The 71,522-nt window shown below is 39.9% G+C and overlaps 7 protein-coding genes across 10 annotated transcripts in view; 5 read left to right on the top strand and 2 right to left on the bottom strand.

The window, feature by feature from the left end:
- Positions 1-13,716: 13,716 nt before the first annotated feature.
- On the top strand, positions 13,717-14,666 carry LOC130071007 (NAD(P)(+)--arginine ADP-ribosyltransferase 2-like). Its single transcript, XM_056235612.1, has 2 exons — positions 13,717-13,824; positions 13,901-14,666. The coding sequence occupies exons 1-2, from the start codon at positions 13,774-13,776 to the stop codon at positions 14,663-14,665; spliced, it is 816 nt and encodes a 271-aa protein (XP_056091587.1). The 5' UTR covers positions 13,717-13,773; the 3' UTR covers position 14,666.
- Positions 14,667-18,720: 4,054 nt separating this feature from the next.
- LOC130071003 (NAD(P)(+)--arginine ADP-ribosyltransferase 2-like) lies at positions 18,721-19,569 on the top strand. Its single transcript, XM_056235606.1, has 2 exons — positions 18,721-18,771; positions 18,850-19,569. The coding sequence occupies exons 1-2, from the start codon at positions 18,721-18,723 to the stop codon at positions 19,567-19,569; spliced, it is 771 nt and encodes a 256-aa protein (XP_056091581.1).
- A 14,374-nt stretch (positions 19,570-33,943) lies between these two features.
- LOC130071002 (NAD(P)(+)--arginine ADP-ribosyltransferase 2-like) lies at positions 33,944-34,815 on the top strand. Its single transcript, XM_056235605.1, has 2 exons — positions 33,944-34,017; positions 34,096-34,815. The coding sequence occupies exons 1-2, from the start codon at positions 33,967-33,969 to the stop codon at positions 34,813-34,815; spliced, it is 771 nt and encodes a 256-aa protein (XP_056091580.1). The 5' UTR covers positions 33,944-33,966.
- Positions 34,816-44,231: 9,416 nt separating this feature from the next.
- On the top strand, positions 44,232-45,300 carry LOC130070999 (NAD(P)(+)--arginine ADP-ribosyltransferase 2-like). The gene is made up of 2 exons (XM_056235603.1): positions 44,232-44,325; positions 44,404-45,300. The coding sequence occupies exons 1-2, from the start codon at positions 44,275-44,277 to the stop codon at positions 45,133-45,135; spliced, it is 783 nt and encodes a 260-aa protein (XP_056091578.1). The 5' UTR covers positions 44,232-44,274; the 3' UTR covers positions 45,136-45,300.
- A 4,352-nt stretch (positions 45,301-49,652) lies between these two features.
- LOC130070992 (uncharacterized) lies at positions 49,653-55,340 on the bottom strand. 4 transcript variants are annotated; one of them, XM_056235593.1, is made up of 4 exons: positions 55,132-55,340; positions 51,955-52,575; positions 50,922-51,068; positions 49,653-50,645 (listed from the first exon to the last, which is right to left on the bottom strand). In XM_056235593.1, exons 2-4 carry the CDS (start codon positions 52,534-52,536, stop codon positions 49,767-49,769), a joined length of 1,608 nt encoding a protein of 535 aa, XP_056091568.1. In that variant the 5' UTR covers positions 52,537-52,575; positions 55,132-55,340; the 3' UTR covers positions 49,653-49,766. The 4 variants fall into 4 exon arrangements, with proteins under 4 accessions (XP_056091568.1, XP_056091570.1, XP_056091569.1 ...); XM_056235595.1 differs by having other exon boundaries at positions 51,955-52,560; XM_056235594.1 differs by having other exon boundaries at positions 55,136-55,340.
- rnps1 (RNA binding protein S1, serine-rich domain) lies at positions 55,331-64,100 on the top strand. The gene is made up of 7 exons (XM_056235601.1): positions 55,331-55,439; positions 57,144-57,311; positions 58,757-58,948; positions 59,047-59,152; positions 61,886-62,039; positions 63,105-63,246; positions 63,516-64,100. Coding segments are annotated over exons 1-7 (870 nt in total). The 5' UTR covers positions 55,331-55,437; the 3' UTR covers positions 63,622-64,100.
- Positions 64,101-70,863: 6,763 nt separating this feature from the next.
- gpr139 (G protein-coupled receptor 139) overlaps positions 70,864-71,522 on the bottom strand; it is an 11,115-nt gene continuing 10,456 nt past the window's right edge. The window contains exon 3 of the mRNA XM_056235600.1: positions 70,864-71,522. This exon is cut by the window's right edge and continues 528 nt beyond it. Within this exon, the coding sequence (XP_056091575.1) occupies positions 71,083-71,522 (440 nt within the window). The 3' untranslated portion in view covers positions 70,864-71,082.

The raw sequence follows: 71,522 nt of genomic DNA, 5'->3' as shown, positions 1-71,522 counted from the left end.
TGACTGGGAATGAGTGGGTGGAGCTGGAAGGTCTGGTGCTGAGATGACAGACTCCGTGAAACATAAGAAATTATAGATTTTTTTTTCCTTTTCCACCTGTATTATTCAATGCCACAATAACAAGTCACACAGTCATTTTTTTTACATTAGCTGCCATAAAAAACATACATGTATGATTTAAGTTAATTTAAAAATGTGAAAAATTGGCAAAGATCTCACTTTTTATGTATATAATTTTCCTAATGAATTAAATGTTTACATAATGTATTGTTCTTTGCTTTCCAAGATGTCATTCTGAAAATAAAAAAGCAAACACTTTTCTGGTTTTCTGCTAATATAGGTTTCCAAAATATTCTTGGAATATTCACGGCAGTGATCTAAAGTTTACGGTAAAAAAACTGGCAGCTGGTTGCAAGTGCTATACCGTACAAAATACGGTAGTAATACTTTAGGTTTTATGGCATTGAACTTAAGTTTATGGTTAAAAAAAAAAATGTCAGCTGTGGTTGACTGTAATTTAAAAATATTGTATTACAAACCAATTTGTCATAAAAGTTATTAATGAGAATTACCAGAGGTTTAGACATTGATGTTTTATTGAAAATAATAACATTTGAAGTCACAATTGTGGAGATCAGTGTTTGCTTTACTTGGGCTCTTGACCCCTGACTTTCTAACTTTTTCTCTTTTTCTATTTTCTCTGACTGCTTTAACTGTGTGTTCATAAAACACATCCACAATAATTTTTTACCCAGAACTTTATTTAGTCCCACCCCAAAGTTCCTAGGAAAAAAAATACTCCGAACAAATATTTAATCCTCCGACACAATTCGGGACGGCATTAAAATAAACCATCCACTTATTTCTGATGTTGGGATCCTTCTTAAATCTTTATTTAAGTCTTTTGACGCGACACACAGCCAGTGTAACATCAGCCGTTAAGTGTCTGAACGCCAGTGGGCGGGGCCTGTGATGTGATGCTGTTAAACTATTCGTCGATGTCTTGCTCTGGAGGCAGTCATATGCAAATATAGATCCCCCAATATCATAATGAGCCGTTTTTGGAGCTTGATTAAATAAATGCTTTAATGTTTAATGAGGAGGATGTTTAAAGTTATGAAACTTGCAGGATGTTTTAATGGTAATTAATATCTGAAGCATAAGTACAGCTGCTTACAGCAACTACAGAGACAGACATGCATCTCCTGTTGTGAATGAATTAGATTGATAGTTGTGAATGTTCATAATAGTGCTGAATAATAACAGAAACAGGGTAAACTGCCTTGTTTTTAGGCTGTTCAGCTTTAAAAATGCACTTCCCATAATGCTTTGGAGAGAGTAAGAGCTGTGAGGAACAGGGCAGGGAACTAAGAATGTGATTCAATATGTGTGCTGCAGAAACAATTGAATCCCTGCTCAAAACCTCAGCAAACAGTTTTATTTTAATTCAAGTTGTCAGTTGTCATAATTGCATGCTAAGAAGAAAAGACACGACACCTCCAGTAGGTTTTGATAGTGTGATGATAACCAAACTTTTGTGGTTTTGTTTCTCTGTTCGCTGTGGCAATGACACTTACAATGGGGTTTTCGTGAGAACGGTGAGAAGAAGAATAGACCACAATATTCTCAGGTAATTTTAGGGGACATTTTGCCATTGGAGTATGGATTTAGTGAAACGCTGTTGTATTTCAGCATCTGTTCTTCACTAGATCTACCTGATCATCTGAGGGATTTGAATGAATCAAGATGCTGCTGATCATTGAAGCTCTTCTTCTCATTTTAGCTGCCCTAGGACAGGTAAGCTTGTGTAATTTACAATAGCTTGGAAATATGCTGAAAATAAACTTGACAAAGAATCACTCAATTTCTATTTATGTGCACACAAACTCCATTTTAAAGCTATAAAAGCATTTCAATGATGCTGTTCGTAATAAGAAAATATACGGAAAAAAAACATTCGAATGGTATTCACTTCACTTTTTGTTAACAGACGCAATACAGATTCTGAAGAAAACACTAAAAGGATGATATTCAAATTATCGTACAATCATTACATTTAATTAAAGCTGCAAGCAGCATTTAGCGGGGTTCAAGCATTTAAGGCCTTTAAGCAGATAACGTCTCGGTTACGTATGTAACCCTCGTTCCCTGAGTACAGGGAACGGAGACGTGTCGTCGGGGGAGTTCCCTGACGAATTGGGATCACGCTAGGGAGACCAATTACCTTCGAGTGAATTAAAACGAGCCAATGAAAATTGGCATGCAAGATTTGCATTCCGCGACCCGCCTACCAACGCGGGTATAAAGGGCGGAAGTAAACATTGCGCAATGCTTTTCGCTGAGGAGCCGAACGGTGTCCAGTCCTCCGCGAAGGTACAGCAACATGGCGAAGGGACGACACGTCTCCGTTCCCTGTACTCAGGGAACGAGGGTTACATACGTAACCGAGACGTTCCCTTTCGTCCTGGGAACTCCAACGTGTCGTCGGGGAGTACCCTGACGTATTGGGATCCCTAACAAAACGCCATGGTGCTGGCCCCTTCCAGCGCCCAGCTAAGCTACCCTAAGCAGTTTCACAAATTACGGGAGCTAGCAAGGTAGTCACACTGCTGTTCCGCAAGACCCACACAGTGGATTGGATAACACTGGGAAAGCGTGCCCAACCCGAAAAAGGGGGAAGGGAACGCTGCGGAAGCCAGATGCCTGAAGAAGGCCTGGAATGCACATATGTACTAGCCCAGGGGGATAGTGAAACATATGGCAGTCCCTGAAGTAGTCCCATCCAAGGGGAGTGGGAGCGTACTCAACAGGGACGACAGAACGAGTCTGTCAAGGGGAAGACACGGCTGGACTGCAGGTGGCATAATGGGTCACCGAAGAGACCACTGGACATAACACCCAGTCTACACAACAACTCCCTTAGAGGTAGTAGACCTGGCGCCGGCGGTCCGCCATGCCTGGCACCGAAGGGGTGATGGAGGAACTCACGAGGCTAACCAACGTAGGGCGTCAACGGAGCGAAAGACGCACGTATCCGGCTGAGGCACGGAGTGGCGTAGCAAGCCGACACAACCTATTCCCTCGCACCACTGGCCGTAGCGAGTTCTCGGGAGGAAACAGGTTCCACACGTAGGTTATAGAACCTAGCGAACGTGTTCGGTGTCGCCCAGCCCGCAGCTCTACAAATGTCTGTCAGCGAGGCGCCTTGAGCCAACACCCAGGAGGCGGCAACACCTCTCGTAGAGTGAGCACGCAACCTGGGAGGACAAGGCTCACCCGTAGCTTCATACGCTTGGGTGATAGCATCCACTAACCAGTGAGCTAACCTCTGCTTGGAGACGGCCTTCCCCTTCTGCTGGCCTCCGTAACAGACAAAGAGCTGATCTGAGGTCCTGAAGCTTTGCGTTCTGTCAGTGTGAACCCGCAGGGCGCGGACTAGACAGAGAAAAGCTAGGGCTGGGTCTGCCTCCTCCTGGGGCAGCGCTTGCAAGTTCACTACCTGATCCAAGAAGGGAGTGGTAGGAACCTTGGGCACATATCCGAGCCGGGGTCTCAATATCACACGAGAAAAGCCCGGCCCGAACTCTAGGCACAATTCGTCGACCGAAAAAGCCTGCAGATCCCCGACCCTCTTAAATGGAGGCCAATGCCAACAGGAGCGCTGTCTTAATGGACAGGATATTCAGCTCCACTGTCAGCAAAGGCTCAAAGGAGGACTTTGAAGAGCTCTCAGTACCAGAGCTAGGTCCCAAGAGGGTACAGAGTGCAAAACACGAGGTGGATTTAACCTCCTAGCACCCTTGAGGAATCTGATGATCAGGTCGTGCTTCCCTACGGACTTACCTTCTACTACATCGTGATGTGCGGCTATTGCGGCAACATACACTTTGAGGGTGGAGGAAGACAGCCTTCGCTCCAACCCATCTTGTAGGAAGGAAAGCACGACTCTGATCGGGCAAGTTCGGGGGTCCTCCTGGTGGGAGGAACACCACTCGACTAATAGGTTCCACTTCAACGCATAGAGGCGCCTCGTAGAGGGGGCTCTAGCAGAAGTGATGGTGTTTACCACTGCCTGTGGTAGATCACCTAGAACCTCCGCGTCCCGTCCAGGGACCAGACATGGAGTTTCCAGAGGTCTGGACGCGGGTGCCATAGAGTGCCCCGTCTCTGAGAAAGGAGGTCCTTCCTCAGAGGAATCGGCCAAGGAGGGGCTGTCGTGAGGAGCATGAGTTCCGTGAACCAAGTCCTGGTGGGCCAATACGGCGCCACTAACAGGACCTGCTCCTCGTCCTCCCTGACCTTGCACAGTGTCTGTGCAAGAAGGCTCACTGGGGGAAACGCATACTTGCGCAGGCCCCGGGGCCAGCTGTGAGCCAGGGCGTCCGTGCCGAGGGTCCCCTCGGACAGGGAGTAAAACCACTGGCAATGGGTCGTGTCCGGAGAGGCAAACAGGTCTACCTGTGCGACTCCGAAAACACTCCAGATCAGCTGAACCGCCTGGGGATGGAGTCGCCATTCTCCTGGCAGGGGAGGCAACCGTGAAAGCTCGTCTGCCACACGGTTAAGCTCCCCTGGAACATGAGTGGCGCGAAGCGACCTCAGATGCTTCTGACTCCATAGGAGGAGGTGGGAGGCGAGTCGCGACATGCGGCGGGAGCGTAGACCACCCTGTCGGTTGATGTACGCAACGGTCGCAGTGCTGTCCATAAGGACCAGTACGTGCTTGTCTTTGAGGAGCCCCTTGAGGCGGCACAAAGCCAAGCGTACTGCTTGCAACTCTAGGCAGTTGATATGCCAATGCAGCTGGGGCCCCGTCCACAGACCCGAGACTGCATGCCCTTTGTACGTGGCCCCCCACCCCATGGCAGAGGCATCTGTGAAAACCACAGCATGCCTGGAAACCTGGACTAGGGGCACTCCGGCCCGTAGAAACGCAGGATCTGACCACGGGGAGAAGGTTTGGCGACAGTGCGGGGTTACTTTGACCCGGAACGTGCCGCTCTGCCACGCCCACCTCGGGACTCGATCGTGAAGCCAGTGCTGGAGCGGTCTCATATGTAACAGGCCGAGCGGCGTTACTGCGGCTGCCATATGCCCCAGGAGCCTCTGAAATTGTTTCAGTGGAACCGCTGTCCTGCCTCGAAAAGACCTGAGGCAGGTGAGCACTGACTTGACGCGCTCCTCAGTGAGGCGCGCGGTCTGGGCGACCGAGTCCAACTCCATACCGAGATAAGAGATCCTCTGCACGGGGCAGAGTTTGCTCTTGTCCCAGTTGACCTGAAGCCCCAACCGGCTGAGGTGCCGGAGCACCATGTCCCTGTGATCGCACAACACATCTCGCGAGTGAGCCAGAATGAGCCAGTCGTCGAGATAGTTGAGAATGCGAACGCCTTGTTCTCTCATGGGAACAATGGCCGCCTCCGCGACTTTCGTGAAGACACAGGGCGACAGGGCCAGCCCGAAGGGTAGGACCTTGTACTGATACGCTCGACCCTCGAAAGCAAACCGTAGAAACGGTCTGTGTCGAGGAAGAATCGAGACGTGAAAGTACGCGTCCTTCAGGTCGATCGCTGCAAACCAATCCTGGGGACGGATGCATTCGAAAATGCACTTCTGCGTGAGCATTTTGAACGGGAGTTTGTGCAGGGCCCGATTCAAAACTCGCAGGTCCAGGATTGGTCGTAACCCACCGCCTTTCTTGGGTACAATGAAGTAGGGGCTGTAAAACCCGGACCTCATCTCGGCAGGAGGGACCGGCTCGATCGCGTCCTTCGCCAGCAGGACATCGATCTCTTTTCGCAGGACAGGGGCATCCACTGACCGCACACGGGAAAGTGGATGCCCCTGAACCTGGGAGGCCGGCGTGCAAACTGAATTGCATAGCCGAACCGAATGGTGCGGATGAGCCATCGAGCCGTTGGCGCTAGCCAGGCTTCCAGGTACCGAGCCAATAAGCCCACCCGAACCACCTGCGTACCCGCGGAGGGGCAGCGAGGTGGAAGCGGGGTCTGGGCGGTCCACCGTGGGGCAGACGGCAGAGAGAGCTCGTAGGCTTTCTGGTGCGGGCTGCCCGGTGGCGAAGGGAGGGGGAGAGACGAAGAACGAGGCCCTGACTCCTCGTGTCCTGGTCTCTGCGCCTCCGGGCCCAGCTGCAGACCGGAGCGACGCAGCCGAGACTGCGTCACTGCTATCAGCAAGCTGGGGAGAGGGGAACGGGAGTGGTGCAGCTCGGGGGCGGCACGCACTGCCATTCTGACCCTCTCGGACGGAGGAAACTGGTCTTATTATACTGCCAGTCTCGACCGTGAGGGGAAACGAGGAACGAGGCCCAGGGGCATCGAGTCCTGGTTTCCCCTCACCCAGCGAGAGACGAGAGTGACAAGGCCGCAGCCCTCACTGCCATCTTAGCGCTGGAGCCCGTGAACGACTCAGAGGATATGGACTGCTCAAACTTTGGGTACCGCTGATTACAGGATAACCAGCGGCGGAACAGAAACGAAATTCTCCACCCGGCCCTCCCCCGGGGGAAGGAGTGGTGATGACACACACTCCCAAAGAGCAGATCGTAACATACTCTGGGTCGCTCCTCTCAGGGTTGTTTCCCTTCCCTTTGCTGGGGGAAAACAAACTCCGAGCGGGCTGGTTTTGAGGTGCTTCTGGACCAGAAGTGTGGACATCGTCTAACCGAGGGCCAGCGCTGTGACTAATCATGGTCAGTCACTAAGCACAGCTCAACCCCGAGTTAGAACTACGCACGTGCAGTGGTAGTGAGAGAGGAAAAACTTCTGCAGATTTAGGCATGTTTGGCTTGCCATATTGGCACCAAAATGCTTCCATACTGCCAAAATTCTTCACACACATCCAGGCACTTTAGAACAGCCCAGGAAAGTGTGGCTGTTAAGTCTGAATCTTCAGCATGAGAACACCCCATTATAGTAGGAACTCAGCATCATTTTTAGAGTATAACAGCCCTCTCTCCGATGTAGCGATCGACATCTGTCCTCCCTGGGGCCCCGAATGAAATGCCTGGTCCCTCATGAGAAGGACCAGAAACCCATCCGAAAGCCTCGACGGCACACGGCACGCTGAACGGCTCCAGCCTTTACGAGAAAGGGGAGACGAACAACGTGCCGACGTGGTCATGCACTCCTAAGAGAACATGAACCACCCACGAACGCAGTCTCAACACACTGATTAGGCATGTGAAAGCGTGATCGTGGCCGTCACCCAGGCATGCAAATAGTGAACGTGGCCATCGCTTCGATGACACACAGCGTGCCGCTGGACGCTCAAGCCCTCAGGAAGGCGAACAACGTGCCGACGTGGTCATGCTCTCATAAGAAAGCATAAACCACCCACGAACACAATCTCAGCATGTTTGCGATGTGCTAGAGGAGTGAGTGGTTCGTGCTCACTGAAACCCTCAGATCACCAATGTTATTCGCCAAAGCAGCCCTCCTCTGGTGCACCAGAAGAGAAACTGGATCGGGAAATAAGCAAAGGGACTCACCTCATAGAGGCACGCGAGTCTTGATCTTGACCACGCATCTTGAGCGCCGAATAACACGCGCTGGGTTGCCGTGACAACCCGCGCTGTCAGCCGGCGCTCGGCGGCACACGGCACGCTGAGCTGCTCCAACCTTTACGAGAAAGGGGAGGCGAACAACGTGCCGACGTGGTCATGCACTCCTAAGAGAACATGAACCACCCATGAACATAGTCTCACACACTGATTAGGCATGTGAAACAATGAACGTGGCCGTCAAATAAGGACAGGAAACGATCGCATCCAGATACACACAAGTGAAACGTCATCCTGAAAAGGACGCGATCTTCACTCGTGTTGCTCTTTCAGGAAGAAAGTACTCTCTCTATCGTGCTGAAGCACACAGGGACCCAACGCGGCAACACAGCGGGGAAACTGCAAGCCCGCTGTGCGCACTCAACCGTTTACCAGCTGTGAAAACAGCTTTTGATTTAACAGCATATAGACGCAGCCGGCAGACAGGAAACCGCGCGGTCGCTGAAACGCCATCTCACCAACACAGAGAGATCCCCTCCCGAAACAGCAGACTCGTAGTTGTAAGAAAAATAAATTTCTTAAAGCTCACTCACTCAGAGAGGACACAATCGGACGGCTCCGAAGCTAAAAGCATTGCGCAATGCTTACTTCCGCCCTTTATACCCGCGTTGGTAGGCGGGTCGCGGAATGCAAATCTTGCATGCCAATTTTCATTGGCTCGTTTTAATTCACTCGAAGGCAATTGGTCTCCCTAGCGTGATCCCAATTCGTCAGGGAACTCCCCGACGACACGTTGGAGTTCCCAGGACGAAAGGGAAGGCATTTTAGTGAGTTTTCTGAGTTTTTATTTAGGATTTATAGGCTTTTGAGTTTTTCTTGCCATACACAGTGGCGGAGCCAGGGGGTGGCCAGGGGTGGCCATGGCCACCCTTGGCTTAAGCTTGGCCACCCCTCTCACAACTGCTGTTTCTGTCTCGCTCTAATTTTTACAAGAATTTTGTTTTTAAAACACAGAACCGTCGCTTTAAGACCACAAAAACCTGAGACTTTTCAGACGCGCACTCCAACTTCACCTCAGCGCCAGGCGCAAGTCAAACGAGTGCGGAGATGTACGGGTACCGAATGAGCTTGAGCAGTGATCGGAGCATAGTAAATATAGATTCGATGTTTCTCAACTGGTGGGTTGCGAGACCGTTTTGAGTGAGTCGCATATGTCCAGTCAAAGAAACAACAACGTAATTCTCTTTTTTTTCTGATTCTACTTTTATTATGAAAGATCTGTGTGAAAGCTTGTGACACTTCTGTCAGGCCCCATCCACACTACTGCGTTTTAGTTTAGAAACGGATAATTAAAACGAATACGATCTCCGTCCACACCAGCGTTTTAGCTGCGTATTAGAATTGGTCTCCGTCCACATTAAAACGACTGAAAACGCGGATCACGTGACCTTTCACCAACACTGGGCATGCGCGCGCCGGTGTAAACACAACTTCATTGATAAAATTATCCCACCATGCTCTGGGTTAACCCCAAACCGACGCTCCATGTACGGTCAACGCCGCCGCTGCACACGGGAATTGTCACAGATCGCTGGAATAATAGCTTGACTCCGGCGCATGTAGGCCGTTATAGCGTTGTAAAATGCAGAATTTACTTGTACAACAGCGGCTAGCAAAGCAATACGCCATGACTGATGACACCCAATCATAGAGCCGAGCGTGAGCCTCTACTACGTCATCGTTTCTAAAGTTCTCCGTTTTGTCCCGTCTACACTAAAACGCCCTCCGGAGATTCAAAACGAAAAACGGGTCTGCAGCGTTTCTAAACTTCTCCGTTTTGGGTCTCCGTTTTTGCCGTTTTAGTGTGGACGGGAGGTGCAAACGTAGCAAAAGGTCTCCGTTTTTAAACGAAAACGCATTAGTGTGGACGGGGCCTCAGATGCGGAGAAAAGCGCGTTGTCCTGAATCAGTGGCCGGAGACACACTGGCTGCGTGGCGTGAGCGTCTCAGCTGCGTGGCGTGTCCGTTTTTATTTCGGCTCCCATGTTAACAGGTTAGAGCTTGCACACTGCCTGCGTGACACGCGCGTCTCAGGCGCGGCATGAGCCGCGCGGAAAACGCGTGCATGCTAGAAATAGAACCGACGCCTATTTTTCACGCGACACGCAAGCGTGTTGGAAGCGTTTGCAGGCAAAATAGTATAGGAAAAGATGTTTATATATCATTTTGTACACGATTACATATTAATAAATTACATTTTGATGTTTGAAAATCTAGGTTTTGACCTAGTCCTGGTGTCCACTACCGAGGTCATAGCATATGAATAAAATATAGCCTATATATATTTTCATTTGTTTATAATGCTCTTAACAATGTGATTACATGATTTTTTTTTTTTTTAAATTCTTTGAAAAAAACTTTCTGGGCCTCAGGAGGATAAGTTAGGATAGGCTACAATAACATCGTAGTGTGTCTTCTGAGTGACGGTCCAACATCGGGTAGGCTAAATATAGGCTCTTTAAAGCTACACAAAATTTGTAAATGTTATTGAAATAAACAGACAGCCGCATGTTTCCCTATTTTTCGGATTTTGGAAGATGCGTGATAAAAGTTGAAATTGTTGTCGTAAAGGCAAGAGCAACAGTAATCCAAATGTAGACTGGTCTGTCGGCGCCCTCCCTCTATGTCACATATGGCGAATATGTATTCGTGTACGCCACGCAGCGCCGCGTCAGACACGTTTCTGGTGTGCAAAGACACAGAAAACGCGACGCAGCCGCCACGCAGCTGACACGCAACAGAAACGCCACGCTCACGCCACGCAGCCAGTGTGTCTCCGGCCTAACTGTGGTAAGATGAGATGTTGTAAGGTCAACAAATGTCAGTAAAACTAACTTTCCTGTCCTGACAGCCGTTGTACTGTACTTGCACATCACGCGCAATGTGGCGTGCTGTAGCAGTAATTCTGTCGTCAATTAGCTAACTCATGAAATAATCAAAAAGGCGATCAAATCTGTGTCAAAACTGCATGCATGCATGTATTTGTTATAGATGCGTCACATATGTCTCGACTAAAATATTCTGCCGTGTGAAATCACAATTTAAGGCACAAACTGACAGGCTATGTGATTTTTTTTAATGTTCAAATAAATGTGAGCACTGTGCATTTGTAAGCTACTAGAAGATAGGCGGTAATTTTGCGTTAATTTGTAAAGGCAAAACTAAAAATTATCATTTTTAAATACATAAAATAACTAATTTTACATTCTGGTATTTATGTGCTGTTTACTTCCGCCTTGTTCACATTCTTGGACATAGAGATTCAAAAGAGATGTTTTCCCCCCTTTTTAATTTAGGTATGATAGAACGGATTAGATTCTTTATTTTGACAACTAATATAGAAAGTTGAAGAGTTAATTAATTATATAAAATTCAATGAAGGTTAAATAATCTTCGAACTACAGTAGTTATCTGCATGTCTCATCCATGAAGGTGCAACAATGTTGGGGGTTTTGAGAACCAGAACCAAGCTAACTGAGCAAGTTGAACTTTAGCTATAGTGTGTGTACTCTTTATTAATATGCCTGGAGGTAGCAAGTAGCTAATAATAATAAAAAAAAGATCAAATTCACTCAGTATTCCATGATTCCTTCACTACTATCTCAATTACAATTAAGTACAAATGAACTGTATTCAGTTGTGTAGGAAGGCACTAAAACAGTCCAATACATTATTTAAACTAATTTTTATGTTAAAATAATTAAGATTTATATGCCACCCCAGACTGTTTGCTGGCCCTTGCCTGGCCACCCCTATGAAAAAATCCTGGCTCCGCCACTGGCCATACATGCAGAACATTTTGTCCATCTTGAGCCAAGGTCTATGAGTTATGAGCAATTTAGTACTTTTTGTTGCTGTAGCGCCATCTACCATCTGGCCAGGATTCAAGTCTCTTGCACTTACGGTTTGGTCTGCACGATAAGTTTTACAAATCCTTACAATTACAATAGGGTTTCAGCACTTTGTGCTTGAACCCCTAATAAGAATGTTCTAAATAAAAGAGAATTGTTTTGGCTCATTTGCTTCTTCACATCGACACTTTAGTCATTGAAGTGTTGCAATGAGACATCTTACTGATATTAAACACTTTTATGTTATCTGAGATTTAGTTCATGAGGAGATCAGGAGACAGGAACTCAAGAGTTTGACCAATGTGAAACTCCACATAGGTCATCACAATCACACGTTTAACCCACACACATGTTCAGCATTATAAAAAAGGCACCTTCCTCATCTCTTAGTCTGAAGAGTCATTGTCTTCTGGCTGAGAGCGAAATACTTTTCTAATCTTCTCTTGATGTTGCTCTTGAAAAATAACAAAAAGCTAATTCAGAATCAGACACAAAAAAGGACAACAGTACTTTCAGGTAAGTTTGGGGTTGAAGTAAATGATCATTATAACACTTCTATCAGTGTAATAATAATCACAGGTTTAAGTGATTGTTTAAAAAAACTTTTGCTATCTGTCAAAAAGAAATTAAACCTGTATTATGTAAGAAGTTGGGCTTAATTGTGCCAATCTATGTACATATTCTTGTCCATTATATTTCGAGTCATATTTATTTGTGAGATGCTGTGGTGTTTCTGGATGTGTCACGACCAGAGCCGGACAGTAACGGAGTACATTTACTTGAGTACAGTACTTAAGTACAATTTTGAGGGATCTGTACTTTACTCGAGTATCATTTTTGGGGAGTACTCATGACTTTACTCAAGTACATTTGAGAGGCAAATATTGTACTCTTTACTCCACTACATTTCTATCCATAACCGTGAGTACCAGAGTAAAAAAAAAAAAAAGGAAAAAAAAAATCTCGGAAACCCTCAATTTGTTGTTTCCCTCTCAAACGTGACTGGATTGTGCAGGCGCCACTGATTGGGACAGCCTATCAGCAATCACCTTCAGCTTTCCGACAAAGTCAACTCCATGGTCAGATTTTATATTACACATTAATGTAAGCTAAGCATTTACTGTGATGTTCTTGAGTATGCGGTGTGTTTAACACAGTCAGGTTCAAATGTGGCAGTGGCGTAGCCACGAGGGATTTCTGATTGCTTAAAAAAAAAAAAAAACTTACGGAGGCAAAACAGAAAACAGACGACAGACTGCTCTCTGCTTATGTCATCCGTATGAAATGTGCATTTCTCTCTGGCGCGTTCACTAGGCTACTGAAGATTGCGAGTCGGCATCGTCAACTTCATCTTAGCCGACACTGACAAAGAAAACTCTTGTTTATTAACAAGTGTTTATTAATAAACAATTAAAATATCTCCTTGCTATATTTTACATATTCATAATCATTCCTTTTGCCGGTTCTTTGTGAGAGCTTTTAGGTGCTTTATTGGCAGCGCCACCCTTACATGTGATGTGTGTGTTGTCCCCGCATTTAAAGATGGGACCCCCCAAAAATTAAATTAAATTAAATAAAGCAACATGGTAAAAAGATGAAAATGACTTGATTTTACTTTCAATTCCTTTTACATTCTCCAAGGTATTAACATTAACATTTTTCATAACTCCATGTAGGACGTTTCTGTGCATAAATGTAAGCACTGTGGCAGTAGATTAGTAATGCAATATTTAGAAAATCTACTCTTGTACTCTTGATACTCAAGTACTTTTAAAAACAAGTACTTTAGTACTTTTACTTAAGTAGACATCTGACTGTAGTACTTTTACTTGTACTTGAGTAAAATTTAGCAAGGGGTATCTGTACTTTTACTCAAGTAACAAAGCTCTGTACTCTGTCCGCCTCTGGTCACGACACACACACAGGAAAAGTTAAGATCCAAGAGCAGTTTTATTGGGAAATCCGTACTCACAATCCAGCCAGGCAAACGGTCAAAATCCAGTAAATCAATCCAAAAACACAAGACATGAACAAGAAACAGGCAGCAACAGGAACGGAAGTGTGGGGACATTAGACAAGGACTCCGTAACAGACACTGAAACTAACAGGGTATATATACACAAGTGCTAAACGAGGTGATGAGAAACAGCTGAACACAATGAACACACAGTGACAGACAGGATCATGGGAAATGTAGTAACAGAGTGTGGGACACCATGCGGGAAGAGGACCTCTAGTGGTTACCCAGGAAACACAAACCAGACACTGTGACAGGATGTCTTTCAGCATCTGTTCTTCACTAGATCTACTAGATCATCTGAGGGATTTGACTGAATCAAGATGCTGCTGATCATTGAAGCTCTTCTTCTCATTTTAGCTGCTCTAGGACAGGTAAGCTTGTGTTCTAGCATGAATATTACAGACATGAATACTGATGATGTGATCATTATGATTTCTGTTGCTGCAGGATCACAGCGCTGCTGCTGTTGAAGGACAGATATATCAATTGGATATGGCACCGAATTCTGTTGATGATCAATATGACGGTTGTAAAGATGAAATGGCAAAACTGGTGAAGACAGAACTTCTAAAGAATGAACTCAAAAAATCACCTGATTTTAAAACGGCTTGGGAAAAAGGGGAAAAGTTTGCCAAGAGCCAAAATGATGATTTGACAAAGAATCATTCAATCGCCATTTATGTGTACAGTGATGCTCTTGTATATAAGCCCTTCAATAATGACACTCGTCATGATAAAAACCAGTACAAACACATGAAATACAAATGGTATTCACTTCACTTTCTGTTAACAAATGCAATACAGATTCTGAAGAAAACACAAAATCAATGCTATACTACTTATCGGGGCACAAATTTATTTTATAAGAATGTTCTGAACAAAGAGGTTCGATTCGGCTCATTTGCATCCTCCTCTCTTGATCGTAAAGTAGCACGAGGTTTTGGAAATGTATCTTGTTTTGAAATCAACACTTGTAAAGGTGCTAATGTGACAGAATATTCTAAGCTTCCTCATGAGAAAGAGGTGCTGATTCCTCCATATGAGAAGTTTAAAGTCACTGCTGTCAAGACAAGAGGTGAGCAGAAAGATCCCTGGTGTGAAACTGTGTTCTATTTGAATAGCACTGAAACAAGAAGTGACCTGAACTGTGCTCTATTCAAGAAACCATCCAAGACCAAAACAAAGTCTTATGTGCTGAACAACGTGCTTTGAATATACACTTGTCTAACATTTGTCTCTCTTGTTTTAGTTCAATAGTTATTGGTCTGAAAACACAATTTGTTTAATTGCAACAAAATGAAATAAAGTTATTTTTAAGAGACCCAATTCAGTGGCCTCAAAGTGATTTTGTGTCTCTAATTCATTTCTCCATTAATACTTGCATCTTTTTGCATCACATTACTGAACATTTGTAGTGCTTTATTTTATATAACTGTCAGCAATAGCATATTGACTGAATGAGTTTCTAAGTGGAATGTAGCAATATTCAATATTTTCAAAATCCTGCAGTGCTGTGATTCTCTGAAAGATCGTATGTCCTTATACAGAAAATGTTTTGACAGGATCATATAGACTCACACAGACATCAAGAATCAGCATATGAATCACAACAATGGTGACAATGTAAAAAGATTCAGATCAACTCGTCACAAAACAAGCTACTAAGGTCACAAAAAAAGCTTTGATTGTTGATTGAAAAATTGTGATTTTAATCATACTCTATATAAAATTAATTTCTCTATATATATATATTACATAACCTCAGCTAATATATTCAGAGATTTAACTCAAAGTCATATCAGTGAATTAGTCAAGTCAAGTCATCTTCATTTATTTAGCGCTTTTAACACCGTAGATTGTTCCAACGCTGCTTTACAGTGATAATAGGAAATTAAAGTAACAGATTGTTTTGGCTTTATGGCAGCTCTAGAATAAAGTTATTTTCCAGTTAAAGTTAGTTTTGACTAATATTAGCGTAGATGCCATTCTTCTTATGATGTAACGAGCACAGGATTTATGGGAAGTGTTCCCGGTTCCGGCTGATCTAAACTATACAGCCTAACATTGAATTATAGAAGTTTATAATGTGTTATGTGTATGCTAGGTCAAAGAGATGTGTTTTTAGTCTAGCTTTGAACTGACAGAGTGTGTCTGCTTCCTGGACAATGTTAGGAAGACTGTTCCAGAGTTTTGGTGCTAAATAGGAAAAGGATCTACCGCCAGCAGTCGATTTTGATATTCTAGGTGTTATCAACTGGCCAATTTTTTTTAATTTTGGCCGGCTGCTATGCTTTTGAAGTAAGGGATCGAATATTCAAGATTCAAAGGATTTATTTGTCACATACTCATACAAGATGCAGTGAAATGTTTTTGTGACATGTACTGTACTTCTGTGCTCAATTGTAATAAAAAAGAAACAAAAATAAAAGAATAAAATAGAATACAATAATTACAAAACTATATTATAAGAATATTATAGAAGTTAAACCTAGATCAACAGCCAGCTGTACAAATGTTAAAGTTCAATGACTTGGATAAAAATGTTAAAAGTGTAATAAAAGTTAAAAGTGTTTAGAGTGCAGAATTCAGGGCTCTGATTGCAGCAGGGAAAAAATTGTTCCTCATCCTCTCTGTGCGTGTTTTATGACCGTGCAGGCGTCTGCCTGACCTGAGGATTACAGTTTATTGCAAGGGTGATGGGGATCCTTGATAATCATTCTGGCCCTGTTTGTACAGCGTGTGATGTATAAGTCATGCAGACTTATACATCACAAGCTGCAACTCAAGCTTTATCATTATTCAGCAACCCAAGGTTTATCATTTGCTCATTTGTATTATATCCCTTAGATGGGTTTGGAAGTTTTTTGTATGTCCTAATTCGGGGAACAGACACAGTCTCTATGTGATGATATCTAGGTGAAAGAGTCTCTATGTGATGGGATTTATCTGACCTCAGTGACGTGAGATAGCAGATGGTCAGTTTAGCCAGTCTGTCTGCTTCCTGACCTGAGCCCCAGATTGTCATGTTTGAGCTCTAAGACTATGTGCCATATTACTAGAGGAGCAGCACTATCCCAGGAGGGATGAATACCATCTCTTTTCAACAGGTCAAGTCTGCCCCAAAAACTTTTCCAATTGTCTATGAATTCTATTGTAAGACTGGAAGAACTGGTTGAAGGAATCAACCTCACTACAGATCTATAAGACAAAGGACCTTGCTTGCAAATTAACATCTGAACACCTCTCACACACACTCCCGCATCCCCCACTCTTGCAGAGATCGCCCACACTCACACAAGAATTTATATGGTTTTAATTTGAACAACTATCATATAGTTTTATATATGTCTTTAGTTTGAAATGTCTCAGTGCGAATGGTACAAGTGTTCTATTTCCAAATAAGTAAAACAAAAGGTAATAAGGTTTTTAAGAGTTTAGGAATAACTGGCACACAAAGGAATGTGGTTTCTAGGCACTCATCCCAAAGGTGTAAATTCATGAATGCTAATTTCCACTGTTATTAGCAGATGGTCAAACATCTACCCCCAGTAAGTATGGAGGGGGAATACAGTAAATTTCCACTAAACTCATGTTTTACATATCAAATAAGGTCTGGCTATATAAGGAAAATGCAACGAGAGCTCAGGGCTGCTTTTTCTGTATCAGATCAGCCCCTGAATGCTGTGTCGTTGAGACTCAGCATTCATGTCTCATAATGTCGGGTAAAGGATTTTCCTCTTTGTTCTAGAACATTTGATGGTTTGCATTGATTATCTTTCAATTGATTATGGAATTGTAATAATAGATTTACCTGACATAATAAATTGTTATATTTGATTATTCTAACAGACTTTGACTTTATTTTCATTGGAGTTAAAAGGAATAGTCAAACATTAACGTATATTTAATGATGCACAGATATCATTGAAAAACCATTTCATTTTATGGAGTCAGATGAAACGAGTTAATACATAAGATAAAATGTATTGCATTTAATTAAAAATCCCTTTGCCATGGGAAGAGACGGAACACGCGTGAGACCTTCACCGCTAATCGAGTACCCCCATTGGATCGAATTAGATGGCCTTACACTATATTATTAGACCATATGGAATTAAGCCACTATATGATGATTACAGCATCATCAATACGTGACCAACATCATCTCCAGCATTTATTGCCATAACTAATGTATATAATAACACAGTTAAAGCAGCCAAGGACAAACTAATGTTAAAAATGTAAGGGTCATGAGCCCAACTAAAGCAAACACTGATCTCCATCATGGTGACATCAAATTTATGTCATTTCTAATATAAAGTTTTTTTTCAATTTATTCAAATTAGAATATTTTACTTTAATTTTATGTTTTTTGTTTGGCAGCCATAGCTGCCAGTCATTTGACCATTTTTTACGATTGCATCTTTCTTACTGTAATCACGTGTATATGTGATGATTATTTTGGCAGAGTTCTGAAAAAAAAACCACAATAAACACACACATCCCAAAGCGGAGGCTTTGTACAGTAGACCTAGTAGCCAGTGTCACTGCACTGAGTTTTGCTGTATGAGCTTGTATGATTGCATATGAATTTACAGGGAGAACAATTAGACACACATCAACATGTTTATATAGATGCTAAAAAAAACTTTACACATGTGTGTGTGTATACACACACACACACAGTATATCTAATTGTTATCATATTCAATCTTACGGGTTGATTAATACACATCTTGTTTAGATTTCTCGATTGTAGATTTTCATCAACGATTTCATGTGAATTCACCATTGCGTAAAGTTATCATGAATTCTCAAGAAATCAGGTTGAAAAGTTCATCTTAGAACAATGAGAACTCAAAGTGTGAAACCACATGAGAGACAGCGATTATTTCTCAAAACACACATTATCAGCGATATAAAGAAGACACCTTCCTCATAAGTTCTTCTGAAGAGTCGTTGTCGTCTGTGAGCGAATGACTTTTCTGATCTTCTCTTCTTGTCGTTGCTCCTGAACTCCTGTAAAATAACGAAAAGAAAACACAGAATCTCAAAAAGAGGCAACAGTATTTTCAGGTAAGTTTGAAAGTTGAAACTGCTAATCAGCAAAAAATGCAGTTGCACAGATTTAAAATGTGTTTTGTAAGAAATTGTTGAACAGTTTAATTGTGCACATATTGTCATCGCAGTGAATTTGTGAGACGCTGTTGTGTTTCTGGTTCTTCACTAGATCTACCTGATCATCTGAGGGATTTGACTGAAACAAGATGCTGCTGACCATTGAAGCTCTTCTTCTCATTTTAGCTGCTCTAGGACAGGTAAGCTTGTGTTCTAGTATGAATATTACAGACATGAATATACTGATGATGTGATCATTATGATTTCTGTTTCTGCAGGATCACAGCGCTGCTGCCGGACAGATATTTCCATTGGATATGGCACCGAATTCTGTCGATGACTATTATTCCGGCTGTAGCGGGAAAATGGCACATCTGGTGAAGACGGAATATCTGAAGAAGGAAATCTACAACTCAGCTAAATTTAAATATTATTGGCAAAATAGTGCAAATATTGTCAAGTTTCCAAAAGATCATTTAACAAGGAATCAGTTAATCGCCATTCACGTGTACACTGGTAAATACATATATAGTCAATTTAATGAAGAAACTCGTTACGGTAAAAACCATTACAAACACAAGACATTCAAATGGTATTCACTTTACTTTCTGTTAACAGAAGCAATACAGATTCTGAAGAAAACACAGAATAAATGCTATTATACTTATCGTGGTAATAAAGTTGAATTTAATAAGAACATTCTGAACAAAGAGGTTCGATTCGGCTCATTTACATCCTCATCTCTTGATCGCAAAGTAACTCAAGGTTTTGGAAGTACATCTTGTTTTGAAATCTACACCTGTGAAAGTGCTGAGCTGACAAAGTACTCTCAGTATCCTTACATTAAAGAGGTGCTGATTCCTCCATATGAGACGTTTAAAGTCACTGCTGTCAGAACAAAAAAATATAATAAAAATCTCTGGTGTGACACTGTGTACACTTTGAAAAGCACTGGAAAAGTAAGTTACCAGAACTGTGCTCTATTCAAGAAACATTAAAAAACATACAATGTTGAAATTGAATTGCTCTGAATTTACAGGATTTAATCATGTACATCAGTTCCCCACAAATCGATATACAACATTTTTTTTTCTTACTGTTTTCAATCATTCTGTCAGATAAAACACAATTTGTTTGCATAATTTTAACAATGAAATAAATGTATTTCAAGTGACCCAATGGCCTCAAAGTGATTTTTATATGTGTCATTAATTAATTTCTTTTTCCATCACATTACTGAACAATTTTAGTATAATATTCTAACATCAATAGAATATTACCTATTCAATGCATTTTTGTTCATGGTATTCAGCTACAATTAAATGTTTTCCAATAAGACTTAGAATAAATGTGAATGATTTCTACGTTGGAATCGATAAGCAGAATCGGAATCATTCAAATTCGAACGATACGCAACCCGACTGCTGCTGTACGTATAACAACATGAAATAATCCCCGTAGCAGAATCTATACAGGTGGAGCTGGGAAAGGGGGAGGGTTTCTGAAAGCACGTTGCAGACTGCAACAGCAAACAAGGGCAAGTACGGTAATTGAATGCTGAGCAGCAAGTTCATGGCCGCTAATGCCACAGCAACCAATCAGCTGTGCTATGAAGATAATGATTTGATCGCTGACAAATTGAGTTAAGGACCTATCAGCCATGTTACCAAACTGAACCATATTTTAAGTGTCACAGTCAATATAGATGGATTTTCATGTGTTTCATATGTTCATATGTGTGATTGTTATTTTTTTAGCGCACTGCCAATAAAATCATCATATATAGACGTGATTACAGTTAGAAAGATGCAAGCTTTGTAGAAAAGAAAGTCTCATTTTAATTAAAATGTAAACCCACCCATCTAACAGGAAACATTCTCAGAACTTTAGCTATTGTAAGCAAATGTTCTTCCAGGAACGTTATTACAATGTTTTTAATTTTACTACTTGTTTCAAAAGTAAAAGTAACATTCTCTTAATGTTTGAAGAATGATGAAATTAAACGTTTCCTTAAAGTTTGCGTATCCAAGAAAAATATATGCTTATTCCAATCTGCTGTCAACTCTACATTTCACAGTCTGAGTGTGAAGCTCAACACCCATAGGAACGCATTGAAAATGCCCACTCTGCTTCACTCGCTTTGCCCTAGAGTGGACACACACTGTCATGACGACATCTGAAAGATAATGAGAAGATTCAAACAAAGAGAAATAGTACTTTAAAGTTGCTAGTTTTTGCTCAGGTGGCCGAAATGTTCACCCAACAGAGAAAGGTTTTGCTCAGCAAGAACAAAAATGAGAAGGAACATTGGTGACAGACTTGATCAAAAGTCACGTACGGCAACTTAAGATTTTAATTTCAACATTGTTATCTTTTGAAAACAGATGAGTGCTGATGACAGGAAAAAAAGCTTTCCTGTAGCTCAAACAGTAGAGCATTGGCGCTTGCAACACCAAGGTCATGGGTTCGTTTCCCAGGAAAAGCAAGAACTGATAAGAATGTAAAAATGTCTACCTTGAAATGCAATGAAAGTCGCTTTGGATAAAAGCGTCTGCCAAATGCATAAATGTGAATGTAAAGAAGTACATTTTGTCATCTGGAAGATTGCAACATACATGTTAAAGTATTTTAATGACCTGCACAGTTCAGCTCACTTCTTTCCCACATGAACACAGTGCCGTAGCTGACATATTTCTGATCTCTTCTTGTTTTGACGACAAGTTTTGGTTTAAAAAAAAGAGATATGTTACCGAAACCTTCTGCTTCTGTACGATCAAGACAACAGGATGAAATCAGCCTAAATAAAGCCCTTTGTTCAGAACTGCTTCGAGACTTGCATCTTTTTTGTGTTTACTTCAGAATCTGAGTTAAAGGATACACTATGTAACTTTTTTTGTTCAAAATGATCAAAATTTAAATAATGAGTCAATGCACCCTCAATCCTTCAAATCCCCTTCTAAATTGTGTTTTGTCTTATCCTGAATTGAATTGAAATGTCTTTAATGTCCCCAAGGGGCAATTTGGTTCACAACAGGTAGCCAAAACATACACATTCGCACAAAAACACATAAAAACATGAGATATTAAATAGATAAAAACATAAATACACATGTACCTATAGTTTGTTGAGAAACCCAACAGCTGATGGTAAAAATGATCTGTTGGACCTGGCACGTTTTCGGTAAGTATACCTCCTTCCTGATGGTAGGAGGCAAAACTCAGAGTGTCGTGGGTGAGAAACAGATAAACTGCCATATGTAGCTCTCTAATTGAGTTCATTGTAAAGCGTTATCTATTGTGAAGGGTCATTTCATTATGGGTTGTTGTAGTGCTGTACTGGATATTATTTTCAAGGAAGTACCGTGTCTATAGCGCTACAGTGACGTCTTCAGCCAGTCAGCTTGAGATCCTTGCCATCTAAACTGGTTATATCTCTTAAGCCTAGAATTGAATGTTTTATCAGCAGTGAGTTAACCATATTCATCCGCACAGTAACGCAGAGCCAAAGTACAACCAAAACACTGTTCTTCCGCAAAATGCATGTAGTTTTGATTTTTAACTGCTAGAGGGCCAAAAGTTACATAGTGTACAGTGATGACAACATGTCAAATTATCGTCCATTGTCTTGTAAACATCCGATATACACTATATTGCCAAAAGTATTGGGATATACCCCTTCAAATCATTGAATTCGGGTGTTTCAATCACTTCCATGGCCACAGTTGTATAAAATCAAGCACCTAGGCATGCAGACTGCTTCTAAAAACATTTGTGAAAGAATGGGTCGCTCTCAGGAGCTCAGAGAATTCAAGCGTAGTGCCGTGATAGGTTGCCACCTGTGCAATAAGTCCATTCGTGAAATTTCATCACTACTATACACTCACCGGCCACTTTATTAGGTACCCCATGCTAGTAACGGGTTGGACCCCCTTTTGCCTTCAGAACTGCCTCAATTCTTCGTGGCATAGATTCAACAAGGTGCTGGAAGCATTCCTCAGGGAGTTTGGTCCATATTGACATGATGGCATCATACAGTTGCTGCAGATTTGTCGGCTGCACATCCATGATGCGAATCTCCCGTTCCACCACATCCCAAAGATGCTCTATTGGGTTGAGATCTGGTGACTGTGGAGGCCATTTTAGTACAGTGAACTCATTGTCATGTTCAAGAAACCAATTTGAAATGATTAGAGCTTTGTGACATGGTGGAAGTAGCCATCAGAGGATGGGTACATGGTGGCCATAAAGGGATGGACATGGTCAGAAACAATGCTCAGGTAGGCCGTGGCATTTAAACGATGCCCAATTGGCACTAAGGGGCCTAAAGTGTGCCAGGAAAACATCCCCCACACCATTACACCACCACCACCAGCCTGCACAGTGGTAACAAGGCATGATGGTTCCATGTTCTCATTCTGTTTACGCCAAATTCTGACTCTAACATCTGAATGTCTCAACAGAAATCGAGACTCATCAGACCAGGCAACGTTTTTCCAGTCTTCAACTGTTCAATTTTGGTGAGCTCTTGCTAATTGTAGCCTCTTTTTCCTATTTATAGTGGAGATGAGTAGTACCCGGTGGAGTCTTCTGCTGTTGTAGCCCATCCGCCTCAAGGTTGTGCGTGTTGTGGCTTCACAAATGCTCTGCTGCATACCTCGGTTGTAACGAGTGGTTATTTCAGTCACTGTTCCCCTTCGGACCATTCTCTGTAAACCCTAGAGATGGTTGTGCATGAAAATCCCAGTAGATTAGCAGTTTCTGAAATACTCAGACCAGCCCTTCTGGCACTAACAATCATGCCACGTTCAAAGTCACTCAAATCACCTTTCTTCCCCATACTGATGCTCGGTTTGAACTGCAGGAGATTGTCTTGACCATGTCTACATGCCTAAATGCACTGAGTTGCCGCCATGTGATTGGCTGCTTAGAAATTAAGTGTTAACGAGCAGTTGGACAGGTGTACCTAATAAAGTGGCCGGTGAGTGTATATTCCAGAGTCAACTTTTAGTGGTATTATAACAAAGTGGAAGCAATTGGGAACAACAGCAACTCAGCCACGAAGTGGTAGGCCACGTAAAATCACAGAGCGGGGTCAGCGCATGCTGAGGTACACTAGAGAGCTTCATGGAATGTGTTTCCATGGCCGAGCAGCTGGATCCAAGCCTCCATCCAAGTGCAGTGCAAAACGTCAGATGCAGTGGTGTAAAGCACGCCGCCACTGGACTCTAGAGCAGCACGTTCTCTGGAGTGACGAATCAGGCTTCTCTGTCTGGAAATCCGATGGACGAGTCTGGGTTTGGCGGTTGCCAGGAGAACGGTACTTACCTGACTGCATTGTGCTAAGTGTAAAGTTTGGTGGAGGGGGGATTATGGTGTGGGGTTGTTTTCAGGGGTTGGGCTTGGCCCCTTAGTTCCAGGGAAAGAAACTCTTAAAGGGGTCATGTAATGCCATTTTTGTACAAGCTAATATGATTCTTTAGGGTCTAAATCAAAAGTTTGTAATATACGTTAATTAAAAATTCTCAAGAAAACAGTTATTTTATCTGGTCAAAAACAGCTTTGTTTTCAGCACGCCGTTTCAGTGGATATGCCTTTAGGCTTTAAATGATCATGAGCTTCGCTCACCCCGCCCCTCTGTTCTGTGCGTACACGTTTGTAACACAATAACCATAACGCGTTGTTCATTATAAACGTGGGATTATGAATTATATTGAGAACGTCGTACATAGAAAACATGCCGTAATGTACCCTGAGTGTAAACCTTAGACTCATTCATCGTGAAGCGCGCAAGCGATTTGCAAAGATATAAATATAAATATAAAGGTTAATAAAACGTTACACTCACTTCAGTTGTTCTAGAGGTTCAGCAGGAACACGAATAGCTGGTACCGATCCTTTTTTCATGAGCAGCTTCTTAGCAAAACCAGCTTTATACTGACTCTCGTTTATAAAGCAGTCTGGTGTGTGAAATGATTCGCGCAAACATGAACGCATTGACGTTGCTCGTGGGGAATATTCCCTTCGAAAACAAACTCAGCCACTGCGTCTTCAGCGGTTCGGATTTAGGAACATCAAAATGACTGTGTTCGTTATTGCACCCAAGAACAGAACACCACAATCGCTTAGACGCCATTCTGCTCATAGACAGTGCTCCAGCATATCAACAATGACCGCGCCGGTCCGCGCGGACTATGATTGACAGCTGGCTCACGAGCGAGGGCGGGTCTGTGTTGAAACCCGGCTGTCAATCAACAATCGCGGCAGGGGCTTCCGAGCGTGTGACGTCACATGGTCGAACGGCTCGATTTGAGACAGGGGAAAACAGATAAGGAGATTAAAACAAAAACACTGGATGGATTTTTATCATTATATGATGGTTGTGTTCAGGCACTGCCAACACACATTTCAGTACAATCAACTTGAAAAAGTGCATGTACCATTATATGACCCCTTTAATGCTTAAGCATACCCCAAGACATTTTGGACAATTTCATGCGGTCAACTTTGTGGGAACAGTTTGGGGATGGTCCGTTACTGTTCCAACACGACTGCGCACCAGTGCACAAAGCAAGGTCCATAAAGACATGGATGAGTGAGTTATGAGTGGAGGAACTTGACTGACCTCAACCCGATAGAACACCTGTTATGGAATTATGTGTGTAATTTCGTATCATATATACTGATTCTGTATATTGTTTGTATTCTCCGTTAATGTTATTTCTCTGTGTGTTTTTTTTTTTATTGCTGATTGTTCTAAGCAGGATCTCGGGATGGCTCCACCCCTTTGATTGACGCGGGATTAAAACTATCCCTTCCGCTCTAGAAGTTGAGCTGCGAGGAAGCCCGTCCGTGACCGGAACCGGGGGGCGGCCGAAAGAGCGTCGCCCCTCTCCCCCTTATCTTATCGCACCTCAAGTTTGTGGAGAACCCGGTGCTAAATGACTCGTAGACGACCTGATTCTGGGTCGGGGTTTCGTGCGTGGCAGAGCATCGCTGCGATCCATTGAAAGTAAGCCCTCGATCCAAGTTTTTGTCGGCCTCCGGGGTTGGGGGTGTGGGGGGCGAAGGTCTTTGGGTGAACCAGTGGTGGTGGTGGAGGATGAGGAGAGTGAGACGGAGACTTGGTGTCTGTGATTCCGGGCGGGTCGCACTTCTCCTGTCTCCTCTACAGCCGTCAGACCATTATTGTACCTGATTTAGATTCTGTTAAAGGAGAACTCCGGCGCAAAATGAACCTTTGGTCTAATAAAACATTGGTACCTAGTCAACCGTTCTCTGAGATTTGTTTTCATGATAATCGAATGTAAAGAGTTTTATCTCTAAAAACTGTTTAGCGTATAACGCTATAATGGGGGCATATAATAAGTAAAAAGAAATCGCTAGTTTATACCACTAACAAGGCTCAAAATAGCCACACACGAACACAGTAACATAATGAGGGTCCCTACATGCAAAACGAAGCATTGAGAACTTTGTAAGTGTACAGACCGTTTAATAAGAAGATATTTTATAAAGACAGTCCACTTCGTGTATACAGACAGGAGCCATCTTTGGAAAACAGTCTCAACTAATCAAACCACGAACGCCATTCATACAGTTCAGAAGTTCACTGAACTTCATACAGTTCAGCTCACTTAGCACGTCGTTCGTGGTTTAATTAGTCTAGACTGTTTTCCAAAGATGGCTCCTGTCTGTATACACGAAGTGGACTGTCTTTATCTTTATCTTCTTATTAAACGGTCTGTACACTTACAAAGTTCTCAATGCTTCGTTTTGCATGTAGGGACCCTCATTATGTTACTGTGTTATGGCGCTTTTCCATTACCAGTACCAGCTCGACTCGACTCGACTCGCCTTGGCTCGCCTCGACTCGGCTCGCTTTTCGCTCCGTTTTCCATTGCAGAAAGTACCGCCACAAATAGTACCCGGTCGTCATAGCGACGCATTTCGTTCCTCGTTGCCCCATCAAGCTCTCGCTGGATCCTCTCTTCGGCAACCAAACAAAGGAATGTCTGCACCTCCTCGTTTGACCACGGCGTATTCTTCCGAGTTGCCATAATAATAGTAGTAAGTTTAGTAACTATCTCTGGCCAAACTATTTAAAATACTCCATTTGGCGCGTGCAATGATGACGCAGATTCTCTGTGACCAATCAGCAGTCGGCATTGTTTTCACGTCACATTTTAGTATCGGCTTAGCTCGCCTCAGCTCGCTTGGAACCTCGCCGGAGGTGGTACGAAAAAAAGTACCCGAAAGCAGGTACAGGTACAACTTTTACACAGTGGAAAACCAAACAAAGGCGAGTCGAGTCGAGCCGAGCCGAGCCGAGGCGAGCTGGTACTGTGTAGTGGAAAAGCGCCATTAGTGTGGGGTTATTTTGAGCCTTGTTAGTGGTATAAACCAGCGATTTCTTTTTACTTATTATATGCCCCCATTATAGCGTTATACGCTAAACAGTTTTTAGAGATAAAACTCTTTACATTCGATTATCATGAAAACAAATCTCAGAGAACGGTTGACTAGGTACCAATGTTTTATTAGACTAAAGGTTCATTTCGCGCCGGAGTTCTCCTTTAAGTATTTTATTTTCAGTGATGGTGTTTTGTAAGGTTGACCTGCCCTTTTCTTTAAGATCACGTTTGTTTTGTTTTGTTAGTGTATTTAGGGTAATTTGCTGGATTTTGATTTGGATAATTTGAGGGAAGTTTACTTTGATGTTTTGTTTATTATTTGTTTTGTTTGTTTACCCTTAGATGGGTTTGGAAGTTTTTTGTATGTCCTAATTCGGGGAACAGACACAGTCTCTATGTCAGTGGTCTCAAATTCGCGGCCCGGCCCCCTACTTGACATTAAAGTTTAATGTTAGTGCGGCCCGTCGTTGCGTGTGCCGCGTTTTAAAAATATATTATTTTTTTTATCCCTTATGGGCTACCATAGATAGTCTCATGACAGCTTAGGGTGGGTTTGTTGTCAATAGTTGTCATAGACAACCGCGAAGTACAAACTTACTGCGCCTGAAAAAATGAGCGCGTCGCTTATGAGCGCGCTTGCCGCGCGCCTACATTTGCAATAATGAACTTGAGCAAGCAAAATATGTGAGCGCGATATGTGAACATGCCACGAGCTACTGGTAGCTCGCGAGCGACGTGTTGGAGACCCCTGCTAAAACAATGTGAGAATAATCATTTCGAGCTTTTAATATGTGTCCAGCAGGTTGATAAAAAGGTTTGCTTTGATTTGTGCAAAGTCAGTAATTTGCCTGAGACACTATACATGTGTATAAATAATTAAATAAGGCTGAATTCACATTTAGTGCCCAAAACGCGTAGAAAACGCTAGGCGCGCCGCGTTCTCCTTTTTCCAAAGCGCTAGGGCGGTTGCGCTCCGTAGGCGTCTGTCGTTGCTAAACTACGGTGCGCTTGCGGCGTTCTGAAAAGTTGAGATGTTTTTATCTCGATGTGGCGCGCACTCGCTTGGAAAAAACGAGCGCGTCGCACCACGACCGCGTCGCTTCCATTATGAGCGCGCATACCACGCACCTACATTTGAAATAACGAACTTGAGCGCGCAAAAGACGCGATATGTGAACAGGCCCTAAGACGGGCAGAAATGACTGCAAATATTTGTATTTCAAAAGCAATAATCGTTTTTCTAAGTATAATAAAAGGAAATGTGCCTTCCAAAAAAAACATTCGATATCATTAATGTGTTGTATAAAGAAAATAAAAAGGACATAAGCAAATATAAGTATCACAAATATGTGTTATAAGGAAAAGAAAAAGAATGTTTGTAAAATGAAGTATCACAAAGATTTTGTGTATAAGGAAAATGAACTTCAACTGTCAGAAGGACAGCTCATGAAGATTGGATCAGTTGTGCTCCTTTTTTGGAATATTTGAATACTATTTTTTGTGGAATACTTGATGCGGCCCAGCCTGACCCCGACTCTACCTCCAGCGGCCCCCAGTTAAGTTGAGTTTGAGACCCCTGCTCTATGTGATGATATCTAGGAGAAAGAGTCTCTATGTGATGGGATTTATCTGACCTCAGTGACGTGAGACAGCTAGCAGACGGTCGGTTTAGCCAGTCTGTCTGCTTCCTGACCTGAGCCCCAGATTGTCATGTTTGAGCTCTAAGACTATGTGCCATATTACTAGATAGAAGAGCAGCACTATCCCAGGAGGGATGAATACCATCGCTTTTCAACAGGTCAAGTCTGCCCCAAAAACTTTTCCAATTGTCTATGAATTCTATATTATTAAGCCATATGGAATTAGGCCACCATATGATGATTACAGCATTATCAATACGTGACCAACATCATCTCCAGAATTTATTGCCATAACTAATGTACATAATAACACAGTTAAAGCAGCCAGGGATAAACTAATGTTAAAAATGTAAGGGTCATGAGCCCAACTAAAGCAAACACTGATCTCCATCATGGTGACATCCATTTTATGTTATTTCTAATATAAAGTTTTTTTCAGTTTATTTAAATTAGAATATTTTACTTTAATTTTAGCCATAGCTGCCAGTCCTTAGACCATTTTTTACGATTGCATCTTTCTTACTGTAATCACGTGTATATCTGATGATTATTTTGGCAGAGTTCTGAAAAAAAAACACACACATCCCAAAGCGGAGGCTTTGTACAGTACACCTAGTAGCCAGTGTCACTGCACTGAGTTTTGCCGCATCCACTGAAAAAAGATCATTTGTATTCATAATTCAGGAGAGAGGCTGGTGGGTATTGAAAGTGTTACTTAACTAGCCTACCTAACTAACATAGGGCTACAGCCGAATAACTACCAATGTAACCAAAAAACATAAAGGGAAAAAGAGTGTTTGAGAAAGAAAACAACAACAACAACCAAAACAAATAGCATGTGACTTAAAAACGTCTTGGTTACGTATGTACGTCACGTCGACGTACCAACAAATTGGCATCTCGTCTGAGATTTGCATCTCACACTCTGCCCTGCAGTGCGGGTATAAATACGGAAGCAGATGCAATTCACATTTAGGTTTTCACTGAGGAGTCGAGCTGGTGACCCGGGCCACTCAGCGGTGGTACAGCAACTGTGGCGACGGGACGTGATGTCTCCGCTCCCTCCTTCAGGGAACGAGAGTTATTATGAAACCGAGACGTCCCTTTCAGTCGGACACGTTCGACGTAAGATATAATGTTTTAACTGTAACATTTTGAGGATGTTTTGGGAATGATGATCTGGTAGATCTAGGGAAGAACAGATGATGAAATACAAAAAAAACCTCCAATCACTCGACTAGGAATATGTCTCACAGTTACTACACTGTTCACCAACTTCTTGCATAATACAGGTTTACAGTTTTTTTTAAGTCACTTGATGTTCACAGATGGTAGTGTTATATTGACCTTGTACATCAACCCCAAACTTACATGAAAATACTGTTTTCTCTTTTTTGTTTCTGATTCTTGATGTTTTCTTTTTTTAATTATTTTTTCAAGAGTTCAGTTCAGCGAGGACAAGAAGATAAGATCAGGAAAGTAATTTGCTCACAGTCAGACCACAATGACTTTTCAAAATAAAAGATGAAGAAGGTGCCTTTTTGATATTGGTGATTTGTGTGGGTGTGTGTGTGTGTGTGCGTGTGTGTGTGCGTGCGTGTGTATTGAGAAATAATTGCTAAAGTGCATATTTTTTCCGACCTGAATTCATGAGATTTCACAATAATTGCATGCAATGGTGAACTCGCAAGAAATTGTTATGAAAGTGATAACCCTAACCCCGAGTTCAAAATAAATAATACAAAAAGGGTTTTCTATAAATCATTTTGTATGATTGCATATTAATTTACAGGGAGAACAATTAGACACACATCAACATGTTTATATAGATGCTAAACAAAACTTTACACATCTCTATGTCTAAAAAGCTAAATAAATACATCTGATATACTATACTATACCATTCAAAAATTGGGATTTCTTTTATTTTTAAAGAAATTAATACCTTTATTCAGCAAGGATGCATTAAATTGATCAAAAGTGATGGTAAAGACAATCTTACAAATAAATAAATGCTGTTTTTTTAACTTTCTATTCATCAAATAACTCTGAAAAACATGTCAGGGTTTAGCAAGCAGCACAACTGATTTCAACATTGATAATAATAATAATAAATGTTACTAGAGCAGCACATCATTATATTAGAATGATTTCTGAAGGATCATGTGAGACTGAAGTAATGATGCTGAAAATTTGCAGGAATAGATGACATGTTAAATATATTCAAATACAAACCAGTTATTTTAAATTGTAGTAATATTTCAATGTTACCATTTTATTTTTGATCAAACAAATGCAGCCTTATGCCGAGTTCAGACTGCACGACTTTAGCCCCGATTGTGGCTCGCCGACAGGTTTTGAGAAATCGCCGACAAATGCCCGAAATCACAGGCAAATCGGTGCTCGTTCACGCGAGTGACAATCACGCAGTGTGAATGAGCAAAGACGCGATCTGAGAGAATCACCGACGAGTCGCCGACGCCCGTGAGATATTTGGCATGCTAAATATCTGGACCTGTCGGCGATTCACAATCCTACTGTGTGAATGTGTTCTGACTGAAAACTACATCGGCGATGACCGACAGCCAATGAGAGAGCAAGATACAGGGAGGAGGAGGAGGAGTTATAGACCAGAATATCAGTATTTTAATAGATAGGCCTATATTTACAATTATATCAAACAGAAACAAAGCACAAACATTTGCATGACCAGCAGCAACAGCAGGACATTTGCAAAATTATTTATTTACCCCCAAGTCTCTTTGCAAAACACAGTCCTTGCTCCCCTCGTCTTCCCAACCATTTCCTGCATAAACTTTTTTTTTTTTGCTACAAATCAGTACACAGACAATTTGTAGGCTATCATTTTTAATAACAAATTCAGTGTCGCGCGAGAACTCCGGTCTCACGCACGCGTGATCTTCTGTTATTTCCTTATCACTTCTCGCGTTTGTTTGGTTGTGAAATGTAGTTTGCGGACCAGGCAGAAGTTGTCGGCGATTCTTTCTTTTGTAAAGTCATGCAGTGTGAAACCTCCTGTCGCCGATACATCGTGCAGTGTGAACACAGCAGCAACTGAATGTTACCCCAGATAGTCATGCAGTGTGAAAACAACAGTGACCCGATTATTTTGAAAATCGTGCAGTCTGAACTCGGCATTAGTGAATATAAGAGTCTTCTTTCAAAAACATTCAAATAATCTTACAAACCCCAAACTTTGGACATTGGAAAATTATCAGACAAAGAAAGATAATTTGACAGTGAATCATTCAATTAGCATTTGTGTGAACATGAACTCAGATTGTGAAGTTAAACACAGACAGGATGCTTGTTGCAGGTCTGAAAGAAGTGTATGTTGTAATCTTCCAAGCACTCGTCTGTCTTTAACAGATAACAAAATTGAAATTAAGGTGTGGGTGCAATTTTAATCTTACATTGATCAGTAGTAAATTTCACTAGGTGAATCTGAGCCATGTGGCTCCTGATGATCCTTTAACATGAACTAAAATGTCTGTGTACGTGCTTGGGGTGATGCTCAGGAGCAGATGGGAGGAGACCTTTTGACCTTAGGGACTGGTCAGTGTTGACCAGTGCATTTCTGTATTAAGTTAAGACCTGAGAGGGACTGAGGCGCCCTGAGAGGCGCCTGAAAGTTGCAGTCATGCCCTTAAAAGACATAACAGCCCATATCATAGTGTAAACTTAGAAGGAAAGGTCCTTGAAAATGCTTTAAGAACCCCCCTTCTGCTCATGCATCTGTGTCACTCCTCGCACAGATTGAACTTCTGTGTGTTTGGGACTGAACCTATTCTTGCAAGAATAAAATACTTCTTTTTATTGAATTTGACTCTGAATGTCTCTTACGCAGTGACGATGTTTAACAGAAGTTTTGCCACAACAAAGGTAATTTGCATTATATCCTAAAGCTTGATTTTTGAGGAATGCTAATAATCTAGATTATTTCAATGTTTTTGAAAGAAGACTCCACTCACACAGCAAAATTAAATTAACACTGCTGGGTGTTTATATAATCCACATTTAGAGTGTTAAATGAACACTGAAGCAGTGTTAAAGTTAATGAGATAATTAAGTTATTAATTGTGTGATGATTGAGCATTATTGAAGACACCTGATGTTAACAACAACAACATGTATCACAAGGAATGAGAAAGGTTGACATGGATCAGTTGAATCTTGAACATCTGGGGAATCACCCGTTTAAAAAAAAAGATGAACAGAGCAGAGTCTGCTGGCTAAAAGAGAACGCGACAGAGCAATAAAACAAGAATCAACATCGGCTGGGCTTTTCAGAGATGGTGAGAACTGAGGGATTTGAAATGTTGTAAAAGCGACGCAGAGATGGTGTTAACCACATTCATCCAAAGCACAACCAAAACACTGTTCTTCCGCAAAATGCATGTAGTTTTGTTTTTCAACCGCTAGATGGCCAGAAATTACATAGTGTACAGTTAAATGTTAATTGAGTGACACCATGTCAAATTTTCTTCCATTGTCTTGTAACTTCTATTTAAAAAAAAAAAAAAGTTTTAAATATAAAATAATCAGATATATATATATATATATATAGGATGTTTTTTGTCTTTCAGATATGGAGCAAAACCCTTTTTTTATGTGTGTGTATATATATATATATATATATATATATATATATATATATATATATACATATACACACACAGTATATCTAATTGTTATCATATGCAATCTTACGGGTTGATTATTACACATCTTGTTTAGATTTCTAGATTGTAGATTTTCATCAACTATTTCATGTGAATTCACCATTGCGTAAAGTTATCATGAATTCTTAAGAAATCAGGTTGAAAAGTTCATCTTAGAACAATGAGAACTCAAAGTGTGAAACCACATGAGAGACAGCGATTATTTCTCAAAACACACACACATTATCAGCGATATAAAGAAGACACCTTCCTCATAAGTTCTTCTGAAGAGTCGTTGTCGTCTGTGAGCGAATGACTTTTCTGATCTTCTCTTCTTGTCGTTGCTCCTGAACTCCTGTAAAATAACAAAAAGAAAACACAGAATCTCAAAAAGAGGCAACAGTATTTTCAGGTAAGTTTGGGGTTGAAGTACAAGGTCAGTTTATCAGAGAACATCACAGGTTTATATGATTATTTCAAACAGTTGAATCTGCTAATCAGCAAAAAATGCAGTTGCACAGATTTAAAATGTGTTTTGTAAGAAATTGTTGAACAGTTTAATTGTGCACATATTGTCATCGCAGTGAATTTGTGAGACGCTGTTGTGTTTCTGGTTCTTCACTAGATCTACCTGATCATCTGAGGGATTTGAATGAATCAAGATGCGGCTGATCATTGAAGCTCTTCTTCTCATTTTAGCTGCTCTAGGACAGGTAAGCTTGTGTTCTAGTATGAATATTACAGACATGAATATACTGATGATGTGATCATTATGATTTCTGTTTCTGCAGGATCACAGCGCTGCTGCCGGACAGATATTTCCATTGGATATGGCACCGAATTCTGTCGATGACTATTATTCCGGCTGTAGAGGGAAAATGGCACATCTGGTGAAGACGAAATATCTGAAGAAGGAAATCTCCAACTCAGCTAAATTTAAATATTATTGGCAAAATAGTGCAAATATTGTCAAGTTTCCAAAAGATCATTTAACAAGGAATCAGTTAATCGCCATTCACGTGTACACTGGTAAATACATATATAGTCAATTTAATGAAGAAACTCGTTACGGTAAAAACCATTACAAACACAAGACATTCAAATGGTATTCACTTTACTTTCTGTTAACAGAAGCAATACAGATTCTGAAGAAAACACAGAATAAATGCTATTATACTTATCGTGGTAATAAAGTTGAATTTAATAAGAACATTCTGAACAAAGAGGTTCGATTCGGCTCATTTACATCCTCATCTCTTGATCGCAAAGTAACTCAAGGTTTTGGAAGTACATCTTGTTTTGAAATCTACACCTGTGAAAGTGCTGAGCTGACAAAGTACTCTCAGTATCCTTACATTAAAGAGGTGCTGATTCCTCCATATGAGACGTTTAAAGTCACTGCTGTCAGAACAAAAAAATATAATAAAAATCTCTGGTGTGACACTGTGTACACTTTGAAAAGCACTGGAAAAGTAAGTTACCAGAACTGTGCTCTATTCAAGAAACATTAAAAAACATACAATGTTGAAATTGAATTGCTCTGAATTTACAGGATTTAATCATGTACATCAGTTCCCCACAAATCGATATACAACATTTTTTTTCTTACTGTTTTCAATCATTCTGTCAGATAAAACACAATTTGTTTGCATAATTTTAACAATGAAATAAATGTATTTCAAGTGACCCAATGGCCTCAAAGTGATTTTTATATGTGTCATTAATTAATTTCTTTTTCCATCACATTACTGAACAATTTTAGTATAATATTCTAACATCAATAGAATATTACCTATTCAATGCATTTTTGTTCATGGTATTCAGCTACAATTAAATGTTTTCCAATAAGACTTAGAATAAATGTGAATGATTTCTACGTTGGAATCGATAAGCAGAATCGGAATCATTCAAATTCGAACGATACGCAACCCGACTGCTGCTGTACGTATAACAACATGAAATAATCCCCGTAGCAGAATCTATACAGGTGGAGCTGGGAAAGGGGGAGGGTTTCTGAAAGCACGTTGCAGACTGCAACAGCAAACAAGGGCAAGTAATTGAATGCTGAGCAGCAAGTTCATGGCCGCTAATGCCAAAGCAACCAATCAGCTGTGCTATGAAGATAATGATGTGATCGCTGACAAATTGAGTTAAGGACCTATCAGCCATGTTACCAAACTGAACCATATTTTAAGTGTCACAGTCAATATAGATGGATTTTCATGTGTTTCACATGTTCATATGTGTGATTGTTATTTTTTCAGCGCACTGCCAATATAATCATCATATATACGTGATTACAGTTAGAAAGATGCAAGCTTTGTAGAAAAGAAAGTCTCATTTTAATTAAAATGTAAACCCACCCATCTAACAGGAAACATTCTCAGAACTTTAGCTAACATTGTAAGCAAATGTTCTTCCAGGAACGTTATTACAATGTTTTTAATTTTACTACTTGTTTCAAAAGTAAAAGTAACATTCTCTTAATGTTTGAAGAATGATGAAATGAAACGTTTCCTTAAAGTTTGCGTATCCAAGAAAAATATATGCTTATTCCAATCTGCTGTCAACTCTACATTTCACAGTCTGAGTGTGAAGCTCAACACCCATAGGAACGCATTGAAAATGCCCACTCTGCTTCACTCGCTTTGCCCTAGAGTGGACACACACTGTCATGACGACATCTGAAAGACAATGAGAAGATTCAAACAAAGAGAAATAGTACTTTAAAGTTGCTAGTTTTTGCTCAGGTGGCCGAAATGTTCACCCAACAGAGAAAGGTTTTGCTCAGCAAGAACAAAAATGAGAAGGAACATTGGTGACAGACTTGATCAAAAGTCACGTACGGCAACTAAAGATTTTAATTTCAACATTGTTATCTTTTGAAAACAGATGAGTGCTGATGACAGGAAAAAAAGCTTTCCTGTAGCTCAAACAGTAGAGCATTGGCGCTTGCAACACCAAGGTCATGGGTTCGATTCCCAGGGAAAGCAAGAACTGATAAAATGTCTACCTTGAAATGCAATGAAAGTTGCTTTGGATAAAAGCGTCTGCCAAATGCATAAATGTGAATGTAAAGAAGTACATTTTGTCATCTGGAAGATTGCAACATACATGTTAAAGTATTTTAATGACCTGCACAGTTCAGCTCACTTCTTTCCCACATGAACACAGTGCCGTAGCTGACATATTTCTGATCTCTTCTTGTTTTGACGACAAGTTTTGGTTTAAAAAAAAGAGATATGTTACCGAAACCTTCTGCTTCTGTACGATCAAGACAACAGGATGAAATCAGCCTAAATGAAGCCCTTTGTTCAGAACTGCTTCGAGACTTGCATCTTTTTTGTGTTTACTTCAGAATCTGAGTTAAAGGATACACTATGTAACTTTTTTTGTTCAAAATGATCAAAATTTAAATAATGAGTCAATGCACCCTCAATCCTTCAAATCCCCTTCTAAATTGTGTTTTGTCTTATCCTGAATTGAATTGAAATGTCTTTAATGTCCCCAAGGGGCAATTTGGTTCACAACAGGTAGCCAACACATACACATTCGCACAAAAACACATAAAAACATGAGATATTAAATAGATAAAAACATAAATACACATGTACCTATAGTTTGTTGAGAAACCCAACAGCTGATGGTAAAAATTATCTGTTGGACCTGGCACGTTTTCGGTAAGTATACCTCCTTCCTGATGGTAGGAGGCAAAACTCAGAGTGTCGTGGGTGAGAAACAGATAAACTGCCATATGTAGCTCTCTAATTGAGTTCATTGTAAAGCGTTATCTATTGTGAAGGGTCATTTCATTATGGGTTGTTGTAGTGCTGTACTGGATATTATTTTCAAGGAAGTACCGTGTCTATAGCGCTACAGTGACGTCTTCAGCCAGTCAGCTTGAGATCCTTGCCATCTAAACTGGTTATATCTCTTAAGCCTAGAATTGAATGTTTTATCAGCAGTGAGTTAACCATATTCATCCGCACAGTAACGCAGAGCCAAAGTACAACCAAAACACTGTTCTTCCGCAAAATGCATGTAGTTTTGATTTTTAACTGCTAGAGGGCCAAAAGTTACATAGTGTACAGTGATGACAACATGTCAAATTATCGTCCATTGTCTTGTAAACATCCGATATACACTAGGGATGCACGATGATATCGGGACAACATCGGTATCGGCCGATAAAAGCTTAAAATGACCATCATCGGCATCGGCCGATATGAATATTTCTGCCGATGAGTCTTGCCGATAGGGTGGCGTGTTTCCTATGCGCACGTGACGACCGTGAACGAAGCATGAGCGCCAGCAACTTAAACTTCCAACTAGGGGTGCGCGTCTCACGGTTTTTGATCGTGGATGATTAAAATGTCTCCACGATCTGCTTTTGAAGAAAAATCATAGTATCGTGCATTCTATCAGTTCAATTCTGGCGCCTTCATCTCAACATACACTGTACAACGCGACGTACATTCACATCACATGTAAACGCAGAGGTAGAGTTACACTCACGGGACACTGCAATTCACAAAAGTTCATTGTTTGCATGTGCGTCAAAGTCTTGCTAGGTAAACATGTCATTCACGTGCTGATGCGCTGTTCTAACATCCGCTTTTCTGAGCGCGTAGACGCGACGCTCACAGGAACTAAAAGCCTGTCACAGCGCCTGCATACTGGACTAATCTTTCGAGTCTTATTGCGCTGATACTGTCAAATACACACAAGGTTTACATAAACAAAGTTGGTTATGTCTAAAGTGAAAGCAAACAGAGAAAATCTGCTTGTCAAATGCGTGTATATTAGACGCGTCGCGTTACTCGCGTGCAGTTCTTAAAGAGACAGTAATAATATTCTGCCGCTTGTCTTTAAAGAGATACTGCACCCAGAAATAAAAATTCTGTCTATCTAATGTTGTTTCAAACCTGGATTCATTTCTTTCTTGTGCTTAAATATACTATGGTATGGCAAGCCGTTTTAACTTTTATTCATTTTCAGGATATGAATCCTTGATATCAACAATTCAATTTTCACTAGTTAAAATTATAATTATTGATATCAACAATTAAATTTTTGATATCAAGAATACAATTGTTGATATCAACAATTGCATTCTTGATATCAACAATTGCATTCTTGATATCAACAATTGAATTCTTGATATCAACAATTGAATTCTTGATATCAACAATTGAAATCTTGATATCAAAAATGTAATTGTTGATATCAACAATTGTATTTTCACTAGTGAAATGTCACCATAGGCTGCCATTCAAAATCAATTGTTGATATCAAGAATTACATTTTTGATATCAAGAATTACATTTTTGATATCAACAATTACATTTTTGATATCAACAATTACATTTTTGATATCAACAATTACATTTTTAATATCAACAATTACATTTTTGATATCAACAATTACATTTTTGATATCAACAATTACATTTTGATATCAAGAATTCAATTGTTGATATCAAGAATTATATTCCTGATATCAAGAATTAGATTGTTACTAGTAAAAATGCGAATTCCTGATATCAACAATTGAATTGCTACTAGTAAAAATGTTTATTCTTGATATCTGAAAATGTATTATTGATATCAATATTATTTCAGATATCTAAAATGGCTTTCTTACTAGTAACAATCACATTCATGATATCAGAAATGAACATTGTCACTAGTGAAAATGTAATTATTGATATCAAAAATGAACATTCTTACTAGTAGCAATTCAATTGTTGATATCAAGAATAGACATTTCAACTAGTAACAATTTAATTATTGATATCAGGAATTCGCATTTTTACTAGTAACAATTGCATTCTTGATATCAACAATTGATTTTGAATGGCAGCCTATGGTGACATTTCACTAGTGAAAATACAATTACAGATATCAAGAATTCAATTGTTGATATCAACAATTACATTTTTGATATCAAGAATTAAATTGTTTATATCAAGATTTCAATTGTTGATATCAAGAATTCAATTGTTGATATCAAGAATGCAATTGTTGATATCAAGAATGCAATTGTTGATATCAAGAATACATATCCTGGACATTCTTCCAAATAACTTTTATAATTTCAACAGAAGAAAGAAACTTGAGAGAGTAAATTATGACAATTTAAATTTTTGGGAGAACTATCCCGTTAATGTTAATAAAACAACAAAACACAGAGGAAATCACTCACTGCTCTTGACTGAGAACATTAATAGAAGCTTTAATAAGCTTTTTTTGCACTTAAAAAAAATACAAATATATCGATATCGGTATCGGCATCGGGCAAAATTAGTTTGAAAATATCGGCATATCGAATATCGGCCAAAATCCTATATCGTGCATCCCTAATATACACTATATTGCCAAAAGTATTGGGATATACCCCTTCAAATCATTGAATTCAGGTGTTTCAATCACTTCCATGGCCACAGTTGTATAAAATCAAGCACCTAGGCATGCAGACTGCTTCTAAAAACATTTGTGAAAGAATGGGTCGCTCTCAGGAGCTCAGAGAATTCAAGCGTAGTGCCGTGATAGGTTGCCACCTGTGCAATAAGTCCATTCGTGAAATTTCATCACTACTAAATATTCCAGAGTCAACTTTTAGTGGTATTATAACAAAGTGGAAGCAATTGGGAACAACAGCAACTCAGCCACGAAGTGGTAGGCCACGTAAAATCACCGAGCGGGGTCAGCGCATGCTGAGGTGAAGTAGCTCAAGGACAGTGCGTAGACTAGAGAGCTTCATGGAATGTGTTTCCATGGCCGAGCAGCTGGATCCAAGCCTCCATCCAAGTGCAGTGCAAAACGTCAGATGCAGTGGTGTAAAGCACGCCGCCACTGGACTCTAGAGCAGCACGTTCTCTGGAGTGATGAATCAGGCTTCTCTGTCTGGAAATCCGATGGACGAGTCTGGGTTTGGCGGTTGCCAGGAGAACGGTACTTGCCTGACTGCATTGTGCTAAGTGTAAAGTTTGGTGGAGGGGGGATTATGGTGTGGGGTTGTTTTCAGGGGTTGGGCTTGGCCCCTTAGTTCCAGGGAAAGAAACTCTTAAAGGGGTCATGTAATGCCATTTTTGTACAAGCTAATATGATTCTTTAGGGTCTAAATTAAAATATACGTTAATTAAAAATTCTCAAGAAAACAGTTATTTTATCTGGTCAAAAACAGCTTTGTTTTCAGCACGCCGTTTCAGTGCATATGCCTTTAGGCTTTAAATGATCATGAGCTTCGCTCACCCCGCCCCTCTGTTCTGTGCGTACACGTTTGTAACACAATAACCATAACGCGTTGTTCATTATAAACGTGGGATTATGAATTATATTGAGAACGTCGTACATAGAAAACATGCCGTAATGTACCCTGAGTGTAAACCTTAGACTCATTCATCGTGAAGCGCGCAAGCGATTTGCAAAGATATAAATATAAATATAAAGGTTAATAAAACGTTACACTCACTTCAGTTGTTCTAGAGGTTCAGCAGGAACACGAATAGCTGGTACCGATCCTTTTTTCATGAGCCGCTTCTTAGCAAAACCAGCTTTATACTGACTCTCGTTTATAAAGCAGTCTGGTGTGTGAAATGATTCGCGCAAACATGAACGCATTGACGTTGCTCGTGGGGAATATTCCCTTCGAAAAAACAAACTCAGCCACTGCGTCTTCAGCGGTTCGGATTTAGGAACATCAAAATGACTGTGTTCGTTATTGCACCCAAGAACAGAACACCACAATCGCTTAGACGCCATTCTGCTCATAGACAGTGCTCCAGCATATCAACAATGACTGCGCCGGTCCGCGCGGACTATGATTGACAGCTGGCTCACGAGCGAGGGCGGGTCTGTGTTGAAACCCGGCTGTCAATCAACAATCGCGGCAGGGGCTTCCGAGCGTGTGACGTCACATGGTCGAACGGCTCGATTTGAGACAGGGGAAAACATATAAGGAGATTAAAACAAAAACACTGGCTGGATTTTTATCATTATATGATGGTTGTGTACAGGCACTGCCAACACACATTTCAGTACAATCAACTTGAAAAAGTGCATGTACCATTATATGACCCCTTTAATGCTTAAGCATACCCCAAGACATTTTGGACAATTTCATGCGGTCAACTTTGTGGGAACAGTTTGGGGATGGCCCGTTACTGTTCCAACACGACTGCGCACCAGTGCACAAAGCAAGGTCCATAAAGACATGGATGAGTGAGTTATGAGTGGAGGAACTTGACTGACCTCAACCCGATAGAACACCTGTTATGGAATTATGTGTGTTATTTCGTATCATATATTCTGATTCTGTATATTGTTTGTATTCTCCGTTATTGTTATTTCTCTGTGTTTTTTTTATTGCTGATTGTTCTAAGCAGGATCTCGGGATGGCTCCACCCCTTTGATTGACGCGGGATTAAAACTATCCCTTCCGCTCTAGAAGTTGAGCTGCGAGGAAGGCCGTCCGTGACCGGAACCGGGGGGCGGCCGAAAGAGCGTCGCCCCTCTCCCCCTTATCTTATCGCACCTCAAGTTTGTGGAGAACCCGGTGCTAAATGACTCGTAGACGACCTGATTCTGGGTCGGGGTTTCGTGCGTGGCAGAGCAGCTACATCGCTGCGATCCATTGAAAGTAAGCCCTCGATCCAAGTTTTTGTCGGCCTCCGGGGTTGGGGGTGTGGGGGGCGAAGGTCTTTGGGTGAACCAGTGGTAGTGGTGGAGGATGAGGAGAGTGAGACGGAGACTTGGTGTCTGTGATTCCGGGCGGGTCGCACTTCTCCTGTCTCCTCTACAGCCGTCAGACCATTATTGTACCTGATTTAGATTCTGTTAAAGGAGAACTCCGGCGCAAAATGAACCTTTGGTCTAATAAAACATTGGTACCTAGTCAACCGTTCTCTGAGATTTGTTTTCATAATCGAATGTAAAGAGTTTTATCTCTAAAAACTGTTTAGCGTATAACGCTATAATGGGGGCATATAATAAGTAAAAAGAAATCGCTAGTTTATACCACTAACAAGGCTCAAAATAACCCCACACTAACACAGTAACATAATGAGGGTCCCTACATGCAAAACGAAGCATTGAGAACTTTGTAAGTGTACAGACCATTTAATAAGAAGATATTTTATAAAGACAGTCCACTTCGTGTATACAGACAGGAGCCATCTTTGGAAAACAGTCTCGACTAATCAAACCACGAACGCCATTCATACAGTTCGGAAGTTCACTGAACTTAATACAGTTCAGCTCACTTAGCACGTCGTTCGTGGTTTGATTAGTCTAGACTGTTTTCCAAAGATGGCTCCTGTCTGTATACACGAAGTGGACTGTCTTTATCTTTATCTTCTTATTAAACGGTCTGTACACGTACAAAGTTCTCAATGCTTCGTTTTGCATGTAGGGACCCTCATTATGTTACTGTGTTAGTGTGTGGCTATTTTGAGCCTTGTTAGTGGTATAAACTAGCGATTTCTTTTGACTTATTATATGCCCCCATTATAGCGTTATACGCTAAACAGTTTTTAGAGATAAAACTCTTTACATTCGATTATCATGAAAACAAATCTCAGAGAACGGTTGACTAGGTACCAATGTTTTATTAGACCAAAGGTTCATTTTGCGCCGGAGTTCTCCTTTAAGTATTTTATTTTCAGTGATGGTGTTTTGTAAGGTTGACCTGCCCTTTTCTTTGAAATCACGTTCGTTTTGTTTTGTTAGTGTATTTAGGGTAATTTGCTGGATTTTGATTTGGATAATTTTAGGGAAGTTTACTTTGATATTTTGTTTATTATTTGTTTTGTTTGTTATTTTGGGCCTTTGGTCTTCCTGAAGATTATACACCCACTGGTTTATGTTACTCTGTTATCCTCAATTTTACTTATATGTTCATCTTCTTCATCTAAAACATTTATTGTTTCTCTTGAATTTTGGACTCATTGGTTTATCTTTTGGTCTGACGACTGGGCGTGGGAGTCATGTCGAGACTGTGAGCCAGGCCTTCTCGTCCAACTTCAGTGCCTGACCTCACATATGTGCTTCTAGAAGAATGTTAAAAAACAAACACACTCCTAAACCTTCTGGAAAGCCTTCCCAGAAGAGTTGAAGCTTTTATAGCTGCAAAGGATGGGCACACTCCAAATGAAACTCTACAGATCAGGAATGGGATGTCAATAAAGTTCATGTGCATGTAGGCGGGCGTCCCAAAACTTTTGGCAAAATAGTGTAAATCTGATTCATTTGAATAAGTTTGAAATTAAGTATTTTTTCTTTCAGATATGGAGCAAAACCCTTTTTAATCTCTCTAAAAACATATATATATATATAATTGTTCTTGTATGCAATCATACGAGTTGATTAATACACATCTTGTTTAGATTTCTAGATTGTAGATTTTCATCAACGATTTCATGTGAATTCACCATTGCGTAAAGTTATCATGAATTCTCAAGAAATCAGGTTGAAAAGTTCATCTTAGAACAATGAGAACTCAAAGTGTGAAACCACACAAGAGACAGCAATTATTTCTCAAAACACACACACATTATCAGCGATATAAAAAAGACACCTCCTCATAAGTTCTTCTGAAGAGTCGTTGTCGTCTGTGAGCGAATGACTTTTCTGATCTTCTCTTCTTGTCGTTGCTCCTGAACTCCTGTAAAATAACAAAAAGAAAACACAGAATCTCAAAAAGAGGCAACAGTATTTTCAGGTAAGTTTGGGGTTGAAGTTCAAGGTCAGTTTATCAGAGAACATCACAGGTTTATATGATTATTTCAAACAGTTGAAACTGCTAATCAGCAAAAAATGCAGTTGCACAGCTTTAAAATGTGTTTTGTAAGAAATTGTTGAACAGTTTAATTGTGCACATATTGTCATCGCAGTGAATTTGTGAGACGCTGTTGTGTTTCTGGTTCTTCACTAGATCTACCTGATCATCTGAGGGATTTGACTGAATCAAGATGCGGCTGATCATTGAAGCTCTTCTTCTCATTTTAGCTGCTCTAGGACAGGTAAGCTTGTGTTCTAGTATGAATATTACAGACATGAATATACTGATGATGTGATCATTATGATTTCTGTTTCTGCAGGATCACAGCGCTGCTGCCGGACAGATATTTCCATTGGATATGGCACCGAATTCTGTCGATGACTATTATTCCGGCTGTAGAGGGAAAATGGCAAATCTGGTGAAGATGGAATATCTGAAGAAGGAAATCTACAGCTCAGCTAAATATAAAATTAGTTGGAAAGTAGGTGAAATGTTTGTCAAGTTCCCAAAAGATCATTTAACAAGGAATCATTTAATCGCCATTTATGTGTACAGTGATAGTAATGTATATCACCATTTTAATCCTGACACTCGTTACGGTAAAAAACAGTACAAACACAAGACATTCAAATGGTATTCACTTCACTTTCTGTTAACAGAAGCGATACAGATTCTGAAGAAAACACACAATAAATGCATGTTAACGTATCGTGGTACAAATGTTGAATTTTATAAGAATGTTCTGAACAAAGAGATTCGATTCGGCTCATTTTCATCCTCCTCTCTTGATCCTAATGTAGCACGAGGTTTTGGAAGTAAATCTTGCTTTGAAATCTACACCTGTGAAGGTGCTGATGTCACAAAATATTCTAAGTATCCTCATGAGAAAGAGGTGCTGATTCCTCCATATGAGAAGTTTAAAGTCACTGCTGTCAGAACAAAAACATATCAGCACAATCTCTGGTGTGACACTGTGTTCACTTTGAAAAGCACTGGGAGAGTAAGTTACCAGAACTGTGCAGTGGCATTCAAGAAACCATACAAGTACTAATTATATTCACTGAAGAAAAATAGTGCTCAGAATTGATCAGTTCCAAACTAGTAAATATAGAAGAAGTCTTCCTCTCAATTTAGCTTAATAGTTCTTTGTCAGCAGACAATTTTTGTACACTTTAAATTGTTCTGAAATAAAACATTTATATTGGCCTTAAAATGATTTTGTATGTGTATCTATTAATTTCTTCATTTACACTTACATGTGTTTGCATCACAATTTTAGTGCTTGCCATCTAGTTGACTGCCAGGAAAAGAATATGAACTGCTAAATGACCTTCTGGGTGCAATGCAGAATGAAGATGGTTTAGTTATATTGAAAATACACCTTCAGTAGCATCTGAACGATGATCAATTTAATGAAATTGTTTTTGGGAAAAGGGTAACTTTTCTTAAATTGGTGTTGGCATTTAAAATAATAAAGAAAAGTGTTCCTAGGTACCTGACAGAGTATTGTGTACTTCTAAGAGAAGTGCACAGTCATTCCACTAGGGGGAGTAGCACTGACATCTATCCTTGTAGATTTAAGAGTTTAAGGGGGAAGATTTTTATATATATATATATATATATATATATATATATATATATATATATATATATATATATACACTCACCGGCCACTTTATTAGGTACACCTGTCCAACTGCTCGTTAACACTTAATTTCTAAGCAGCCAATCACATGGCGGCAACTCAGTGCATTTAGGCATGTAGACATGGTCAAGACAATCTCCTGCAGTTCAAACCGAGCATCAGTATGGGGAAGAAAGGTGATTTGAGTGACTTTGAACGTGGCATGATTGTTGGTGCCAGAAGGGCTGGTCTGAGTATTTCAGAAACTGCTAATCTACTAGGATTTTCACGCACAACCATCTCTAGGGTTTACAGAGAATGGTCCGAAAAAGAAAAAACATCCAGTGAGCGGCAGTTCTGTGGGCGGAAATGCCTTGTTGATGCCAGAGGTCAGAGGAGAATGGCCAGACTGGTTCGAGCTGATAGAAGGGCAACAGTGACTGAAATAACCACTCGTTACAACCGAGGTATGCAGCAAAGCATTTGTGAAGCCACAACACGCACAACCTTGAGGCGGATGGGCTACAACAGCAGAAGACTCCACCGGGTACCACTCATCTCCACTACAAATAGGAAAAAGAGGCTACAATTTGCAAGAGCTCACCAAAATTGAACAGTTGAAGACTGGAAAAATGTTGCCTGGTCTGATGAGTCTCGATTTCTGTTGAGACATTCAGATGTTAGAGTCAGAATTTGGCGTAAACAGAATGAGAACATGGAACCATCATGCCTTGTTACCACTGTGCAGGCTGGTGGTGGTGGTGTAATGGTGTGGGGGATGTTTTCCTGGCACACTTTAGGCCCCTTAGTGCCAATTGGGCATCGTTTAAATGCCACGGCCTACCTGAGCATTGTTTCTGACCATGTCCATCCCTTTATGGCCACCATGTACCCATCCTCTGATGGCTACTTCCACCATGTCAGAAAGCTCTAATCATTTCAAATTGGTTTCTTGAACATGACAATGAGTTCACTGTACTAAAATGGCCTCCACAGACACCAGATCTCAACCCAATAGAGCATCTTTGGGATGTGGTGGAACGGGAGATTCGCATCATGGATGTGCAGCCGACAAATCTGCGGCAACTGTGTGATGCCATCATGTCAATATGGACCAAACTCCCTGAGGAATGCTTCCAGCACCTTGTTGAATCTATGCCACGAAGAATTGAGGCAGTTCTGAAGGCAAAAGGGGGTCCAACCCGTTACTAGCATGGGGTACCTAATAAAGTGGCCGGTGAGTGTATATATATATACTAGTTATATAGCCTAGAATGTTTTACCTAGTTGTATAAAGCAGATAAAAGTTTAAAGTGTTTTTAAAAAGGAAGTAAAAAAAAAGGGCCTTTTATCATTAATTTACAGGCGATGCAGACCTTGATGGTGATTTCACTCCACATATGATCTGTATTTCTATTTGTAAACATAGAGGACCACAATGGAAATAAGCATTGGGCGTTTTGTGTTATCCTCGACAATTATGAAACATTGTATGAACAATCTTTATTTATTTATTTTTTTTATTCTTGTCTAACAAAGGAAGCAATATATATTCCCAATACACTCCGAGAACGAAGTTTTGCTGCTTGTTCAATTTAACTGAATTAAATAAAGGTTTACTCTTTTTTTTTTTTTCTTGCTGAGGAGCTTCATTGATGTTGGAATGTTTGTGGTTTTCACTGTGCAGAAGAGTGATGCTTGAGGTTTTTGATATTGTACAATTCAACCATACCCGAATGAAAGACTAAAATTACACATTAAAAATACAAGAGCAAAAAAAAAAAAAAAAAAAAAACTTGTATGTAGAGCGAGGTCGGTCCACTGCACTATTTGCTGTCATTTGTTCAATGTGTCTGGAAATTTCTCGAGACAGCGTTGCCCCCTGCTGGCCAGGTCTGGCAGCAACTACACCTCCCGCTGTTGTTTTGACTCAAAGTTTGGCAACGCTTGCTATTCATATCAAATAAGAAGAAATGGTGTTGGCTGGTATACTATTTTACTATTGGAGATTAACATTGTTGTTGTTGCTAGCACAAACATTATTTTGTGAACTAACCAATGCACGTCAAATGTGTTGCTATGCAAACTAAAAGCATTTCTGTAAAGCCGAGCTGATGTTACCGGGACTGTTGCTTTACCTTTTTGTTTAAAATCTCTTTTTGGTTCGAAGTTCATTTGTTGTGACTAGGGGTGTAACGATACACAAACCTGACGGTTCGGTTCGTCCCACGGTTTTGAGGTCTCGGTTCGGTTCGGTTCGGTTCATTTCGGTGGGGTGGGGGGGTTAGAAAGCTAAAATTGCTTTTATTTTTTATTAAACAGTGCTTTAATGAACAAATTGTGTCCTTGTCTTTAAATTAATTCAATTACAAGTAAACGTTTCTCAAGGATAACAAAATTATCTTACCAATGCTGTAAACTACAGCCCTTACTTGCACATTACTATAACATTAAAGCTTAACAACATAGCCTAGACTTTTAACCTAAATTATATAATAATAATCAACACTCAAATAACAAATTGTATGAAAACATGTAAACTGCACATAAGGCAATTTTTGCATTAACATGTTTTTACTCTAATTTGTTATTGTCATATAATAATTTACACAGTTACTGTTATTTTCATGACAACTATTTTAAACATACATTAAATAATCAAGACATCATAAACAGGTTAAGTAAAATATAATATATAGGCTAATATATAGCATTTATTTAGTGAAAGAGTTAGCAAACCAGCAAGCTGTGGACACTGAATGACTTGCCTGAGGTAAATATAAAGCTATGTGAAAAACTAAGCGTTTTATTGACGTATTTCCGCTGTTGAAACACTGATTGAGTGTTTACACGAGTTATGATGACTTTCAGTAAATATACTGTATCTTTCAACATACCTTCGGGTGTCCATTCATGTTTATTCTGTAACTGAGGAAGAGATGATCGCGCTCCGCGCTGCCGCATGCATACAGTGATATCTGTCACGCCACATCTAAGAGCGCCAAAACGGCATTTATTGTTTGCATTTCGTGATCAAATAGACATAATTTGAAAGATTACACCTTGCTTATTATCAAAAGTAACAAAACACTGAGCTTATTGCGATTATATGTGGTTAATGGTGGTTAGGCAACAGCCCTTCGTTGTGTACAGATAACACATGAGGTGAAAGAGCCGGGGCTGGGCGGGGCCGCAGGGGGCGTGTTCGGTTCGCCATGAGAGTATCGCGATACGTATCGTGGGTGGTGTATCGCGGTTTTTCGGTTCGGTTCAAATATCGTTACACCCCTAGTTGTGACTTCCATCTGCTACTGTGACCTACCACCGCATGTACCGCATGTCATTAACACGCGCAGAATGCATGGCGGAAGTATTCAGTTTCCCGCGAAATCCGTCCAGCTCTAAAAACACAAATAATTATTATAGGCTTACCGTGGTGTTTCGGGGTAAGGCAGGAAACCAGATTGGAATACGAATGTATGATGTACTCACTCATTATTTTTAATTTTGTTATTTAAAAAAAACATTTATTTTTGCACATGAAATGATGTGCAACATGATGGCCATTTATGTTCTAACTAAAGTTTACTCTTATGATTATTTCTAAGCATTTTAGAAGAAATAAGAACAGCATAAAGATCAACCCGTCACATTTCTGCTTGTGCAACACAATGAATTTAGATCTTAAATCTTTCGTACATCTCTCATATAGCACTATCATATTATCCAATCAACTATTTCCCAAAAAAATTAGATTTACTACACATTTGTGTAGTCAATTTTTTGACTGTTTTGTCTGGTTTGATCATGTGGAATAATACAAAGACAACAGCACAAACTATGTCTACTGTGATATTTATTTCCTTTACATATAAAAAAGGCTAAATTCCTAAATTAAATAAAATAAAATGGAAAACACTGATTATTACAATTTTTTTTTTTTTTTTAACTTGGTATAAGTTTCTTGGTGTCAGTTTCTCTGGTAACCTAAAAAGAGTACAATAAAGTAAAATAAAATGCGCTGTAGCCCAAAGCATTTGGACACTGAAGTCCAGGTTTCAGACGTTCTCCACCTTGATGATGTTCAGCTCGGGCTCGTGCGGTGAAACCGGAAGACTAGAGGACTGGTCAGCAGGGCTACACGCCTGGAATGATCCCTCTGCACTGGTGGAGGGCATGTCTCCTGATTTACTATCCATCCCTGTAAAGGAGTCTGTGTGTGGCTGTGAATACGGGAGTGTGCTGGGCGAGTACGCTTGCGTGTGGGACTGAGTGAACGTCGTGGTACGCGCTTGTGCGTGGGTGAACGGGGGCCCGCTGGAGGTCGGGCACTGCTGAAACCCGTTCATGGTGGGTGGGCTGAGCTGGTCCAGAGAGAACACCTCGATGCTCTCGAGACCAGAATCGTGGATCTCGTTGTATCGCGTCTGGGCTTGGCTGCACTGAGCGTAGGCGCCCTGGCCCGTCGCCGTCTGGCTGAACGGGGCCGAAGAGGCCAGCGAACACGACGCTGGAGCGCATGAGGACTGCAGAGGGTCGAATTTGGATGCGAGATCCTGCAGGGTGCTGAGGATCTGCTTCTGGACTTGAGTCTGCTGGGATTGTTCTCTCTCCAGTCGGCCTTGTTGGTCCACCATCATCCTCAACGCCAGGCCCAAACTCCTCAGCTCTGAGCCCAACGACTGGATCTGCTCCTGCAGGGTGCTCACGGCGGCAGGGTCCAGGACGCTCCGCTGGGGAGGAGGAGGAGGGGAAGGCTGGGTGGTCACGCTTTGGACCCGTGCGGAGGGGGATGCATTTTGGGATGTCGCCCCAGAGGTGGCCGGGTCGGGGAGGCGGATGTCGATACGGGGAGGGTGTTGAGGAGCACGAACAGGAACACCCACACGCTGGTTCATCCATCTCCTGTGAGGACTGGCTCCTTGGTGCAATAATCTCTGTGAAATAAAGATTTAATTAAGCCATTCATCACATATGTGGGTAAGAAATAGTGATCAGCCAGACCCAAGGCTCAGTTATAATAATAATGATTAGTAGTAGCAGTAACATACAAATTTAAATGTATACTTTTATTAAATTATGTAAAAATGGTTTTAAATATTGGTTATGGGACACTTAACCAAAACGTTATTATTATTGGTTGTACAAAATGTTTTTTTTTTCTATCTCTAATCATAATAGTACTGGATTTATGATGATGCTTCATAACTCACGATGTTTGGAGGTCTGGCTGTAGTGAGGTCATAAGAAGCCGTCTGTGGTAACACAAGCTTTCTCCCATCAGGACCAGAGAAGCAGGACGGGTCTCGTCTCACTGACACCGACACCTGCTGGCCGGTCTGGGGACCGCTGTCTCTTACCTTCACAAAACACGTGGATTAGTTAAGGCAAAACATATAATCACACACATATATATATATATATATATATATAAGCCTTTTTATAAGTTATATATATTTTTGGTATTGTGTTTTTATGAAAAATAAGCACATGCCCCCTTTAATGTGCACATTTAACTTTTCCTATTTCTATTGTAATTTTTACTGTAAAGAAACATAAATTACAACGCTTTTAAATCATTTAAAACAATCAAATTTAAAGGCAACAAATGTACCATGGTGCATAAATACATTACATTTTTTTTCACATTGCTGTAATGTAATTTTTTGTAATGAAATTGTTTTATTTTTATTTGTTGCATTAAAGTCACGTGGATTAGAGAAGAAATGTACTTAATTGTCATGAAAATAAAGTCACACTGCGCACACACACACACACACACACACACCTATATATATATATATATATATATTAGTTCAAGCCAATGTATTTTAGTGTTTTTGAAAGAGGTATCTTATGCTCACCAAGAGACTAATATTTATGCAGGAAAAAAAAAAAAACTGTAATATTGTGCAATATTATTACAATTTAAAATAATCGTTTTCCATCTTAATGTTTTAAAATTGTATTTATTCCTGTGATCAAAGTTCAATTTTCAGCATCATTACTCCAGTCTTCAGTGTCACATGATCCTTCAGAAATCATTCTAACATGCTGATTTGATCCTCAAGAACCATTTCTGATTATTATCAATGTTGAAAACAGAATATTTTGGTGGAAACAGTTTATTTTTCAGGATTCTATGACGAAGAGAAAGTTCAAAAGAACAACGTTTGCAACATTATAATGTCATTACATTCTTTAAAAAACATATATATTTTGTATATGTTAGTACAATCCACCCACCCGCGCTCTGTGGAGCAAAGCCTTATCCAGGAGTCGTTTGCGAGCCACTAGCACAGGATTGGCAGGTGAAGGTGTGTGTCGTCGTCTAACATAAGAAGCGCCGCTCATCGCTCCCGTCCCGACTCCCGAGCGCGGCCCTTGGATCCCAGCATTCTGCGATCCCTGTGCCAACGAGGTCACGCTGACAATCCGGATGTCCTCGTCTTTCTCCCCACCCTGAGCCTCCCTCCTCCCTGCCGGACCCGTCCCGGAAGACTGTCCTCCTCTCGCATCCGAGGAGGACCCGGCCTGTTGGGAAGCAGCGACTCTGGAAGCTTCTCTGAGGAGGTTCCTCAGCTGCTGATCGCTCCAGCCGACCCGGCGCGTCTCAGAGCCTGCCGTCGGCCCCGTGTGGCCGCTGTTCCTAGCGGCCCCGTCCTCCTTCCGAGCTCTGCCTTGAAACTCCTTCAGGAAAAGGTAGATGGCCTGCGCAGACACCTTGATGTTCTCCAGCTCCAGCACGGCTTTGATCTTCCGGAAGCTCAAGCCCGCCTCCCGCAGCTCCACCACCTTGCGCTTGGCAGCGTCGTCCAGTCGGCCCATGCTGGACAACACGGTAACGGCACACTAAAAAGCGGGCTCCTGAAATGAATGCAAAAACATGGTTATGTTCGGAATGAAATATTACGTCCACAAATGTTTGTAGTCTTTAAGAATTGCTTGGTACAATAATAACAAATAAGCCCTGTCAAAAAAAGTCCTTTTTTAGCACAGATCTCAACCTAAATGGTTGTAATTAAGGTTGGCCTCTTTTTGAAAGAAGAATATTCTATACAAAATATGTATTTTACAACATAATTTGGATTCTAAAAGTTGTGTTCCAAATTTGAAGTTATCACAAAAATTAAGCCCACTATAAGACTCTAAAATACCATTTTCATGGTAATGCATTGGCCAGTTTCAAAATGTTTTCATGCTTCAGAATCATGAATATGTTTATCCATTTCATTTACACCCAATGTAATACAAAATGTAGCATTTAAATCAACAGTAATTTTTTTGTTAACCTTTCACCATATGTCTTGGAGTATCGCAATTGTATCGGGAGTTCAGTATCGTGTATTGAATCGTGACATGAGGGTATCGTTACACCCTTATGTTTAAGCTTTCGAATTTATGATGATTACTAAAATATATTATAGGGAAAAAGGGCAATAAAAAAGCGGGAGTCGGGACACTAACAGACAGTCAACAGACTAGGATATAAACTAGAAATAATTTAAAAAAAAATTGTTGGATGTAGGCCTAGTTGATAAATATGATTTATTATAATATTTTAATAACCCTGTTATGTTGTGTCTATGGCCCTGTTATAATGTTGAATAAGTTGACCAGACAGGTCCTCCGCACAGACCTATGGCCAGCTATATCTCCATATCGGCATAATGAATCGATCTTCAAGCAGAAGGAACTGGATGAATATTTAAATGCTACCGATGCCAATCTGACCTCTGACCTGTAATGTTGCCTGAATCATAATCACACACTGTTCGCTCGTTGGCCAGAGGAGAACTGACCCCCCGACTGAGTCTGGGTTCTCCCAAGGTTTTTTTTCCTCCATTCTGTCACCTGATTGAGTTTTGAATCCTCGCCAATGTCGCCTTTGGCTTTTGGCTTGTTTAGTTGGGGACACTTAATACTCAACATTATTGATCTGCTGCATTGACACCCTTATATGAGAACTGAACTGAGCTGGACGATGATGACATCACTGTTTTCTCCAGAACTGCTTTATAGATGAAATGAACTAATTTAATAATTGATGATCTTTACAACAGAACTGAATCAACACTGAACCGACTTCAGCTGAACAATTACACTATTTTCTTTTAGAGCCGCTGTACAGCCGAATTGAATTCTGTTTGCATCGTTGAATCATTATTTCCCTGTCAACACTGTAAAGCTGCTTTGAAACAATCGGTATTGTATAAAGCGCTAGGGCCTATATAAATGAATGTTGAACGATTAAAAAATTTAAAACTTGACTCTTTCCGTAATAGTTTTGGTAATAAAATAAAACAAATAAAAAGGGATTTAGTTGGATTTATTTGATAAATATGATTTACTATAATATTTTGTTAATACCCTGTGATAATTGTGTCCTCAGATACATCTATTTTTGTGTTTAGAAGGTTATTATTTATTAGTTTGAGCCTGTGCAGATGGGCATAATGTGTATATATATATATATATATATATATATATATATATATATATATATATATATATATATATATATATATATATATATATATATATATATATATACACACACACACACACACACATAGTGTGGAAGCAATTTAATATGTTCTATATATGTGCATTTTCTTATATTCATAGTAATTATATTAAGCTAGTAAAATGCATGAGGATTGCATGATTCTCTGCTACATTGATGGACCAAAGAACTATTAACCCTTATCTGTGTATGTATACGTGTATGATCTTGTATACGTGACTTGACAAAAAGTAATGTGTGACTAATGTATGACTGAGACAAAGGGCCCTTTACACATTAGGAGGATGCAACAACGTGTTAGTTATGGGACGTGTTGTTAATGATGACATAGAGGGAGTCAACTATAAAGAAGAAAGGATGCCCTCCCTTCTCTGTCACATCTGCAGGCACTCTGTATGACTGTTAACCTTTTCTTGCAAGAAAAAAAAATAACCTTTATAGACAATTGGTATATATTTGTCTCTTATTCAGTGATGTAAAATTGTTTGCCACCACATACACATTCATTTTTCCTTCTTTCTATGCCTCTTGTATTGAATGCCAGTTTTGTCTATCTTAAAATTAAAAAAAAAGAATGACAGACTACTATACTTTGCACTGCATACTTTAAAAATATATGGAATAGCAAGTACTATTCCAAAATAATGTTTCAGACAGTAACGTTCCAAATGTTTAGTCTAATAAGTGCCCTTTAACCCTGGAAAACAACCACAACACACCAGCATGAGCAGCTGGCCACCTCGACAGCTGGTTTAAGCTGTTTGTTCAAAAGGTTTAGCCCAGCTGTAATTTTCCAAACACCACCAAGCAGGGAACAAGTACAGATCCATGTAGGGACCCTGCGTATGGATGGATCTAGTGCACTCAGAACACAATAGAAATCAAACATCTCTCACCTACTGCGACTTTGCTGGTCAGTTGTGTATGTTTGAAGCGACGATATGCTCCATTATAAAGTCACATGACGACGCTCGCATCCAAATCCTTAACGTGCATCTGATAATGTCAACACAACAACAGTAAGTGGCGATGAAAAGCACACATTTGTGTTTTACTTTATGATTATTGCATTAACACACGCCCCGCCTCCTTCAGACTGTCGCAGGGATAGCGTCATCACGCCTGCGCCCTCACGGAAACGTCATTAAGACGCGACAGCTGTTGAGCTCGGCGTTGGATGTGTCGCGCTCTGCTCATTTATCATGTAAGTCTGAATGTTTATTATAATCAATATTTATCACTTGCGACCGGTTTTGTGTCTCGTAAATGGGTTTGTGTGTACGCAGAAAGATACTAGCCGCGTTTCTTATCATTAATCGTCGCTATTTTGCATACGTTGGGTTAATATCGGCGGGGTTAGCATTAGCTCACCGCGCTGAATGAAGATAATCAATGTGCGTAATTGTTTTTAAAAACAAAGCCTCAATTGTTTCGGATTTGTGATATATATGTGTAATAAAATATCGAGTTTTATACTTTTAAGGCAGGGATTTGCAGTGCGTTTGCACATGTCCATGTCCTTCATGCTAACGTAACGTTAAATGTTTGAGAGCATCACTTTTTTACTTGAATTGAAAAGATGTTTTTGGGCTTATTCTAAGCAATCTAATGATAATTATAGTGAAATAATCTTAAACTAACTTTTAATCTTAAACTAACTTTTGATCTTAAGAATAAAATCACGAAATTATGTTATATATAATACATGAATGCATAAAATACAACTGCCAGTATAAATATAAAACATTGTATTTAATTTACAAGTTTTGATGACTAAAATGTGGAAAATAGATATGAGGATCATAATGATGTTCAGTAATTAAATCAGTAAGAAGTTGTAATGTTCACAATTTTCTCAGTTTGTTGTCTTATGAACTTTCTTGAAGAGCTTGTTGTTGTGATTAATATTAATAATGTTATTAATCGTTTCCATCATATTTCTGTCACTGATAAGGGAGTTTTAAAGGGTTAGTATACCCAAAAATGAAAATTCTTTCATTAATTGCTCACTGTCTTGTTGTTCAAAACCCACCAGACTTTAGTTCATCTTCAGAACACAAATGAAGATGTTTTGAATGAAATCTGAGAGTTTATGTCCCTCCATTGACAGCAACGCAACTACCACTTTCAAGCCCCAGCAAGACAATAAGACATCATTAAAGTAATTCATGTGACTCCAGTCCAGTGGTTTAACCTCATGTTTATAAAGCAACGTGAGTGCTTTGTTTGCACATAAAAAAAAATAATTTATCACTTTATTTACAAAATATATTTCACGCATCAATGTATGCTCTCGCATCAACAGAACACGCAAGCCTCGTGCTGATCTCATGAATGCGCTTTGGAGATTAATATTTTGTAAATAAAGTGATAAATTATGTTGGTTTTTTTATGTGCAAACAAAGCACTTGCGTCACTTCATAAAATTGGTACATTCATAACCCAATGGCGTCAACATGGATTACTTTCCTACCTTTCTCGTACTTGAAAGTGGTAGTTGCGTTGCTGTCAATGGAGGGACAGATTTCATCATAAAGATCTTCATTTGTGTTCTGAAGATTAAAGAAAGTCTTACAGGTTTGGATCGCCATGAGGGTGAGTAAATGATGACAGAATGATTTTTGGGTGAACTATCCCTTTAAGAACTCTGCTTCACATTGTATATTCGCTGCCAATGTCCCCTATAAAGTGTTATTAAATAAGCATCCTTCCCCCCCCTCCAGCTATAGGCTCTTAATATCATGTGCAAAAAGGTGTGATATGCCATGAAAAACACATTAAAGCTTTGAACCGAGTTAAACTGCAGTACATTATTATGACTGCGACAGCTCACTGGTTTATGAGACGCGGCCATGGAAAAAAAATAGTTTATCAGCATTGTTCCCATTGTTTTTATTTCTTCGCTCAGGGCACCATCACCAACCAAGCGCAGAGAGCGTTCAGAGGACAAACCCAGGGAACGAGGGAAGGAGAAGCCTGCTGGGAAAGAGGGAGCGGAGAAGGAGAAGGATAAGGAGAGAGGCAGAGACAAGATCCGGAAGCGGCGCAGTAACTCCACCGGGAGCAGCAGCAGCAGGTCAATAACTCTTTACACGCTCCCTCTTAATGTCATTATAATGAGATTTAGGCGATATTCATATCAAACTATAACACAACACTTAGATCAAATTGATGCGATTAAGCTCATAATTGTAGAAAACGTAATTGTTGTCAAATATGTGCTGATTTAAATAGCAATAAACAGGCGTGTAAACACTGGCATATTTTCCACTCTGACCAAAGCGGATGATGATGTAATGCGACTCATGCGCAGGTTTGTAAACATAGTGATAAAGGAGGCATCACATTTTTAGGGTTCTGAAGAAACAGTTTTCACGCTGATAGCGTTGTGCTACATGAATATAACGTTGTGTTACTGATGAACAAAAACTTAGAAATGAAGACATTTAGGCACGTCACCGAAAAGATCCAATACATCCATAGAAATGTTTTGCAATTCACTTAAGTATCCTTGCATCTATAGATTAAAACACGCCTACTGTATGTGGGTTCATTTGCGCTGTGTTCATTGACATGTGAATCGTGGTGATTAAAAAATAATCACAATTATTAGTGAATAATCAGAAAAATTTAAATTGCGTCTAAATAGGAGCAAATAGATTTGTTTGTGTCATGTGTGATTAAATCCTTACTCTTATTATTGGAAATAGTCACATGTAAACGTAGTTATTGTTTGATGCATTGATCAAGGTTAACCCTTTAAGCCCTGAAGGCATTGTTTAGAGTTGTTGTTTTCTGAGTGATATACACAAAAGGTAAAGACTCAAACTCTAGCCAGGAGAGTTAAAAGGTGGGTATTGTTTGATAGAAAAACTTTTTACATTTTTAAAATAATTACATTTGGATGTTCTTATGCTTAGAAACTGCTGATAAAAGACAAAGAATATTTTAATTTTATTTTAATTTTACTTATCTTTCTTATTTGACATGCAATAACTCAGGAAGGAAAAAAGGTAGGAGGACAATTCTTTTTTTTTGGTGAAGTTCCCCTGCATCTGGATCAAATTTTGTGGTGATGATAACAAAGTAATCAAAAGTTACAGCATTTGGAACCAAAGTACCTTTTTTGTTTATAGCCCTTGACACCTTGAAGGCATTTCTAAATTTGTTGCTCCTCCGTAAGGAATATCTTGTGATCGACGCAATGAATTATTTTGATTTTGGATTCAGGAGAATCCACTTAGTAATGTCATTTTCTGCAATCAATTCATGTTTAATGAAGTTACAAGCGTAAACGCCACGTGAAAGCTACATTTGATTTCACTTGCCTACATGTGCGCTTGTGGAGTTATAACTTCATGAGAACAACTTTAGATCCAAATGATGGGTTATGGTTAGTTTGGGATCTTTTTAATCATGAGAATCTGCTGTAACTAATGCTGTGCAGTTTTCACAAACTGAGCATGTTTCATGAAGTGCGGTACACTTCAGGTTTATAGGGTTAAATGTGTCTGACTTCAGATCCAGGTCCAGTTCCAGCTCCAGCAGCAGCTCTGGATCCAGTTCGGGATCGTCCAGTGGGTCCAGCTCTTCTTCTGGTTCCAGCCGCTCCGGTTCGTCCAGTTCCTCTCGTTCCTCTAGTTCATCCGGGTCCTCTGGGTCTCCCAGTCCAGGCCGCCGTCGCCATGACAATCGGCGCCGCTCACGATCAAAGTAGGTTCCTGGCTTTTTGGCTTGCTTGCGATATTAACCAGTTAATGCCTGGTTGTGCCATTGTCACTTACTGAACGTGGGTTTGCGCTTTTAACCAGGTCCAAATCACAAAAACGGACTGATGAGAAAGAGAGGAAGAGGAGGAGCCCGAGCCCCAAACCCACCAAACTTTATCTGGGAAGACTCACCAGGAACGTAACAAAGGTACACTTGAAGATAGAGCTGCACGATTAATCGTTAAAAGATCACAATCTCTTATTCCTAAATGGCAACGATGTGTCTAACGCCTGTTTGACATTGCAAGCATCAGCGGTGCGTGAACAGAGCGTATGTTGTTGCTACCCATGTTAATGAATGAGAGGGTCGGTCGTCATTCTTCCTATGTGAACGCTCTCATTAAATATGGCAGCGACAAAACTTGTGTTGCTAACGCTTGAGATGTGAAACTGTTTGAATTTTATTTAACCATTGAAAGTACAATCATCACACTGCAACATTTAAATCTGCATTAGCGCTGATTCGGAGAGAGCAGCGACCATGTAAATGTACAGAACAGCTTCACAAACTGTCTTTTCAACCACACATTATCGTTATTTATGTGTTACAAACATTTAAATAACTGGATACAATTTTACTGGGATAATAGTTTATAGTTTGGGTATAAACACCGATGACTACGGTGGTGATCAAAATAAGAGTTTCTATTGTATTGCTTATCGTTACGCCAGGTAGGGCTGCACGATTAATCGCACGATATTGTTATGCGCATCTAATCAGTAAAAGCCGGTTCCTTGATTAGTAGTAAATCACCTTCACCTGCTTTCAGATGGACATATGATGCAGATATGACTCTATGAGTGTTAAATTAACACTCAAGAGTGTTAAAGTTAATGAGATAATTAAGTGATTAATTTAGTGATCATTGAGCATTATTGAAGACACCTGATGATAACAAGCAGAATCACTGAAGGAGAAAATCTAAAATTGTAAGCCACCGTTATGGCGATCAGTGTTTGCTTTAGTTGGGCTCTTGATCCTTATACTTCAAGTTTAAATATTGTTTGTCTGCTGTTATTGATTTATTACAGTCAAATGAACAAAGACAAGTGTGATCTGATAGTGTTGGTTATGTTTTGACATAATCATGCTGTGATCTGAAAAATGAAACTCATTCAGATGATCTGGTTTAACTTGATAGCACCAGTTTAGTGGTTCTACAGCATATGATAGTTGTATTTTTCTTATAATCCAAAACATTTAATAAAAATTGTTCTGATCAAATCACTTTCAAATGCATTTATTTAGAAACACAGACATCAATAATCAGCCTGTGAATCTCAACCGTGGTGACAATAATAATCCTTGTTGCCACCAATCACAACTCATTAATGGCTCCCATCATGCATTGCGGTATGAATAAATTGCTCATCACCATTGTTGAGATGCATTGACTGAATCTTGATATCTGTGTGTGCCTAAAAGAAAGTTTTTTTGTTTTATTTTGTACAACTTTCAAGAAATACTTTATATTATATCTCAAATTCTGGATATTTATGCAGATTATCAGTTATGCTGTAATAAACAGCATAAATCACAAACAATTAGTTCAAATGATGAATGTCATAATAAAACCAACACCATTAGATCATTATTTTTCTTTGTTCATCTGGCAGGTATAACTCGGATACAACAGCCAAACAAAATCTAAAGTTAATAACATAAGGGTCAAGAGCCCAACTAAAGCAAACACTCATCTCCATAATGGTGACCTGAAATTCCGGTTTTCTCCTTCAGTGATTCTGCTTTAGGTGTCTTCAATAATGCTCAATCATCACTCAATTAATCACTTAATTATCTCATTAACTTTAACACTCTTGAGTGTGGACTCATATACACTCCCAGGTGTGTTCATTTAACACGGAGTTTTTGCTGTGTACAAAGAGCCGTAGTTAACTGACAAGCTGAGCCATATCGCATTAAATATCGTTGGCGATATGTCCTCGATTTTAACGCGTTTTGGCTCAGCTTGTCAGTTAACTACGGCTCTTTGTAGTAAATGCCGCTCCATCTGAAAGCAGGTGAAGGCGATTTACTACTAATCAAGGAACCGGCTTTACTGATTAGATGCGCATAACAATATCGTGCGATTAATCGCCCAGCCCTAACGCCAGGAGGTGGCGACAAGTGAGTGTTAAAAAGAAATGTTGGTCACTGAATTGTTCATTTAAAAAATGTATTCACAAACGCTGATTCATCCAATAATGAAACGAGTCTTTATGAATGAGACATTTACTCCATTCAAATTATTTTTTTTAATTATTTCATTCAAATTAATATATTTTTTAAAGAATAAAGCAATGAACATCTTGTCATAACCTCTAGTTTGCATGTTATTTTGTTTGTCTTCTTTTTTTTTAGATTAGATATAGGTTCAGATTATAAATTTGCATCTTTAAATTTAATTTACAATACATATCTTTTAAAAGCTGTTTTCTCAAAATGATCTGGATTTAGACCGTGTTTTCTGATTCATGGAATGATAAAAAGTGATATCCAGAATCCCCTCTGTCAAAACCTTTCACTGTCAACAAAATTAAACATGAATTTTGAAACTGACTCCAATGTTCAGATTTCTAAAATTTATGCAAATTGCATTTGCTACATTTGCATATTTAAACCTTTCAGAAAACTTTTTCATGGATTTAACAGCTGCATTAAGTATTCAAGACATTCAGAAATTGAAAAAAAAGAATAAAAGCAATTAAATATTGTGTAATTTAAGTATTTTTTTTTATATTACAAAAAGTATGAAAATTAATTTATAAAAATAAATTTTTATTATTTATCTGAATGTTTTTAAGTGTTAAATTTAGATATGTATTCCTGAAAATTGCTACTCCTGTAATGCTTTGTGCTTCTGTACTTGATTTCCTATAGGAACATATTCAAGAGATCTTTTCAACGTATGGCAAGATCAAGATGATTGACATGCCTCCCGACCGTTTGCACCCTAATTTGTCAAAGGGTTACGCTTATGTGGAATATGAGTCTCCAGAGGACGCCCAGAAAGCCCTGAAACACATGGACGGAGGTAAAAAAGCAAATGAATTGCATAATTTGTAGGGTTATTATCGTTAACTAAAACCATAAAACATTTTTGTTACATGAAGTAAAATAAGTCAACTAAGATGGTAACACTTTTCAATAGTCTCATGTTAACATTAGTTAAAGGTACAGTAAGCAATTTCTGAGAAACGCTGTTAAACGTGGAATCGGATCGAGCAGCACAACACACTTGTAGCCAATCGGCAGTAGGGGGCGTGTCCACTCATGATGGGGGAGGAGAGGGAGATCTGAAAAAAGAGAGATGGCTGAGAGACATTACAAAAGAGGAAAGCTCAGGGGGAATATTACTGGAAGAAAAAGGGTTATGATCAGGCAAGAGCTGTAGGACCCGTGTTAATAGAAAAGTTTTCCAGCACTGGAGAGACCGAAGCAGGAAGGCCTGAAAACAGACGCAGAGGTTGCGTTGTTTCTCCTTAATTTTTGTTCTCCTTGTTTGTTCATCATATCTTTATTTTTCGTGAAACATTATTTTGCTTTGCTTCAGTTATGGTAAAGAGACATCCACTCTTGCAATGAAGGGAGGGGTGTGCTTATTTGGGTTTGGGTTTCTCTGAAATTGCTTACTGCACCTTTAACATGAACTAACTATTAGCAATATTTTTACAGCATTAACCTTTGTTAATGTTAATTAAAATAAAAATTTTCGTTGTTTGTTTGTTAGTTCACAGTTCATTAATGTTAACTGTTAAAACTTTTGATTTTGTTAGTATTAGTAAATGTAGATATTTATGCTAAAGAAGTATTGTTTATTGTAAGTTCATGTTAACTAATATAATATTGTAAAGTGTTACCATTCAAATACTATTATTATACAATATTATACAAATATATATAATTTTTATTTAATTTTTTTCAGGAAGTTGCCAAGGCAAAATTTCTCTTTATTTCGTTAAACTTGAAGTACTAAAATAAATAATATATCTGAAATGAAAATAAGAACTTGATAGACATAATAAATAATGACAAATGCAAAACAAAATGGAAATGTGTTTGTTAGAAGGGGTTTCTCACGCTCTGCTGTTTTCCTCAGGTCAGATCGACGGTCAGGAAATCACAGCCACTGCTGTCCTGCCCCAGAGGATTCGACCTCCCATGAGAAGACCGTCCCCTCCGCGCCGGATGCCTCCTCCGCCGCCCATGTGGCGCCGCACGCCGCCTCGCATGAGGAGAAGGTGGGCTTTTTAACTGTTTTAGTCCGACTAGGATGTTGTGTTTTCTGTGCAGGTCGATGGGAACCAATCTATCTGGCCTAAATGTAATTTTAGTCCACACTTCGCACCTGTTTCCAAATGTCCGATCATCTGTCCTTTCACCTCGTGTTTCTGTTTATTCCTCCTCGTACTAGACAGGCTTTCTGCCTTTTATGTGTCTTATCAGGTAATAAGCGCACGCACGTCTGTGATTTATCTTTGCCAAAGCTGACAGTTCGTTCTTTCCACAGGTCTCGCTCTCCTCGGCGACGCTCCCCGGTGAGAAGACGCTCTCGCTCCAGGTCTCCGGGTCGCAGACGACATCGTTCCCGCTCCAGCTCCAACTCGTCCCGTTAGCCGGCGCTCCATTCTCACCAATGGCTTCTCCTGTCAGCCCTTTCATTTTTTTTAGCTGGAGATGACAAATAAATTGTCTGGTTTTATTTCCTTTTCTCTAGTACCCCTCAGGATTGTACGTAAAAGCCCAGTCTTATAACATCATTGAAGTTAGGGTGGATGTGCTTGGTTTTTTATTGCCTCTGTGTTTGTACACTCACTGGGATTGTGCTAGATGCTTCTTTTTACTGTGATTCGTTTTGTAATGTGCTTAATTTCGGTTTTCTTTTTTTGAGAAACTCAGCTTTTTACCGGTTAGGGTTGTGTGATTAAAATGCATGACCTTTTGTATTCAAATGTTAGCATTTTTCATGGAATTGTTTCTGTTAGTGACATTAGCGGTTCCTCAAAATTCATCTCTCGACATAACCACCTAATCCTGTAAAATCTGATGATCTGTAAGATTGAAAACAGAAAAATCAATAAACCAGTTTAACAAGGTCCTCAGTAGTCGTCATTTGTTGTTCCAATGCAAACCTACGTGACTATTTAAAAAAAAAAAGTATTACTTGAAAACACAAAAGATGTTTTCCTAAGTCTTCAGTTATTTTATACCTGTAAAGCCTGAACAGTTTATTGAAGCCATAGACAAAATCTAAAATCTTTGTTGAGCTGCTGGCGACTAACATCTCTTGCTTGTATAAACTCTTGTGTTTGTTCAATTTGTTCCTTGCCATTCATTGGTCTTCTTTGCTTTATGGACCCTTTTCACATTTCCAGGGTTCTTAGATGCACAATTTGTCATAGTTGGATAAACTTCTATAGCTGTGAATCGTAGACGACAGCGAATATACCTTTTGTATTTGCAAATTCTCTAAAATCAAAAGAAAAAAAAATCCACAATAGTGGATAGAGAGATATAGAGAGATTGATTACAGCAGTCAGAAGAGAGAAAGATCAAATTCGCTGTGACTTCCTCAGCTGTTTTATTTAAAAAAAACACCCTCACAGCAGCATTAATTCATTTCTTTGTCATTTACTGCCAAGGTGTATTGATTTTTTTTTTATAATGAAAATATTTTAAAAAGTGCTAGTTTTGCGATGTTGAGAAATGCATCATCACATCCCGTGAAAAGGCTCCATTTATCACAAAGCATTATTTTGCTTCATGTTCGTGCATTTTGGGGGCGGAGCAATAAAGGGAGGGGTGTGTTTATATGGGTTGATTTTTAAATATCAACAGTGTTTCTGCTCAGAAATCGCTTACTGGGCCTTTAAATACAGTTTTATGATCAGAGCTCTGTAGAGTTTAAACATATGATGCAGAGCAAGACAATGACGATTGAGAGATAAACGTTCCTCAAAAGCTCACATTTATGATTATTCTAAAATATTAAAAACAATATAAAAGTTATAAAAATCAGTAAAGATTTCACAGCAAAAAGATGTGTAGCCTATCATAACCTGAAGGTGGATGTTTTACAATTATACTGAAAGGCCTTTTACTTGCTAAAAAAGTATCAGTCAGACAACAGAAGGCATGATTGTGTGCAACAGGTATTTTGTTGATTATTTGGAAATCCGTGTATTTACAGCTCAGGTGACTGGCTCAAAACAAATGTCAAAAGATCCTGAACGGGACCGTTGACAGCTTATTTAAAGTCCCCATGAATTCAAAATTGACCATACTTACTTTGTTTGCCTAAATTGATCGTTTTGTGGTGAACAATTCATCCATGCAAGTCAATCCACACAAAAAAAATTTTTGGCTTCGTAATCTTTAATTAAAATCTGAAATTTCCCCTCCCCTCTGCGTTGGAGGACCTTGCCTGATGACGTAGGCTTTACGGTTTGGGCGTCTTCTTAACATCCGTAACCACGCCCCTCCAACTGACAGTAGACAGGCTGAATGAAAACACCTACTTTTCTAGATCCAATCAGGTGCTAGTAGGGAAAAAAGCCACGCCCACCATTTTGCCTCATTTAGTATTCCGTTTCTCTCGGAAATACGTCACAACACTGGAGAAAAGTCGTTTGCAACTTCCGGTTCACGGGGACTTTAAGGAGCAGAGGGGGGGAAATATGTAAATTTCATGCTAAGAGACCTCAAAAATAATTGGTCACTGGTGAAATAATAAAATACAGTGACATTTGTGCAATGAGCGCTGAAGCTAAGCAGGCAAACCTTAGAACGGGCTGCTCAGCTGGGTTTCTGTACCGCTTCATTTTATTCAGCCATTAGCATGGACATTAAAACAGCACTTTATCAGCGGCCGATCCCCGGGGCGGACAAGCCCAGGCGCTCCCGTTTGGAAATGAGCTTCTGTACCTGTGGCCTGCTGGAGATTGACTCATATGTGTCATGGGTAATGAGGCATGTTGGGTGACAAGCTCGTGGCTGTCAGGCACAATAAACAAGCAGTGAAAATTGGCCCTGGACAAAAGGCACATCCTTTTCGGCTGCAGATGAGGTTGAATGTGGAGTGATGGATTGTGATTCGCATGACATTGATTGTGTCACTGAGTTTGCTTGTGCATCAGTTTTTATGTACTAATTACTTCGAGCTACTTAAGCGCCGTGCCCAAGAGTACTATTACTATTGATCAAGAACATGATCTAAAATGGGTTAATCTCGCCAAAACTGTCCAGGCCATATTTCACCTCATAATCAATAGAAGAAGAAAAAAATGTAAGTCTTTTTAGCACCATTAAGATTTTGCTGAATCTGTTGAAGGAAAGTATAACCCAAATGAATGAATAAATAAGCATTGATTGATTGATTGATTGATTGATTGATTGACAAGATAGAAAAAAAATCAGTTTTTTTCCTTCACTTTTTGAAATGCAAAATTTGTCTCCAATTATTAGAATCACTCACGAGTCAAATGAACTTCAAACGTTTAAAGTAGGTAAAAGGTGATACATTTTTTAATGATTATTGTGTTCAAGAAAATATACATCAGAGTAACTTGCATGCCATTTTCCATAACATACAGTACATTCACTGAAAATTCACAAATACATTCACTTGGCCTACACATAAAGATTTATTCACGGCTGAACAGCCAAACATCTCGCCGAAAAATGTCAAAAGATATTGGAAACAATGCAATTATGCTCCATATTTGATCACAGACATTCATTCCCATACACGTATTAAAGGTTAACAGCCTCAATGACTTCTATATTTAAAGAAAATTATATGTACAATATTCTGTTGTTCAGGTATGAGCTCAAAAATAAACATTTTAGTGTCTCTTAGACATAAGCAGACGGGATCTTATCAAAAAGATTTAAAGGATCAGGAAACATGTTTCTTGCCCCCTTATTTGTTATTTTTTTTGTTTTTTTTGCATGAAGGCTGACCGTGGCTTTAAATGATCTGTCGTGGCCATACATTGGCAGTAATATAAATATAAAAGCTTCATGATTGTTCAAAGGAGAGAATCCTGGACATGAGCATTTATTATTGATTTTTGATCACCATGGCCTCAAAAAGTATTTTAACACACAAGTCACTCTTAAACATGTATAAATTTGCATTACAAAATATCAAACAATCTAATGCAATACTTTTTGGGGCCACTGTATGGTCTGGATTCTATAATGCAATTTCTAGGATACTCCATAAATACATAAATGCTCCCTTAATGTAAATAATGTGTGCATGGGAAAATAGTTGATTGTTGCTTTATTAAAGGTGAAAAAGATGGCAAATATTGTAGAAACAAATAAATAAGATAGAATAAAGATCAGTTTGGATGATATACAGTACAGACACTTTAGCAGCACCTTGACATTCTAGTCTATAGTTTTCATTAATTTGTATTCTGTACATATCTAACATATTTATTACACCCTTTTTGGCTGTTTCACTGACATGACACAGATCTCACAGGTTATACAGATTAACCTTAAAGTCACCATAATAGAGCGCCTATTTCATGAACTTTCTACTGAGCAAGAAAAAAAAAAAGCTGATTTGGTTACACTACATTACAGGGTCCATATTAATATAATTGATTACAATTTGAGAATAATCAGTATGCATAATTACAGGCTTCTCCACAAAATAATTGCATATTAAGAACATTTTTCATTACTGTTGCACACAAAAATATAAATCAATTGCAAACGCATTGCCATGCTTCCTATTAGGGCGGGTTGTGCTTTTTTGTATGCCTTTAATTTACATCAGCAAACTCGGCAAAACTGTGAACGTGATTTCACCAAGTACACCGTGTTCCTGGATTAACATCTTTGTTGTTCCCGGTGTTGTGCCGAATTTCAACCCCCGCCAAAATATTACCCCTCTAGCATTGGTAGGTTTAGGATTAGTTGTGGGGGAGGGGTTAGGATTAGGGGCGGGGTTGGGATTAGGCAATCAGGGGGGTAATAATTTGGCAGGGGGTCGAAATTCGGAACAAATCAGATTTGCGGGACAAGTTTACAGTTACTGTCAAGTTTAAGCCAACCAGGGTTTAGTGCTTCAGTGTTATTCACCGATCATTTTTCCTCTGATTTTAGGGATAAGTTAAGGGTTGGTTTTGGGGTAGGGATATGGTTTGGACTATATTTTCAGACAGGAATATAACAAAATATGTTGATCCAGGAACATGTCTTACTTGGCAAAATCACGGTGACCAGATCCCCCTAATTCATTCAGATCCATTTTGTTCAGTTCGTTCACTAAACATGTTCATTCAGTAGGTTCAGTTAACGAAATTGCGCGTAATGTAGGCTACGCGTGCTATAGACAGTATTTAAAGACAGAAAAACAGTCACACGTTTCAAAAGGACGATACTTAAGTGCGCGGAAAATATGAGTCTGTATATGGAAGTGAACTAGAATGAAAAGAGTCATTCAAAAGCACTGATTCATTCACTTAAATGATTCATTCGATTTGTTCACTTAAAAGATGAATTCAAAAACGATTATTTGGACGGAAGTGTATGTGTGTGTGTGTGTGTGGGGGGGGGGGGGGGGGGGGTTGTATATGATCTGGCAAACAAGATAACCCTGTGGTGAAAATACAGTTTTTAATGTTGTTTATATGTCTGTGTGGTGTTTTGAATATGCTTTAAGGCAAACCATGTGCAAATTCATAAGTCAACAGAACACCATTGCTGAATATTTTTGTCCTTAAACCTTGAAAGAGTCTCAAAACCCCGGTTTGAAATCACTGGTGTCTGACATCACAAACTACCTTGTAACCAATCACGTCGACGTACCGGCGGGTTTTAGCATATCATTAACAGCGAACTAGCAGGGGAGACTCGAGAGATGCCAGGTTCTCCCTGTATATTTTTCTGTTGGTATGAAAAATTGGGTAGATTTATCAATATGGCGTGTATATAACGATGTTATTAACTATATGCCTTTCTCCACTGATGTTCCTAGTAGTTCAATCCATTTGTATGGATGCTGATCTTTAGAAGGCAGCTGTCTGACTGTCTGAGATTCGAACTATGTAACATTAGCAACACATTATTTGCTGTTTGATAATATAGTCAAGCAAAAGGCTAATAATATTAATTACCGTTATGTGTCCGACGTTGTAAAGAGTGACTCCATTGTGCAGCGTTTACCTCAGTAAATTGACCGAGTTAATCTCTGAGAGGGTGTGAGTGAGTGGAGGCGGGGCTCATTAGCATATTCATATTTTTTACAGGAAAAAATAACGTTTAAATATGTCATTTTGGTGATCAAAGATGAGTTTTAAGGGATACGATTATTGACTACAGGGGGATTTTAATATTTCGGTCTATTTTCCTGAAATTGAAAAACTGTAGCCAACTTTTAGGAGTACAAGAGCATACCTCAAACTAGTCCACATGGACTAAAAGCCATATTAGACTAAAAGCCTCAATCTTTAACATGGACGCTGTAATGGAAAGTGACCATTTTCAGTTGTGTAAGAAACCATTTTTTACCACCATCGCAGCTTTCAGCAGAACCACCATCATTTATAGGCCCTGCTGTAAGAAGACAGGTGAATACAGTCTTGTCTACGACAGAGATCATACATTTTTAAGTCTACCTTATCTACGAACATGTTCCCCGCTGTATTGTTTAAATATATATGCACCACAGTTAAAGCACTCCAGATGGCAGCCTGTTACTCCACGCCGCTGTGAAGATAAATGAACGTGGTTTTTCCCCAATAGCTCACTCTGGAGAAAGTAATTGATTTTATTTGAAAAGTGTTCTCTTTTTCTCTTTCTTTTTTTTTCTTTCTTGAGGCTGCCCAGCAAAGGATAAATGAGTCTGTGTGGTAGAAGTTTCAAAGTCTTAATTATTTAGTGTTTGCCACTGTGATAGAAAATCGTTTCATGTACTGAGCAATGAGTGTCTTCGAATATCGATTGAAACGATGAAGAATAATTCCACTCTAAAGGTATTTTTTGCCTTAATTGTACATTTAACAGTCAGTTGCACCAGAAGCTTTTTTGTTGTTGTTGTTGAAGCAGAAGTCTTTGCGTTTCATCTTCATCAGGCAGCGATACTGAAGCGGGTTTCCAGCACTGAGCATATCTAAAGGCTTGAATAAGAGCTTGTGTTGTTTGCGAGCAGCCCTTGGAGACCAACAGCATATTAAACCAAAATGCCAGCGTTGTTTTTTAATGTCACAAAGGGAGAGAGTGCTCTTTCTCTTTGCTGAGAAGGTTAGAGAGGAAAGGTGGTTCACAAACAGTAAACATCTTGTTGGCTCCAGCTTCAAATCTATTTTCTGCATGTAAAATGTTGCTTTGGTTTGCAATCAACTGAAAAACATGCTAGCTAGGTCTTGGCGATACATTGAATACAGGCAATTTTATTGCAATATCTATTCTGACGGTATAAAATTAGGGAATATTGTGTAGCTATATCCTGATAATGTTGAAAGTTTTGCTTATAAAGACAGTAAGCCATTTCAAAGGTTTCTTTTTACAACATGTCAAAACAGCATGGTTGGTTGAGAGCCAAATGTATGTACTTTGTAACAATAGTTATTTTTTTATAGCTATGGGGGGGGGGGGGGGGGGGGTAGAAATCACTTTTTAAAATTTTTGGCGAGCAAATGGAAAAATATTGATATATGCATTTTTAGCCATATCGCCTAGCCCTAGAGACAAACATGTATTTTAATCACATCGATATGTATATTGGAACAAATAGACGGTCATCATCACCTGGAATGCAAGCAAGCCTTTCATGAGTTCCCTTGACTTTGAGTTGAAGTCTTTTTTTGCATTAATACCCTGATGGGCATTGGCATGTTATCGGTTAAAAACGACCACTTCTAAGTGTTTTGTTGCCAGAGAAAGAACCTCATTTTGGCCGCGAGATGTCTCAGAACCTGACATTGGATCTCTTATTGAGGCACTTCCTAACAAACCGATCAACGCCTTCTGCTTGTCACCAGTCGGAAGGACTTTCCCCAAGCTCGCCCGGCTCAGCAGCCAGGGTTATATTGGCAAGGCATCGCTTGAGTTGGCGATCAAGAGGATATGCAGACTGGTTTGCCGTTCTTGTCGTACTGGTAGACCAGCATCTTGATGCAGTGCGAGTTGGCCGGTGAGATCCATGGGCTGCTGGTGATAGAGAAGTTGTGACTGGCGTAAAAAGGTGGAGGCTGCTTTCTACATCGGAATAATGCCTTTAGCACCGTCCCGGCCATCCTGCGGAAACGCTTGCTGATGAAACAATACAGGAAGAAGTTGACCCCGGTGTTAAGCAGCGCGAGCATGTTTGCCACATCCGTGACCAAGTGCAGCAATCTGGCCGGGCCAGGCGTCGCCGGCTGCGCCGTGTAAAGATGGTAAAGGATCATGAGCGTGCGGGGCGCCCACAGAACGGCGAACACCGAGGTGATTGCCAGCAGGATTGCCGTGGTCTTTCCGGTTGAGTACCCTCGAAGACGGAAGCAGCTACGCCGGC

The sequence above is a fragment of the Rhinichthys klamathensis genome, unplaced genomic scaffold, assembly GCF_029890125.1.
Source record: "Rhinichthys klamathensis goyatoka isolate OS25496 unplaced genomic scaffold, OSU_Roscu_1.1 h1tg000423l_1, whole genome shotgun sequence".
Lineage (NCBI taxonomy): Eukaryota > Metazoa > Chordata > Actinopteri > Cypriniformes > Leuciscidae > Rhinichthys > Rhinichthys klamathensis.
Note: the sequence above shows the minus strand (reverse complement) of the source record. Positions and strands in the feature narration are given on the sequence as shown.

Coding starts and splice junctions, on each gene's coding strand:
- LOC130071007 (XM_056235612.1), top strand. CDS start 13,774: ATGCTGCTGATCATTGAAGCTCTTCTTCTCATTTTAGCTGCTCTAGGA. Junction 13,825..13,900: donor TTTTAGCTGCTCTAGGACAG/GTAAGCTTGTGT, acceptor CTGTTGCTGCAG/GATCACAGCGCTGCTGCTGT.
- LOC130071003 (XM_056235606.1), top strand. CDS start 18,721: ATGCTGCTGACCATTGAAGCTCTTCTTCTCATTTTAGCTGCTCTAGGA. Junction 18,772..18,849: donor TTTTAGCTGCTCTAGGACAG/GTAAGCTTGTGT, acceptor CTGTTTCTGCAG/GATCACAGCGCTGCTGCCGG.
- LOC130071002 (XM_056235605.1), top strand. CDS start 33,967: ATGCGGCTGATCATTGAAGCTCTTCTTCTCATTTTAGCTGCTCTAGGA. Junction 34,018..34,095: donor TTTTAGCTGCTCTAGGACAG/GTAAGCTTGTGT, acceptor CTGTTTCTGCAG/GATCACAGCGCTGCTGCCGG.
- LOC130070999 (XM_056235603.1), top strand. CDS start 44,275: ATGCGGCTGATCATTGAAGCTCTTCTTCTCATTTTAGCTGCTCTAGGA. Junction 44,326..44,403: donor TTTTAGCTGCTCTAGGACAG/GTAAGCTTGTGT, acceptor CTGTTTCTGCAG/GATCACAGCGCTGCTGCCGG.
- LOC130070992 (XM_056235593.1), bottom strand. CDS start 52,536: ATGGGCCGACTGGACGACGCTGCCAAGCGCAAGGTGGTGGAGCTGCGG. Junction 51,069..51,954: donor CTTTGCTCCACAGAGCGCGG/GTGGGTGGATTG, acceptor TGTTTTGTGAAG/GTAAGAGACAGCGGTCCCCA. Junction 50,646..50,921: donor CAGCCAGACCTCCAAACATC/GTGAGTTATGAA, acceptor TTTATTTCACAG/AGATTATTGCACCAAGGAGC.
- rnps1 (XM_056235601.1), top strand. Junction 57,312..58,756: donor ACCGGGAGCAGCAGCAGCAG/GTCAATAACTCT, acceptor GTCTGACTTCAG/ATCCAGGTCCAGTTCCAGCT. Junction 59,153..61,885: donor TCACCAGGAACGTAACAAAG/GTACACTTGAAG, acceptor GATTTCCTATAG/GAACATATTCAAGAGATCTT.